The 69,591-nt window shown below is 52.1% G+C and overlaps 2 protein-coding genes across 5 annotated transcripts in view; one reads left to right on the forward strand and one right to left on the reverse strand.

Annotated features, from left to right (window-relative positions):
• The first annotated feature begins 16,742 nt into the window (after window positions 1-16,742).
• On the forward strand, window positions 16,743-54,579 carry ZNF362 (zinc finger protein 362). Of its 4 annotated transcripts, none has more exons than XM_027576442.2 (9): window positions 16,743-16,878; window positions 29,996-30,121; window positions 35,444-35,507; window positions 35,686-35,932; window positions 39,488-39,809; window positions 40,577-40,801; window positions 48,962-49,040; window positions 49,178-49,336; window positions 52,755-54,579. In XM_027576442.2, exons 2-9 carry the CDS (start codon window positions 30,084-30,086, stop codon window positions 52,869-52,871), a joined length of 1,251 nt encoding a protein of 416 aa, XP_027432243.1. In that variant the 5' UTR covers window positions 16,743-16,878; window positions 29,996-30,083; the 3' UTR covers window positions 52,872-54,579. The 4 variants fall into 4 exon arrangements, with proteins under 4 accessions (XP_027432243.1, XP_027432276.1, XP_027432266.1 ...); XM_027576475.2 differs by lacking the exon at window positions 52,755-54,579 and adding an exon at window positions 51,738-52,728; XM_027576465.2 differs by lacking the exon at window positions 52,755-54,579 and adding an exon at window positions 49,438-50,307.
• A 3,551-nt stretch (window positions 54,580-58,130) lies between these two features.
• The window catches only part of A3GALT2 (alpha 1,3-galactosyltransferase 2), a 19,303-nt gene continuing 7,842 nt past the window's right edge, over window positions 58,131-69,591 (reverse strand). Inside the window, exons 2-5 of the mRNA XM_027582304.2 lie at window positions 60,935-61,018; window positions 60,636-60,725; window positions 60,220-60,357; window positions 58,131-59,415 (exon numbers count right to left, since the gene is read on the reverse strand). Coding sequence (XP_027438105.1) covers window positions 58,728-59,415; window positions 60,220-60,357; window positions 60,636-60,725; window positions 60,935-61,018 — 1,000 coding nt within the window. The 3' untranslated portion in view covers window positions 58,131-58,727. The remainder of the gene's footprint in view (window positions 59,416-60,219; window positions 60,358-60,635; window positions 60,726-60,934; window positions 61,019-69,591) is intronic.

Below are 69,591 nucleotides of genomic sequence, written 5' to 3' on the forward strand. Positions count from 1 at the left end.
ATTTACTATTTAGCTTTTTATTAAAAAAAAAAAAAGTGTGGAACCCCTGCTCTGAATTGAAAAACAACTTTTCTTCCAAAGTCAATTTGAGTCATGTGACCTTGGGTGGACTAATCAACATAGCTGAGGAGAGTGAGGTGCTGTGATTGGCCAAGCTAAGGTCAGGTGCTTGTCCCTCAGCCCTTCATTGCAGCCAGGAAGACAGAGTCATATACACATATACAGGGGACACCTGGGTAGCTCAGTCCATTAAAGTGTCTGACTTTGGCTCAGGTCGTGGTCTCAGGGTCCTGGGATGGAGCCCCATGTTGGGCTCCATACTCAGAGGGGAGTCTGCTTCTCCCTCTGACTCTGCTTCTGCCCCTCCCCCCTCCCAGCTAGTGCTCTCTTGTGCGCGCTCTCTCAAATAAATAAATAAAATATTTTAAAAAAATATATACAGAGCCAGAACAAAAGGAGAATGTTATGGACTGAATTGTGCCCCCTTAAAATTCTTATGTTGAAATTCTAGCCCCCAATAAGACTACATTTGGAGATAGGGGCTTTTAAGGAGGTGATTAAATAATAAGGTCATAAAGTCATATAGGTCATATAAGGTCACGAGAGTCCTTATAAGAAGAGGAAGAGACAGCAGAATTTGCTCTGTCCATGTGCACACAGAGATGGGGCCATGTGCAGATAATGAGAGGATGTTGTCTGCAAGCTGAGCAGAGAGTCCTCGCCAGGAACCAACCCTTCCTGACACCTTGATTTTGGACTTCTAGCCTCCAGAACATGAGAAAATAAATTTCTGCTCTTTAAGCCACCCAGTCTGCGGTATGAGTAGATGAATACAGGAGGAGTGGCTTTCCAAATGGTGTGTGTTGGTTGAGGGCACGGGGAACACAGACATGATGAATTTGCACCGGGAGAATCACTATGAGCCAGGTAGCACCCGCCCCACCCTCCAATCCGTACTGCTGTGCCATTAGCAAATACTGTTAGCATAGTATCTGGTGGGGAGTTGCAGCCAAGATCCAACATAGATCTCAGATTTGCTCTCTCCTGCTCTAAATTAATCCCTGGCAAGACCCCACACATGGCCCCTGAGGGGGGGTCCCCCTAGGTCGTTTTCCTTGTACTCATATGCATATTGGTACAGAGACAAATACGGGTGTGCATTATACATATTGGCACACACCAGAAAGTAAGGAAGTGCTCAAAAGAATGATGGGGGCATATCAAAAGGACACAGGAGCTAACTTGAAGAGGCTCTCACTGGCCAAATCAGGGATGATCTGAAAGTCAAAATAATAAATGATAATAATGGATTATAACCTGTTGAATAAAATATCTATGAGTCTGTACAGAAGAAAAGGAAAGAAGGATGGAAGGGCGGGAAGGGAAGGAAAGGAGGGAGGGGAAGGAAGGGAAGGAAGAGAAGGAAGGAAGGAAGGAAGGAAGGAAGGAAGGAAGGAAGGAAGGAAGATGCTTTTTCCTTGTGGTAGTATATCATCTACTAAATATAGAAAGAATGAAAATTAGAAAATCACAGTGACTGACCCCCCTGGGCAAAGCCCCCTACCAGAAGTATAGGGGCAAGGAGACCCCAAAATGCAGAATAAAAAATGCTCAGGTCAAAATATCATCAAAGGATGGTAGAACTAGTGGGTAAAATCCTACGAAGGACAGCATATTAATGTCATCTCAGAGTATCCCTCCCATGCTACTTGTAAGTTACAAAGGGAAACATGGAAACTTTACAAGCCATCAAAGTGAACACGGCCAGTATCGGGAAGAGGTGACTGGTGTACTTCCTGATATAATGCACCACGTTAGTGGCACTCACAGGTGTGGCCGTGTGGCGGGGAGTCCCTGCCCTGGGCGCAGGCAGTCAGGGGGTACATTGTGTTCTAAAATTTTAAAATCCTGAAACTGACTAAAGTGATTTCTTTTTTATTATCACCACGTGCCAGCAATTGGGTGATGAAGCAGTCCCCTCTGAAAGCATCCAAGCGACCGCTGCCATGACTTTGGGTTTTAACTATATATCCAATTATATATTTGGTATATATTTAATCATGTGTGTGTATATGTAGACATATACATGTGTATGCATTTCAAATGAGCATATTTCAATCACTTCTCTTCCAGTAAACGTTGGGTTCGAAGTGGAGTTTGTTTGGTGAATTCCCAGTTACACAGCTGGCCCTGGTGGATGTGGGCTCTGCAGAATGTGTTTCTTTTTTCAGAGTGAGATAATTTCGGTTCCTAACCATTCAAGCTAACTTTGGTGCGGCTTTTGCCTCCAAGCCCTACGGAACTGCCTATCCCGTGTTTATAAACAGTAGATTCAAAATAAGCAATGGTGGCGGAGAGATGACAAAGAAACGAGACCCAAGTCAGTTTAATTCTGATATTTGGTGTGATTACCTGGAGTCTTTTTCCCACGTGTGACTTTTTTTTTCCTTTTTTTGGAACTTCAGAAAAAATGGAGTCGTTCTTTTCAGCTTCGTTTCACTGATGGGAAACGCTGCAGAAGGAAGCACAGGGGAAAAGGCTTTCCCAGGCAAAACAATCATGCCGCATGAAGCTGTGTGTGTAGTGGAGATGATCTGAAAAGTGAACCTCAGCCTTTGAAGGATGGTGTGATCCAAAGGGGGATCCGTTCAGATGTTGCTCTCCGCTGTATGTGACTATTTTTTCCCCAAGTTATCTTTTATCACGTGTGAAGTTTTAGGTGAGGTCAATCAGACACAAAAATACTTGAATCCGCCAGGATCTGCCTGGGTCACGGTACAGTATAACATCCAGCTTTAACATTGTTTCTCGAAGGCTGGGCGCACAGAGACGGCGGAGAAGTTCATTAACTATGCAACAACACATGTAAGGAAGTGGACATTCACAGAGAAAAAAATAATCAAATTTCCAAGAAGAGAGTGGGGAGGAGCAGCAGAAGATGCTGGTCTTAGTCTGCCAGAAGAAATAAAAGGGAAATGCTTGGATGCTGCAATCGTTTTCAGCAAGAATTGGATACACTTGAAAGACAGTGGATCAAACAATGTTAGTTTTCAGCCATTTTGTCTGTTTTTGCAAAAGAAGAAAAACTTTGGAAGTTGTTTTGTTGTTGTTTTTTTTTAACCAAGTATAATAGAAATATTTGATGAATTTTCTGGTGAATATGTTTTAGTGGAAATTTTTTTGATGGTAGAGATGTTTGAATCAGTATCAATCCCAAACAAAGCCATGAGCTGCATTGCAATTTCTTGGTTTTATTATGAAAGGGATTTTTATGAGTCTCTTCCAAACTTACCCCTGTGTTTAATACTTTTTTATAACTATCTGTATATTGTTGATTCATATGAAAGAAACTTTTTTTTAAAGATTTATTTATTCATCTTAGAGAGAGAGAGAGAGAGAGAGAGAGCAAGGGGGAGGGGCAGAGGGAGATGGAGAGACAGAATCCCCAAGCAGACCCCCCACTGAGTGTGAAGCCCAACTCAGAACTCCATCCCATGACCCTGAGATCATGACCCGAGCAAAAATCAAGAGCTGGTTGCTTACACGACTGAGCCACCCAGGTGCCCTTGAAAGAAACTTTTCTAAATAATTAAAATTAATAAAAAATATTCTTTGATCAACTGTGAATAGACAGATTTACAAACCTGGCTACATTTTCTATTGGACATGAACATAGGAATCAGATCGATTCCGATGAAGTCATGAGAAATTTACGTCAGTTAAAGCACAAAAACAAACTGTATAGTTATTATGCATTTCTGGGACAGATCCATATGTAGTTTATGTTTTTCCTCCCTTATTCTAAAGCTACACTAATGTAATTAAACATCATTAAGCCATTAATGTTTTCCTTTTGTGTTCCGTAATATTTTTTAATATATATTTTTTAAAGATTTTATTTATTTATTTGACAGAGAGAGACACAGCAAGAGAGGGAACACAAGCAGGGGGAGTGGGAGAGGGAGAAGCAGGCTTCCTGCCGAGCAGGGAGCCTGATGCGGGGCTCAATCCCAGGACGCTGAGATTATGACTTGAGCCAAAGGCAGACACTTAACGACTGAGCCACCCAGGCGCCCCTATTTTTTAATATTTTATGTTCTCATATTTTTGGTGACATTTCTGTGTTTCTTTTCTGGGCCATTATTATCGTTCATATCATTTCATGATTATTTCTGAAAATAATTGTGTCATATAGAAGAGGGGAGTGTTCATTTAAAAAAAGATCTGTTCTGGGGGTCGAATGCCCGTACAACCTTCAATAGTATTCCCACTAAAAATGTATGATCTGATTCTGGTCATGAGGAAACATCAGACAAACCCAACTGGAAGACATCTTACGAAATAACTTGTCTATGGACTCTTCAAAAATGTCAAGGTCAAAAAAAGCAAAGGCCCAGGAATTGTTTCAGATTAAGAGAGACTAAAGAGCTATGACAGTTAAAGGCAATGTGTCATCTTGGATTGGATGCTGGACTGGGAAAAAATAATTATACGGAATATTATTGGAACAATTAAAAATTTGAACACGGACTGTGGATTAGACAAGAAAATCTTATTAATGCTAAATTTCCTGTGTTTGATAATTGTATTATTGTTCTTTAAGAGACTACTTTTGTTCTTAGGAAATATGCTCTGAAATATTTAGTGGAAAGGGGCGTGATGTCTTCATATGAGTGTGTATTGTGTGTACGTAAAGATACATGCACAGATAGAGATAGAAGAACAGTGAATTGAGGCAAAATGTATACAAATGGTGAACCTGGGTAAAAGATATTTGGGAGTTATTTTGTGCTATTATTGTAACTTCTCTATACATTTGAAATTATTGCAAAATGGAAATTTACCAAAAAAAAATCCAGACATGTGAAGCTGGACCCAGTGGTATGTGGGGTAAAGGCAAAGGAAGAGCTGAGAATGACACTTAGCCACTGATTGTGGGTGTATGGGAGAGAGAGAGAGAGGGGGGGGGGGGTGAGAAGGAGAGGCATGGGGAGAGACAGAGAGAATGAGAATATACCAGCCCAGCAAGATGAGGAGGCTGTGGACAGGTGGAATCTCAGATTCCTGAGGATCCAGCATACCACTAGGTATGTGGTCCTGGGGCTTGAGGGACAGATCAGGGAGGGAGAACTAACTTTGTACGAATCATAGGAGGCATGGGAGAAATTACACAGAGGAGAGAGAACCAAGGATGAACCCTAGGGAGATCAAGATTTAAGAGCTAGCGAGGGTGCCTGGGTGGCTGAGTCAGTTAAGCTTCCGATTCTTAATTTCAGCTCAGGTCATGATCTCAGGGTCATGAGATTGAGCCCTGCATCCGGCTCTGTGCTCGGTGGGGAGTCTGCTTCTCTCTCTCTTTTCCCCTCTCCCTCTGTCTCTCCCCCAGCTCATGCTCTCTCTCTCTCTGTAAAATAAATAAATAAATCTTAAAAAAAAAAAAAAAAAAGAGCTAGCAAAGGGGCCCCTGGCTGGCTCAGTTGGTAGAGCATGTGACTCTTGATCTCAGGATTGTGAGTTTTTGAGCCCCACATGGGGTGTAGAGATTACTTAAAAATAAAATCTTAAAAAAAAAGAAAGAAAAAAGAAAAAAGAAAAAAAAGAGCTAGCTGAGGAAGAGAAGTCAGCAAAACCAACAGGAGGAATCGGAGAGACAAAGGGAGGGTTAAATGATGGTGGTGTCACAGAAGTCCCGGGAGGTGAGAATTTCCCCAGGAGGACATGGTCAGTGGGGACAAATGCCATGAAAAGTTAAATAGGATAAGGACAGACTATAAAAATTGGATTCCACAAGCAGCTAGAGGTACATCCCCAAACATACCTAGGAAGACTCAGAAAAAGACAAAAATTCATTAAGACATTGAATGCTCATAATCAAGGCTTCCCACTGATCAGAAGGTGACGGAGGTGGATTGAGAAGTGGAATCATTTTTAAAGCACCTGTGATATTTGATTAGAAAGTGCAGTTCATTTTCCCCATTCTCTGCCCCTGGTTAGAAACATAAGGATGTCACAACCAGAAAAATGACAGCCGTGTTTGGAAGGCGTGCGGTGCTGTTTTGGGGGAGCCAGAGTGTTGTCTTCTCTCCTCCACATCAGTCCTTTAAAAAAAAATCCATACAGGGGCGCCTGGGTGGCTCAGTTGGTTGAGCATCCGACTCTTGATGTCGGCTCAGGTCCTGATCTCAGGGTCATAAGTTCGAGCCCCACATTGGGGCATGGAGCCTACTTAAAAAAAAAAAAAATCCATACAAAAGCTGCAAATCATAGAAAACAACTGAGCAGGAAGTGGAGGGATGGACCTGGGGGTCCATCCTGAGTTGGGGGATTCTGGTTAATATGGTTTTTTTCTCCTCTCTTTATGTACTAAGTTTATTCATGTATTATAATACGAGAGATATTAAAAACAAATTATGTATAAGTTTGTGCATTACCTAATGATCACATTTGGTTAAAAAAAAAAAATGCCTTCGTGAAAATACCTGACAAAAAAAACATTGGAAGGGAATACACCAAAATATTAGTTATCTCTAGGTGATGAGCCCTGAGATTTTTTTCCTCTTCTTCCTTCAACCTTTAGGTATTTTCAACTGGTTCTATCATGAGCATGCATTGGAAAAAATAAAGGTGATTTTTTAGAAAGGTAAAGGGAGACGAAAAAGAGTCCATGGGTTTGGAGATTAGCAAAGGAATTGTCAGCGGAGGGATGGGATGGGGGAGGCAGGAATGCAGCTCCTATGATACTTGCTAAAATTTATAGAGCACTTTCTTGTTTTGCAAAGTGCTTTTACAAACATTGTTTCATTTTGCAGACTTGGCCAGCTGGACGGGCCCGGCGGTCGTGAACTCCAGCCCTGTCGCATGTGGGAGACCTCCAGGCCTCAGCAAGGCCTGCCTCCCAGCACCACCCCCACCCCACCCCCCAGGTCCCCAATGGCCCCAGCCCCTCCCAGCCTGCTCCACTCCCTGTCTGGGCCCCGGTGGCCCTGAGGCGGTGTCAGGTATGTCTGCCTAGACAAACCTGAAGGTATTTCCCCCTCGCCTGCGTGTGCAGAGCACCAGGTACACGGTTGCTCACGTGCCTCAGTTCTCAGATCCCAAGACCCACCTGGGGCTCCCTTCTCTGGCGCCCTTGAACATTCCAAGCTTTGTTCTTGCCTCCTCTGCGATGCTCCTCTGCTTTTCCTATTCCCCAGGGCGATGGGTGGGAAGGGGTGTCCTTTCCAGTCTCGGGGATTATCACGTGTTCTCCTAAGTCTTAGGTTTTATGTCTTATGTCTGGGCCGAGGGTTTTGACGGGGGAAAAAGTGTGGAACGTAAGCCCTTTGTTATCTGTGCCGACCCGTCAACCCTTCCCTGGGGCGCTCACCGTAGGAAGGCCCTCACTACCTGATTAGCTTCTTCAACACATATTTATTGTCACCTCTGTGCGGGGCCCTGTTGTAGCCACGAGGCGTATGGCTGTGCATCACCCAGTCTGACTGGAGGAAGGACGCCAGGTACGGGGCATTTTGTGGGGGGAAACCCCTCAGATAAATGTTATCTCACGGGGCTTCTTAATGCTCTGACGTCACTGCCAACAGGGAGGAGACACTCAGGGGCAGTTAACCTTTGCTTTAGTGAATAATGATTATCTTGCCTGTCCAGCGCCCCCCTACCTCTTCTGGGCCCTTCTCTTCCTCCATCCCTAAGAGTCCCATGTGGGTATGAAGGATACTGCCCTCCGAGCTGCAGCTGATTGGTCCCAGGGGGCCACCTAATGCCCGCAGGACCAGTGAACAGCAAACTCCAGCAGGTGGCCAAAGCTCAGAACCACATGGTAGTGTAGCTGTTGGTGCACTCTGTAACAAGGTGGAGAAAGAATAAAGTTAACATTTGAGGGAGGGAGCAAGGAGGGAGGCCTGAAATGTCCTTGTCCCTGGTTCAATTGTTCCCAAGACCTCTGCTTCTTGCACAGCTTGGATTCTGTGAGCCGCTACTAGCCCTCCTTTTTCTGCCGATTTGCTACTCTGAGATGAATTTCTACCTCTTGCAACCCAAAGCGTGCAAAAAGAATGCCTCAATATATTTTTTTTAAGATGTATTTATTTTAGAGAGTGAGAGAGCGAGCACGGGGTAGGGGCAGAGAGAGAGAGGGAGAGAGAATCTTAAGCAGACTCCACGCTGAGCTGAGCGCGGAGCCTGCCCCAGAGCTCGATCCCATGACCCTGACATCACAACCTGAGCTGAAACCAAGAGTCTGGGGCTTAACCGGCTGTGCCACCCAGGTGCCACAAGAATTCCTTAGTATTATATATGAATGGAATAAAGCCTAGAACAATAGGCTTATGTCAGGTCAAGTGTTGGTTTCATCTCATTTTACATATGGGAAAACAAAAGCCCAGAGCACCTACAGCCATGCAGCTCGTGAGCAATGGGGCCAGGACCCCAAAACACAGGCCCCCAGCTATCTGCAACTCTGAGTCACTTCTTTAAGGATCTTTTAATGACCCTGACACCCTGATCGGCATATGACAGAGGGTGGCTGGCCTTCTCTCTTTCTTTGCCTCAATTTCCCCATCCCATCCCTGTGGGCACACAATTCCTGGCAGAAGAGAAGGGAACCAGATGTTATCCATGTGGGCTGCTTTGACTTCTCAGGGCCTACAAAAGGCTATTATTATTTAATTACTGCAAATGGTAATTATAAGGGAAGGTAATTGTCTGCCCTTTCATTATGGCACTTTTGCCCTTTTACTCTGGCAGCCCCGGGCCAGTTGTAAAAGACAACTGGGTGCAGATCTGCTGTGATGGCCCATCACTGGAGGATTGTTGAGAGCAGTTGGGGCAGGCGGGGGTGGGGGGGGTGGGGGGGTGGGGGGGCTGTAAATAGTTACAGCGATCACTTTTTGAAGGTGATTTGTGGGTAAGACGGCGCTTCCATACCCACAGACTCCTTAGATCCTATAGGAAATAGGGAATTAACACTCCCTGAGAAGTGGCCAGGTCCTGGGCACAGTGCCTTCCTTAAGTGAGATCATGTCCATAAAAAGCCCAGCAAGATGCCTCACTTAGAGTAAATGCTTGGTAAATGGTGGTGTATACAATTTCTAATCCTGACACACTGCCCTGTGAAATAAAGATTATTATCCTCCTTTTATAAATGAGAAGACTTGAGATGCCCTCAGCTCCTATAGCTAGTGAGAGCGAGTATTTGAACCATGTGTGCCCGATCTGAAAGCACTCATGCTTTTCACCTACAACTTGCCACAGATACTACTGGCCCACCTCACAGTTGAAGAAATTGAGACCCAACATTGCAAGGTGGCTTGTCCCAGCTCATCGAGGGATTTAACAGAGTCAGGACCTGGATCCACATGTCCTGCCCTGCCGAGTTGGGGCTCAGACTTGCTGCTGGCTCTGCTGTACCCCCTGCCCTTCCCCCTGCCATCTCCCCCACATCCCACAAGCCCCAGCTCACGACTAATGGTAGAGACACAAAGATGAGTAAGACATAGTCTTCTCCCTCTGGCTGAGCAAACGCTAAGCTAAATGGTAGATCTGGGGGCTCCAGCATGAGGCTGGTCAATGGAACCAGCTGTCACTGCCCACGATGGACACTGCCCATCAGTCACAACATTCCCCATGTTTAAAGCCCAGATTTTGAGTCCTTTGAGATGTAAATAAAAATTTGCTAGAGTTTCCTCCCTCACATTTTGTGGAAATCTGATGTGTCCCCAAGATTTCTTCCAAGTGCCAGTGACTTATGAAGTCCTGGTCACTTACTGCTCTTTCTACTCCCAGTGCACCTTCAGTGTCTTCTCTGCCTATCTGTCCTCTCTGCTCAGGGCCGATCTGGGCATCCCAGTGCCAACCAAACATCCAGCATGCAGCTGGTTTCCTGAAGGTTTGAAGGGGGGGGGGTGTCACGGCAAAGCAAAGGCCAGACAGTTGAGTAGTAATATCTGTTTGACAAGTTCTGCAGCTGCCTATCCACTGGCGCCCCTCTCTTCTAGCTCACCCATGTCACTGATCATCCCCACATTTCAGGACAATGCTCACATATTTCAGCATGTTCATTTTCTGAGCCCCCTCACCTTCAAAAATTCAACCCCCATCATTTTCTTTTTATCAGATGAATGAATCAACAAATAGGTATTGAGTTTACAATCTGATGTCAAAGCATGAGATTAGAAATCTGAATGCAGAATTACAGCTGGGATAAGTGTACAAAAAAGGGAGACGTCCATGGAGCTGTGAGGACATCCTGAAGATAACAGAAGGCCACCCTCAGCATGTGGCTGTGAGCCACGGGGTATTGGGTGAGTCCATGAGGTGGGGCCGGGTGGGGGAGACACGGTGGGTGTGGTTAGGTGGGGAGCACCTGCTAAGAGGAGGGTACTGCAAGGGTCATGTGACAAAAGGAATCAGCATGCTTTCCATGAGGTCACAGGAGGCCTGCACAGCTGGAGCACAGTGGCCAAGAGGGAAAGTAGTCCTGATTGAGTGTGGAGGCTTTTGGAGGGGCCAGACCATGTACAGACACTTGGGGACCGCAATTGCTACCATTTCAGCATGTAGAGCAGTTTAGATCTCCATCTCTTGCTCAGCTCCTGGACGTTGGTGTATCCTAACCTCTGCTCACAGAGGGCCAAATACTCCGAGTCTCTCTAGAGGAAGCGGTAGAAGTTTTTCTTTCCCCATTTCACAACCCCCCAACCCAAATGGAATGGAAGGCACAGAGAAATGTGGCTTCACACCAGTATGAGTTATGCTACTGCCTTAGCAAGGCAGAGTGGCCAGTTTGGGATTTAAAACACCCCTTCTCCGTGTGATAACTTGGACGGTACAGACAGAAGGGCTTGAGAAGTGAGGGCTGGTGTTCTCAGGGAAGATTTTCCAGGGGAGGTGGGGTGGGGATGGGTCCCCAAGGTACAGGTAGCCGCACTGCCATGGCCTCACATGTGATCTACTGTATACTTGCCCCGGGAAATAGTCATCACACTCAGTTTGCACAGGAGAAAACCGAGGCTCAGAGAGAGGAAGAAACTTGCCTTAAATCAGCAGCCGGTAAGTGACAAGACAAGGTTCAACCCAGCTCTGACTGGACTCTAGAAACCAACCTATCATCTTAAACTCCATGGTCTCCCTGAGGGGAGCAAAATGAGCAAAGGTGAAAAGGGTGAAGGGCAGAGAGCTCACATAGGCACTCATTCAGTGTCTCAGCTAACAGCACATAGCACCCACCGTACACCAGGGGCTCTGGACCCTGGGTCAGAGGACCTCAGCTGCAGGCCAGGCCCCAAGACTTAGCCAACCATTTTCCTTCCTGGGCCTCAGTTTCCCCCTTGTGAAATGGGGGATAACATCCCTGCCAGCCTCCCTCCCAGGGCTCCTGTGGGCTCTTATTAGAAAGTGCCTGTGTTCGGGCGCCTGGGTGGCTCAGTCGTTAAGCGTCTGCCTTCGGCTCAGGTCATGATCCCAGGGTCCTGGGATCGAGCCCCGCATCGGGCTCCCTGGTTGGCGGGAAGCCTGCTTCTCCCTCTCCCACTCCCCCTGCTTGTGCTCCTTCTCTCGCTGTGTCTCTCTCTGTCAAATAAATAAATAAAATCTTAAAAACAAAACAAAACAAAAAAAACCCCACAAAGTGCTTGTGTTGATGCTTGAGGTTGGTTTACTTCCGATGGGAGGTACACCCCATTTGGAGGATGACAAGGTGGCTAGCTTGAGTAGAGGGCAAGGAGAGAAAGATGGAAATCTCTTGGCATTAAGGTCCCACTGTGAGCAAGCTGGGGATGTCATGTTGGGAAGCCAGCCTTGTGCTTAGCATGACAGGAGTTACAGGGCCCCGGAGTTGCCTGGACATCTCCTTCTTTGTAACTCCCTGCATCAGCCACCAAGTCCTTAACATGTCCCACACTTGTCCACTTCTTTCCACTTCTGCTAACGCCACCATCACTGTTCACCTGGGAGACTCTGAAAGTCTCCCTACTGGCCTCCCTGGTTTTCTGCTTTGCCCTTTCCAGTCCATTCTTTCCCCAGCAGCCACATGGGCCTTTTGAAACGAAATGCGATCACATCACGTTTCTGCCTAACACCTGTCTCCTTATGACTTTCTCTTGTTCTCAAGCTAATTCCTTGCCAGGGAGCTCCTGGGATGTTCAGCCCGGAGGGTCACTTCGCAAGTCCCCCTCACTTCACTCCCGCTCCATGGTCCTTTGTGACCCTTCAATACGGCCAGCTCGTCCTGGCCCCAGAACCTCCACACACAGTTCTCTCCGCCAGAAATGCTCTTGTCACATCTCTTCCCTGGTCTCGGCTTCAACGTCCCCTCCTCTGAGAAGCTTTCCCTGATCTCCTCCTACCCACTCCCCAGACATCTCAAATCTCTTTTGCAGCTCTTAAGAGACAAATAATTATCTGAGGGATTATTTGTTAAATTCCGTCTCCTGAAAATAACGTCTGCTTCTCTTCTTCCAAAGGAACGCTGCCCTTCCCAGCCTCCCTTGCCGTCGGGCAGGACCACATGACTAATCTTGGCCAATGGATACTGAGGAGAGGCAGTGCATGTGTCCCGTCTCCACCCCCCACCCCCACCCCGGCCCCGCCCCGCGCCAGGCTGAATACCATGTGGGATTCTCCAGTCTCTGTTCTCTTGCTGTGGGAACTAAAAAGGTCACACGTTTCATTCGGTGGGTGCAGCTTCAAGATGTTAGGGACTCCTCAGCCAAGCTCTCTGAGCCAGTAGAGTAGAGGACCCAGGATGGGCATGTGGCACAAGTGAGAAAGAAACCACTCTTGTGTTATGTCACTGAGGTTCCAGAGTTCTTTGTTACTGCAGCATAATCTGGTGTATCTTGACTAATTAATAATGCTAACTAATGCTCTATCAGAGCGGGGCCTGGCTCTTAGTCCCTGCCTCTCCGGTGTCTGGGACCCTAACTGACACAGAAGAGGTGCTTTGTAAATACTTGTTGAATGAGTGAAAACACAGAACATGTAAGACATGGTTTCTTCCTCAAAGAATTTATTGTCATCCAAGGGACAGATACTTATACATACAACAGTTAGAATGTAACCAGGGCTGTAAAAGTTAAAGAAGGCGGAGGGAGCTCATTGGTTGGAGCAGTTGTGGGGGACTTCCTGGAAGAGAATGAGGACTTGAAGAATTGGAGAGGATGAGAGTGGACTTTTAGTCCACTCCATCATTTGTCCATCCATTCAGCAAACGTTTATTCTAATGCATCATGACAAGTGCTTTGCCAGCAGTATGGCCAGAGGACCATGGTGCTCTTGGGAACCAGTGGAAAGTACCTCTTTCCATGCAGAGGATCTAGAACAGCTTCACAGAGGAAGTGATGTTTGAGCCACGCCTTGATAAGTGGGTGTTCTCCAGAGACTTAAGAGATGGGGAGAAAAGGACTGAAGGTCCCAGGCAGAGGGAACAGCATGTTCGAAGCCCTTAAGAAGGGAGATGGCCAGGTCCAAGATGGCAGCCCACTTTGGTTGGCTGTAGCATAGCTTTCCTGGTGGTTAGACAGGAGGCTAGTGAGGCAGAGATGGACCACATTATGGTACCCTCTGCCCATAAATCCGTTATAAAGACCCCAGCTTCAGGATCAAAGCCTTCAGGATTCTGTCTCCCATCACCCTCTCCACTCTAAACTCCAGTGCCTTTGCATGTGCTATTCCAAGCGCCTGTAATTACAATAATGGTGATAATAATAACAAAATAACATTTGTTGGGCCCTTAGAATGTGCTAGGTGCTGTGTCAAGCATCATTTCATTGTACAACAACATCAACAATGATGTGGGTTAGTATACTGTTTTAGGATTTTTTTTTCTTAGTAGTAGACTTTATTAGAACAGTTTTAGATTTACAGAAAAATGGATCAGATACTACAGAGAATTCCCATATAACCCTCACCCAGTTTTCCCTATTGGTAACATCTTAAGTTAGTGTATTTGTTATATTTTGTTATAATTACTGATGAATACTTTTAGTAATACATTATTATTAACTAAAATATGTAATTTATTAAGATTTCCTTAGTTTTTACCTAATGTCTTTTTTTCTGTCCCAAGATCCTACCTAGGATACCACAGTACGTTTAGCTCTTCTGTCTCCTTAGGCTCCTCTGGGCTTTAACAGGTTCTCAGACTGACTTTGTGATGACCTCGACAGTTTTGAGGAGTATTAGTTGAGCATTTTTTAGGTTGTTCCACTATTTGAGTTGGTCTGATGTTTTTCTCATGACAAGACTGGTGTTATGGGTTATTGGGAGGAAGACCATAGAGATAAAGTGCCACTTTTTTTAAAAAAAGATTTTATTTATTTATTTTGACACAGAGATAGAGACAGCGAGAGAGGGAACACAAGCAGGGGGAGTGGGAGAGGGAGAAGCAGGCTCCCCGCCGAGCAGGGAGCCCGATGCGGGGCTCGATCCCAGGACTCTGGGACCATGACCTGAGCCGAAGGCAGATGCTCAATGACTGAGCCACCCAGGTGCCCCTAAAGTGCCACTTTTATCACTAGTATCAAGGGTAGCTAGTGAAAACATGGTTTGTGACTGCTGGTGTTAGCCTTGATCACCGGGCTGAGGTAGTAGCTGTCAGGTATCCCCACTGTGAAGTTACTCTTTTTTGCCCTCCCTTTCCATACTGTACACTCTGGAAGGAAGTCATTAGGCACAGCCCATCCCTAAAGAGCCTAGAGTTTGCTCCCCCTCCTTGAATATCTCCATAAATTATTTTGAATTCTTTTGCATGAGATTTCTCATTTATTATCTCCCTGAGCTTCTCGACAGTGGGTTGATACTTTTATCACCCCCTTTTTCCTGGAAACGGGAAGGTCCTCCCTTCTTCCTCACCTGGCTCACCCCAGATCTAATTTCAGAAGACCTTCTCCACCTCCTGAGAAAGAGTGGCCTCCTCTGTGTCCTCCCCACTGCTCCCCTCCCTGCCCCTTCCTTGTGCTTTGTAATCCAACTAATTCCGGCCACACTATGTTTTGTGCCCTGCTCTGTGCTGGCACTGTGCTTGGGGCCTGAAAACCAATGGCCTAGGTAGGCCCTGTCCTCCAGTGGCTCACAGCCTCCACGTCCTGTGCAAGACTGGACTCCCCATGGGGGCAGGAACTTCATCCAACTTGTTCATAGCTGGGTTTCCAGCCAATCACCACAGCGTGGGATCGGAGGTCCTCAATCACTGTTTACCCAACTGGGGAATGCTTCAGGGAGGACCAGCAAACACGGGCAGGTGATTGTGTGTGTGTGTGTGTGTGTGTGTGTGTGTGTGTCTGTTTGTCCTTCCCTGGGGATTGGGAGCTCCCTGAGGGCAGGGCCAGCCTCAATCACTGTTTACCCAACTGGGGAATGCTTCAGGGAGGACCAGCAAACACGGGCAGGTGATGTGTGTGTGTGTGTGTGTGTGTGTGTGTGTGTGTGTGTGTGTGTGTGTGTGTGTGTGTGTGTGTCTGTTTGTCCTTCCCTGGGGATTGGGAGCTCCCCAGCAAACACGGGCAGGTGATGTGTGTGTGTGTGTGTGTGTGTGTGTGTGTGTGTGTGTGTGTGTGTGTGTGTGTGTCTGTTTGTCCTTCCCTGGGGATTGGGAGCTCCCTGAGGGCAGGGCCAGCCTTGATTCTTCTGGCCTAGAGGCTGGGTGGCAGTGAGTGTCACAGAAGTCTGACTCGGTGAAAGGACCCAGGCACCGGACGCCTCCTCAGGTAGAAGTGAAGTTTGGAAGCTGACACAGCCCGGGAGGCCGAATCGAAGGACTTGGTGACTGATTGGCTGGGGAGGGTGAGGCGGGAGGAGGAGTCACACGCAGATGGCTCTGAGGTCTGGAGCTGGGGGACAGCCGGTGCCACCTCTGTTAGACTCTGCGAGAAGAGCCGCTGACAGCCTCAGGCGGCCCCACCCTTTAGGGGCTCGGGCCTAGGGCCAGGGACGGCCGGAGGCTACAGAGGGAGGGGTGGCCTGGCCAGTACAAACTTCTGCCCCCATCTCCATGTCCTCATCTTAACAGCAACAACAAAAAATCTCAGCGGGGATTTTGAGCACGGTCGTTGGTTACCAGGTGTGGGGACCCATTCCGGGGGTCCCCTCCTGCCTGCCGTTTGCGCAGGAGACCCCCTTCCCCCCCCAAGGGCAGCCTGGCCCCGCCGGACCTGGGTCCGCAGCCCGCCATCACCGCGGGGAGGGGGCGGCGAAGCGGCGGCCCGGCCTGGGCGGGACAATGGCCGCGGCCGCCGGGGCCCCGGGAGCCCCCGCGCTGGGGAAGGGGCTGGCCTAGGGCCCGGCGCCGGTGCCCTCCCCGCGCGGCTCGGGCGGGCGGAGGGGGGCGAGGAGTTCCTTTGTGGCTCTGCCTCGGGCGCGGCGCGGGCGGGGGGCGCGGCGCAACTTTACCAGGCGGCGGCGGCGGCGGCGGCGGCGGCGGCGGCGAGCGCGAGACGAGGCCCCGGGGCCCGAGCGGGGCCCCCAGCGCGCGGCCCGCCCCCGCCCCCCGCCCGGCCCCCTCCCCTCGCGCGCCGTCGCCCGCGCCCGGCGCTGCCCACTCGCGGGAGCCCCCGGGGCCGGACGGGCTGCGCAGCCGGAGAGGCGGGGGCCCGACGCGGCCCCCCCCCACCCCCGGAGCCGGGCGCCTGGCGCGGGGGCTCGCCGAGCGCACGGGGGGCCGCGCGGCGCTGCAGACCCAGCCTCCCGCCGCCGCCGCCGCCGCCGCCGCCTCGGCGCTTGCAGAACCCAGAAGTGAACAGCAGGCGACCCGGAAGGTTTGCGCGCGGCTCCGCACCGAGCCGGAGCCCGAGCCGGAGCCCGGAGCCGGAGCCCCAGCCCGGCCCTGCAAGGGCCGCCGGGCGCGGGGCTGCGGCCGCGTCCCGGAGCCGCCGCCAGCACAGCCAGGTCCGTGCGGGCCCGGGGCGCGCGGGGAGCGGGCCCGGCGGCGGCGGGCGCCCGCCCGAGCGCCCGCCCGCGGGAAAGTTGCGCCGAGTTTCGGGCGGGGGCGCAGGCCGGGCGCGGGCGCTGTCAGCGCGGGCCGGGGCGCTCCGAGGGCCCGGGGCTGCCTGCGCCTCGGGCCCGGCCCGGAGCAGCAGCGGCGGTGGCGGTGGCGGCGGCGGCGGCGGCGGCGGCAGCGGCGGCGGCGCGCGGGTAGGAAGTGTCTCCGGCGGCGTGTCTGGGTCTGCTCTCCGAGTGTGTGCGTGTGCGTGTGTGTGTGTCTGTGTGCGTGTGTGTGTGTGTGTGTGTCTGTGTGTCTGTGTGTTTTCTTAAGCCGGGCTATTCAAACCTGCTGCAATTCTCCGGTAAACAATGATTCATGGGGCTTAATGCAAATAAACGGATTGCAAACGGCGCGGTTCGCGCACTTTGCAGCCGGCCCGGTGGAGCGGCCAGTGCCGGATTTCTCCCCTTTTTTGCAGATCTGCAGAATATGGCGTCCCTGTCCTGTTTTAAAAATAAGCCAGGCTGCCATTTTTGTTTTTCTTTTGTCTGAAAATTTTAATAAAACTGTCTGAGAATGTGGGAGAGGCGGCTGGAAGCAGAGGGGGCACCCGAAGGGTTGGCTTTTTTTCCTTTTCTTTGGCGAGAGCCGCGAGCCTTTCGGGGAGGTGAGACACAATGCAATTGCACTTTAAAGAATAAAAAAAAAAAGAAGCCGCTGGGCGATTTGGGGGGGAGGGCTGGGAATTTAAAGTTAACTCCGAAAGTTTTCTTTTCTTTTTCTTTTTAAGCTCTTTTTTTTTCTTTTCTTTTTTTTGGAAGGCGGTGAAATGCCGCGAAAGGATCTCGGGGCCCATTTCTCCCCCCAGCCAGCCGCCTTTGCAGGATTTTTGGGAAAAAGTTAACTGCCGGTTTCCTCAGAGCTGCGGGGGGCACGTGGAGGGTTGGCGATGGGGACTTGGGGGGACCAGGAAATGTCTTTTGGAAAAGGCTCTATAAAAATGGCATTGTAAGGAACTAGATCCTCAGATTTGGGGGAGAGGGCTGGCAGTAGGGGCTCTGAGTGGGCCCACGGTTTCCAGCGCAGACCCCTGGCGTGAGGAAATAATCCTGCTCTCCCCTGCCCTGCCCTGGAGCAGTGTGTGTGTGGGGAGGAGGGGAATGTCTCCTTTATGGGTGGCCGGGGGAGGGGGGCCGGGTGGGGGGGCTCCCTTGTAGGCGGGAATCATGCCCTGGGCGCTGGAGTGGCTTCTGGAGCCCTCCGGCAAGTGTGTGTGTTTGGCGGTTGGCAGTTGGAGAGCCCCTTCTTTGATCTGGTGGGCCTCCTGGCCTCTGGAGGTGGCATCTGGTGGCAGATGCCCCTGGGTGGTGGGCTTTTGTCAGGGTGTAGACCAGGGGCCCCAGTGGGTCTTGACTGAGGGGAGGGGGAAGAGAGGTTGCCTGGTTGGCGGGGAGGCACTCCTTCGCTAGTGTGAGCCTCTCCCTGGGGGTGCCCTTCTACTCTTTTCTGTTATTCCTGCCCGCACCCTGAAGCCTCCTCTGTTGGAGGCAGTTTGGACTTGGGTGAAGTTACTTAAGTATCTTGCTGGACAGGTCAGAGCCTGCTGGCTTTGGAGGCTGCAGGAGGGTCTAAGACCAGGCCCAAAGGTCTGGCGCTGTCCAAGGCACCAGGCAGGTTGGGCCTGGTCTTTACCGCTTTGGGAAAGTTTGTCCTGGGAGGACCCTGAGCCCTTCTAGCCCCTGTCCCAGCCTCTCCTGGAGGGGAGACCCCTCTAGTCTCACTCCTGATTTGTATCCTGGCTCCACAGGACAGTGTGAGCTTCCTGAGAGCAGGGTCAGGGATCGAAGGCTGGGGTTTAGGGGTTCAGGGTTGCAGAACTTGGCATGCCTGGGCCAGAGCGTACCAAGCTAGGTATTTTGCAGATGGAGAAACTGAGGTCCAGAGAGGGGCAGTGATTTGCCCAAAGTCGCACTGCCGGTTAGAAGGAGAGCTAGGAGAGGGACCCCGATGTTCAGGCTCCCACTTCTGGGCTCTCTCCACTGTTCTCTGTGCAGGCCCTGACTCCTGGAAGAGTCAATCTGGACAAAACTGGAATGGGACAGCATGTCCCCCTTCACTGCTCCCCCACCCTGGCCAGCATAATCCTTCCTTGTGAATGGAACTTTGCAGGTTGCACAGTGGAGTGCATGGTTTTTTATCACATTAGGCTCCCCCAGAAACTTGCTTGGGGTGAAATTGTTGAGGTGGGGATATTTAACCCCATTTCAAAATTTAGGAAACTGAGGTTTGGAGAGGTTGAGCAGTGGCAGAGGAGGACTTAAACACAAGCTTCCAAACTCCTTGTCCAGGCCTTTTTCTAGGTGGGCTTGGTGCTTGTAGATAGGGCTTTTCCCCACCTTCTGGTGTTTAGTCTCTCAAGTTCTTCTCCTGACCCAGGGACTGTGTAAATATCTAGAGGCCCCAACCCTACAGAATGTCAGAACTGAAAAGGCCCTGAGAGGTCATCTGGGCTCAGAGAGGGGAAGCCACTGGCTTGAAGTCACCCAGCAGTTTGGGTCTCAGCTAGGACCAGAGCCCTGGGCTCCTGTCTCCCTTCCTCTACAAGAAACTCAGAGGGAGAGTGACCCACTCCACCCTCCGCTAAGCTCCACTGGGCCCTGGGCGGCAGTGATTGCTGCTGCTGGTGGTTGGTGATGGGTAGTGGGTGCTACAGTAGCCGGCAGCTCACAGAGACGGGTTTGTCCCGGGGGGTTGGGGTATGGAGGCAAGATGGCCCCAGGTGGAGAGGAAGCTGGTGTGTGGGTGACGTGTGGACTGGGTCTGAAGCCAGCCTGGCCCATCCTTCCCTGGGCAGACACTTCCTCGCCCTGCCTCTCTGTAAAGCAGAGTCTGTCCTTCCTCCCTCCCTCCCTCCCTCCCTCCCTCCCTCCCTCCCTCCCTCCCTCCCTTCCTCCCTCCCTCCCTCCCTCCCTCCCTCCCGTCCGTCAGTCCTTCCTTCCTTCCACTAGCCATCAGTTTATTCATTCATTGGTTTTCTAGATCATTCCTTTATTCTTTTCATTGTCCATTTGTTAGTTTAGTGTCTAGCCATTTCAGTAGTCCATCCTTCTGTCCTTCCAGCCACCTGGTCTCCAGTTCACCCAGCACGGGCTGGACAGCCATGTGAGGTACCAGGACAGTCCTCCGGGCTCTGAAGCCAGCAGGGAGAAGACTACAGGTGGGAGGAGCACAGCCAGGGCAGTATTTGTGGGCTCCTGCGTGTGTCACGGGGGAGGTCTCTTGGTTTGAAAACACCAGAAGAGTTAGTTCCACAGACCGTCATGATGGTGGATACGGGTCCTGGGACCAAGTCCCATTTGTGGATTGGACTTCACAGTTTGCACTGGGTGGTACATGGCTTGTGTCACTTTGGGCACACTTCCCCTTTTTGAACCTCAGTTTCTTGATCTTTAAAATGGGTATACTGGCGAATCTCTCATGGATGTGGTGGGTGATAACAAGAGTATGTGGGATGTCTCTGAGCCCTGGCCAGGCATGTGGTAGGAGCTCAGAATACACCAACTGAATGAGAGGGATTGCTGATCACCACCCTGGGCCCCACCTTGAGTTTTGAAAACCAGCATGTTGTTTTCAGGATGAGCCAAGTGATCTGGGGACCCTGAAAGCCCTGCCCTGGCTTGTCATTCCCCTGCTGAAATTCTTCAGATGTTTCCAGGGCATTTCGAGGAACAAAAATCCAAAGTCCTTTGCGGAGCCTACGGATGCCCTTCACATTCTGGCTGGGCCTGCTCGCCCCTCCGCTCCCCTGCCCGGCCCCCAGGCTCACCACCTCCAACCACAGCAGCTGCTTTCTCTGCACCTTGAATGTCCAGATTGTTGGCAGGGCCTTTGCATATCTCCCACCTGGAACACTCTTCCCCAGATGTGTGCATGGCCAGCACCTTCTTGTTGCACCAGTTGCCACTCAGAGGTCGCCTCCACCGAGGGCCTTCCCTGACCACTCGCCTTGGGATAGCTCCCCACTGTCCCGACACTGTCACGTCAGTGCCCTGTCCACTTTCTCTGGCTGCTCTTATCAGTACCTGAAGCTTTCTCATTGATTTGTTTATTTGCACTTCTTCCCCATCTACACTGCTGAACCTGCCTCCACCCCATGTGGGCAAGTGGGCAGGTGGTTCCAGCACGGCACGGCGGGGGCTTTAGTGGAGGCGAGGAAATGCCGGGGAGCCCAGGGGTGGCGCTGACCCTGGCTACGGGCAGCACCTGGGAGATGAAGGGCCCCTGAGCTCTGTCCTCTCCTCCCCCGGGAGGCTCTGGGCTGTCGTTAGGAAATAACAAGATGATTAAATCATGGCATCTAAGAATCGCAGTCTCTTCCAATCTCAGAACCTTAGCATCTGAGGAGCTTTCCACCTCAGGACCTTTGACAGTTGGAGTCTTTGTGTGATCTGATCTGGGATTTATAACCTTACAAAAGGGACCTGCTCTGCCTTACTTATTTAGCAGCACAGAGTACTTTGTGTCAGGCCATGTTCCAAAAGACTTTATAAACGTTAACGTATTGCATTCTCATTGTTATCACCCCCACCCCCATTTTACAGATGAGGAAATGGAGGCACAGAGAGATTAGGTAACTTGCCTGAGTCCACGGAGTTGTCAGGGGCATTGCAGGATTTGAACCCAGCACTCTGGGACTCCTCCTTAGAATCCCACAGCTGTGGAGGGGAAGCCCAACCTCAACCGACCCCTGTGCCGAGCAGGAATCCCCTTCCCACACCCTTGACAAAAGGGCCTCTGATCTCAGCCAGAGTGGTGGGGAGTTCCCTCCTCACTGGGCCTCCAACTGTCTTCTTGTCAGACAGTTGTCATTGCCAGAAAGAGTTTCTTTACAAAGTGTAAAGTGCTGCTACTTCCCCTGTGAATAACATTTAGGGAGCGATGTTAGTGTTATGGATTCCCGGTGCTTTTGACCTTGTGGTTTCATGGCTTTGGTAGCCTTTTTCTCCCCACTGGGCCATGGTGCGTGGTGCTGAATGTAGGAGTCAGTCAGCGAATGCGTGTGTCCAGAGCATGAATCCTGCACTCCTCCTATCCCTGGAGCACTGTGCTGGGCGCTCACTCAGGGTATTGGACCACTCGGGGAAAGAGGACCGTTCTCTCTCCATGGAGCCCCAAGAAAGTCTGTCTCTGATGGTGTTTATGTACCCAATTCCTGGAGAACCATTTGAGATCTAAAGTCGTGCACTCGTTGGAGAGAAGTAGAGCTCACGGATTATGTAGGCAAACCTCGAGTTGTCCACTGGGGGAATAAAGCAGGAAGGGAGAGGATTAGGGCTTGTCCAAGGCCACACGTACCTTAGCGTGCTCGCATCCGCGCACACTCACGGTACACACCAGCTTTATAATCTGTACACAGGCATACTTGTGCACGTGCGTGCCTTATACGAAGGTTCATCTTGCACGCACACATTCATTTCCTCCCATGAGCAAATAGCCTCCCATCCTGGGCCTCATGTGTGATCCCTCACGTCCGCCCTTGCACTCGCGTGTGTGTCCACACCCTGCCCGGGCCGGCTTGCAGTGATGGAGCCCGCCTGCATTCAGTGGTATTTCTGGAGCATTTACTATATACCAGGCCGCGTGCTCCAGGTTGCAGATAGAGGTGAGGAAAGTTGATGTAGCCCCTACCCTCTTCGGGAAGACAGACATTCTACAGAAGAGCACACGACCGATGACTGATTGTACAGATTTTGGTCAGTGCTAGGAAAGAGGTATTTCTCTATGACGAGGGCTTCCATATAGCTTCTTGGTGTTAAGTTTACTCTAACGAGTGACGATCGTGGTGTACATAGGGCAGAGGTGCTTCTGGGAGGAACTGATCATCTGAACTGTGACGTTTTCCAGGGGAAGGGCATTCTGGGCAGAGGGTACGGCCTGGGCAAAGGCCGTGAGGCGGGAAATCAAGGAACATGGAGAAGGTGATAGCCCCAAGACCCGGGGGGTGTGGGGAGGGGAAGGTGGGCCTGGTCGGGCAGGGCCAGTGGTGGGTCCTCTGTGGCCTGTTTTCACCCCTCCCACGTGTCCACCCCAGGCCCTCCCCACTCCTCTCTCTGACCAGCCCAACCTTCCCTTTGCTGACTTGCGCTGCTCAGGGCCCGCTCTGTCTGCCGGCCTCCACCCCGGGCCTCAGCTCTTCTGACCCACCCCACAGGCTGCCTGCCCCCGGGGGTCCTGAGGTACACATAGCACGAGAACAGACTGTGACCACCTGCCAGGGGTTTCCAGCCCCAGACCTCTAGGACCCATCTAGAAAGCTCCTGGGGGCTAGGCCAGAGCCGGGGTTCGGTAGTCGGCTCTCCCTTTTGGAGTTAATCCCAGACTTGGCTCTCCAGCCCACAGTGGAGCAGCCCCTGTGGGTCCTGAAAGCCTTCTGGAGCTCCTGCATCCCCCCCCCCCCAGCCCAGTTAACCTCCCTGGTTGGTCAGATTGCCATGTGGGTCTTTGGAATGTTGGGAAGGGCTGCCTTATGCCTGAGAGAACCTACTAACAGAACAACAGCAGCTAAGGCTTACAGAGTTTACTGCACTGGGCACTGTTCTCAAGACTTGACTCATTTAATCCAAACGACAGTGCTGTGGGGACACCATTGTTGTCCTCGGTTGGGTAACAATCCCAAGGGCCTGAGCTGGGGCTTTGACCCTGGTATCTGGTACAAAAACTGTACTTTTTAACCCCTGATTTGCCACTTTGTCCCTCAGAGGGCCCAGGAGCCCAGGCTGTGATTTAGCTGCAACTATTCTTTGTTTCTGGTTTTTTTTTTTTAAGATTTTATTTATTTATTTGACAGAAAGAGCGTGAGCACAAGCAAGGGGAGTGGCAGAGGGAGAGGGAGAAGCAGACTCCCTGCTCAGGGGAGCCCCTCATGGGGCTCGATCCCAGGACCCCAGGATCATGACCTGAGCCGAAGGCAGACACTTAACCCACTGAGCCACCCAGGCACCCTAGTTGCAACTGTTTTATAGGGGAAGGAGCAGGGCACCCGGGTGGCTCAGTCGGTTAAACATCCGGCTCTTGGTCTCAGCTCAGGTCTTGATCTCACGGTCCTGAGTTCAAGCCCCACCTTGGGCTCCACGCTGGGCATGGAGCCTGTCTTTAAAAAAAAAAAAAAAGTATAGAGGAAGGAGCTATAGCCCAGAGAGGAAATGGACTTGCTGAAGGTCACACAGCAAGCTGGTGGCGGTGGGTTCGAGTTCCCTCTGCCCTCACCAGCTGCTGTGACTGGGCTTGAACCTCATTCCTGACTCCAAACAAGGAAGAGGTTAGGCTAGAAGCCAGGAGGGCGGGACATTAGGGGCTGGGAGAAGAGGCATGGGGTAAGGGCTTCTTGGGTGCCTGGGTGTGTGTTTCATAAGTCATTAGCTGTTTGTTTATGTTCTTAGCCTCTTTCCGAATGTATTTTGAAATGCTCACAGCATCTACCTCACAGGGTCATTAGGAGCCCAGGAGAAATGCTTGTCAGGTATCTGACAGTGCCTGGCATGGACCAAGTACTCCGTTGCTCTTCTTGTCCTTTCGCGCTGGTAGAAGGACTTCCCTGTGAGGATGGGAGCTGGGGGTCTCCAGGGGAGAGGAAAGTAGAGAAGGGCATGTGTTCAAAGCCTGCAGAACATTCTCTCAGCCTGAGAAGGGTAATCTGGCCCATTCTCTAAATGAGGGCCCTGCGGCTCCCGGGGAGGGTGGTGTTTCTGGGCGGCTGGTGCTGGGGGAAAGGGAGGGACAGAGAGGGGGAAGGGCAGCATCCCAGCTCCCACTGACCAGGGCACAGATAGCAGCCCTGCTCTCTCCGATCAGTCCCTCCCTCACAATGAGACCTGCCCTTCCAACCCTGCGGGGCTGCGGAAACCCAGCCTAATTGGATCCAGGACCATCGGGAGCCTCGGTCCTCGCAGGAAGTTCCCAGGAGCAAGCTCCAGAGGCTGGCCTGGTCTTGGGGATGGGGTGGGGCGCAGCAGCTGGGGCTCAGCACTCTGGGATGCATGGAGTAGGGACACATGGAGGGCAGAGGGAATGAGAGGCAGACTTGGAGCACGTGGGGGTCTCAAGCTGGGAAGATGGGAAACCTCAGCTTCTCCCCCCTGGACCGTCTCCTGCCTGTCACTTCCAGGCCATCCTTCTGGCCACATTTGACCTGTCCACTGAAAACCTCGACTGGCCTTCCCCTGTTCAGAGACCTTCCATGGCCCCCCATGGCCTTTTATCCAAGCACCTTAACCTGGAACTCTGGCCCTTTGTGAACTGCCCCACCGCCTTTCCCTCCATCCTCTGCAAATTCCCGCACTATACCCACACCAGACCAAACGTGATGCTTTGTGCTTTTCTGCCGCTGGGCTTTTGCACATGAACTTTTTACTGCCTGGCCTGCCCTTCCCTGGCATCTCTTGACCTCTCCGCTTTCCCCCATTAGTAAGTCCCACCTTCATGAAATCTTTGTGCACCCCTCAGTGGGATGAGCTCATCTTCCCAGGAACACCCCTACCCCATAGCTCAGCTGAGCCCCAACACCAGCTTGTTGTCACCCTGGGGCAGGGAGCATGTTTGAGAACCCTCTGCTACCCTAGGAAGCTAGCAGTTTGCTGTGTCTTTGCACAGGCCTCCCCTCTGCTGGGGATGCTCTCCCTCTACCCTCTGGCTCTCCTGGCAAACTTCTCAGTCTGTAAAGCCCACGTGGACAGACCCCTCCTGTCTCTCAGGGACAGCCCTTCTCTCTGTGAATATTTATTGAGCACCTGGCGCAAACTAGGCATCTGAGCACTTACTATGTGGTCAGCACTTGGCTCTGGGGCCGCATTGGTGGCCCTGCGCTTGTGGGTCATGACTGAGGGAGTATCTGGAGGCGTGATAGAGAGGTGGCAGAGAAAGCAGGGGGCCGTGGGGGTAGATGACAGAGCAGTCCACTTCGTGCTGGGGAGAGAGTTAGAACCTGCCCTTTAGCTGAGACCTGAAGGAAGAGCTGGGTGAGCTGTGGGGCTAAGTCGGGGTGTGGGGTTATAACTAAGAACCAGACCCAAGCCCTGATCTTGGGGGGCTCACAGCTATGTGGGGGACTGGGTGGACAAGGAAGCAGGCAATTCTAGCAGAGTGGGGTCAGTGCTGCGGTGGAGGAGGTCCAGGAAGCTGGGGGAGTTCAGGGGAGAGGCCACAGATACAGCTGTGGAAGAGCTGGTGAGCAAGGAGGCTTCCGCAGGGCTGTGACACCTGAGCTGACTGGTGGTTGATGGGAACCTGGCAGGGCTCCAGCGGGGTGACGGCCCTAGATGGAAGGGCACAGTCTGTGCAAAGGCACAGTGGCATGAAAGCACAACTTGTTTTAGGGGTCCTGCATGGCGTGTAGGGAGGCTGGAGGGAGGGAGGTGTGGGGATGTACTTGCTGGGATGCATGTGGCCCACAGAGCCTCATTGGCAAAGGCCTCTGGGTGCTGTGCTGGGGATTTGGAACCGTACCTGAGAAGTGATGGGAACCCAAGAGAGATTTCAAGCAGGCGTGAGTGACCTGGGCGGGCTCTGGCCTGGTCCTCCCCTCTGAAGCGCCCACATAGGACGGGGAGCCCCTTCTTGACTCTGCTCCTGGCTTGGGCCTGGGGTGGAGCTGGAGGGCTCATTGTGGGACTGAGCAAGTCCCCTGCCTCTCTGAGCCCTTCTTTCCTCCCAGTGAACCTGCAGCACCTGAGGCCAGAATCCTAGTGGAGCTGTGGGCAGGGGTTGGGCTGTCTTACTTGGCCTAAGCTTGCTGAACCTTTAGTTTTAGGAAAAATATGCCTTAAGAAAGTCACGTAACTACCCTGCAGAAAGGTCAGAGAATAGGGAAAAGAGATAAACTCAAGCCTACTATTTCTGCCCTCACCCCAAGCCCGAGGCACCATCACTGTTAGCCTTCTGGTTTTTCCTTCCCTCCTCTCTGTAACTGGTTTTTATATAGATGTCATTGCCCCATCTACACATACAATTTAAGAAATCTTCCCCACCCCATCCCCCTGACAACTGTTGCATCATGAGTATTTTCTACATGACTTCAGGGTGGTTCCAAGCCTCCCTTCTAACAGATCCAGTGTCAGGTGGAAAGCGTGGGCTTCGGAGCCTGACTTTCTGGGTTCACATTGTACACGCTTGGCTTTGGGCAAGTTACTTAATCTGTCCGTGCCTCAGTTCCTGGTAAGGTTGATATGAGTGTTGAATGAGTCGTGGCAATGCCAGTAAACATTGGCTATTAATGATTGCAGACTATGTCACTGTGAACATGACTTACAGAGCCATCCTCCTATTTAGAATTTTGGCTCTTTCCGTTTTTCGTTATTGTAAAAAAAAAAAAAACCACTGAAGCAAACAGCTTTGTACATAAAACTTTGTCGATATTTGGGTTATTTTCTAGGGACAGATGACCAAGAATGGGATCACTAGGCCAGGAAGTCTGAACATTTTTGGGGGGCTCTTGACACATTATTGTCAGGCTGTTTTCAGAAATGATTGTGCGGTGCCTGGCTGACTCAGTCGGTGGAGGGTGTGACTCTTGATCTCGGGGCTGTGGGTTCGAGCCCTACATTGGGTGGAGAGATTAGTTAAAAATAAAATCTTGAAGAAAAAACAAATGTTCCAGTTTACACTCCCGCCAATAATGCCTAGCAGTGCCAGTTTCATCTTACCCTCACCAGCACTGGGTATTATCATTTTCTTCTTTCTTTTTGCTGTTTTAAGAAGTGAAGCTTGTTTAATTTTCACTGCCAGGGAAGCAGAGCCATTTTCTGTGTTGGTTAGCTGCTAACATCCTTTTTGGTCTGCTCGTCTTTACGGAGCACACACAGCCCCTTCTCCTCTCACTTAGGAAGATAGGGTTTAGATACAGGAAATAGGGAACAGAGCGACACCGGGGGACAGTATGGTGCCAGGGTGAGGGAGAGGACTTTCCTCTATCCAGGCCATGACCCTTTCAGTTCCTTCCATCTAGAGCATTCATTCATTCATTCATATAGTCATTCATTCCAACATTTATCGGGTACTGTGCAGGGCTTAAAAGACAAATTACTCAGCCATGACTCTGCCCTGACAGAGAGCATGCCTGACAGCAGAGATGGGCAAGAAAACAGACGGAAAATAGGGGGATACGTGCTCTGATGATGGACGTGCAGGGCACAAAGGGAACAGAGGAGAGGCACCCAACACAGCCTAAGAGGGTGGGGGTGGAGCAGTCCTGGAGGGCTTTCAGGAGGAAGTGGTCCATAAGCTGGAGCTTGAAGATAATTTGGAGGTAGCCAGTGAAGCGGGGAGGACAGAGGGTTCCAGGGAGAGGAAGCAGCCTGACTGAAGGTTAGGAAATAAAAAGGAAGTGAAACCCTGGGGGAGCTCTATGGCTGGCTGGGCAGAGTGTAAGGCAGGAACAATTGCTGAGGCCAAAGAGATAAGCTGGGGCCGGATATGTAAGGCCCAAGGAGTCCAGACCTTGTCTGGAGGGAAGTAGGGAGCCATGGTAGGTTCTAAGGAGGTGAATATTGTGATCTGCTTTTGTGTTTTAGAAATCTCACAGCAACTGCAGTAGGAGAATGGAATGGGGGCTGTAGGTAGAGGTGGGGAAACCAGTGAAGGGACTCTTACAGTAGCCAACGGGGGCTTGGGCCAGGGCAGAGAAGGTGCTGGAGAGGGTTCCCCACCCTCAAACAGCTCCAAAGTGCACAGTGAATGTCCCGTCTGCCAGGTAGCCCTTGCCGACATGCCCTGTCGCCTAGCCGAGTTGCACACCCCTGGAGGACAGGGGGCCATGCGGGGCCTGGCAGCCAGCAGTCAGATGAGTGCCCACCATCAGCTGACCCCGGCCTCCCCCTGTGCCTCCGTGCCTCCGAGACCCTCCATCTGCTTCCCCTCCGCCCTTGGGCTCCCAACAATTTTCTGTCTTTTCTTTGAGAATAAATTTATTGTTTTCATTATAAAGGCAACTGAACGGCATTACAGAGAATCGAAATCAGAGAAACAAAGACGAAAACCAGATCAGTTCCAGCCACCTCTCCCAGCCCTCCCTCTGGGTGTGGTTCCCTGCAGCTTGCTTTTTCTGACGCAGGTTTTTATTTTTGCCTCCTTGTAATCATAGTGTCCGGACAGTTTTGGGTCCTGCTCTCTCCCATTTGCTTCGTTGGGAGCTCATTCCTCTGCGGCCACGGGGTCTGGGCAATTCTCAGTTTTTAATGCCTGTGGGACAGTCTGGGGATGGGGGTGGGACAGAGTCGCCGAACCGCACCCTGCTGTCCTGCAGTGGGCAAGGCTAGTCACGTGCCGCCCTGGGCTGCCTGTCTTCACGTCGGCTTGTCCTTGTCTATACCTGGACCTCCCCAGGTGCTAGGGCCTGCCACGTGGTGTGCCCCTTCCTCGGTGGCCCTTTGTGGAGCTTACAAGGCTGGCCTCAGGGGCCATCGTCCTGGGAAAGGGTCATGGGCAGATCTGGATTCAAATCTAGACTTGGCTCTGGGACCTCAGGCACGTCACTTAACCTCTCTGGACCTCAGTTTCCTCATGTGTTTCATGGGTCTAATGCAACAGTAAAATAATGGCTGTAAAAATCCCGACACAGTTCCTGGCCCATTGTAAGTGCTCAAGAAAAGGTAGTGGATATTATTGTATTTTTTCATTCCGCGGAGAGTTTCTGAGACCATGTTGGGCTAGGTGCTGGAATGGCAAAGGTGAACGGGTGAACAAGCACTAGTTCTAACTGTGAGGAGCTCACAGTCTGGTGGGGAAGTCACCCAGGGAAACAGATAGCCACACCAGGGTGTGATCGGCCCTGTAGTGCTGGACCAGATCTGGGTGGCGTCCTAACTCCATTCCTTGCTAGCTGTGTGACTTTGGGTAAGTTGGTCAACCTCTCTGAGCTGTAGTTTCCTGTTCTGTTAATTGCACATCTCACAGGGGCATCGGGAAGACTCAGTGACATGGTGCATATGACATACTCAGCACAGTGCCTGGCTCGTAGTAGGTTTTGAAATCAATGGTAGCTGCCATTTTATTGTTATTGTTATTGTTATTGTTATTCCCATATACAAGGTGCTGTTGGGAACACAGAGGAAGTGACTGACTGGGGGTTCAGGGAAAGCTCCGTAGAAGAGGGAACACTTGAGCTGGGTCTTGAAGGATGAGTAGAAGTTCACCAAGTGGGAAAGGACACTCTAGGTAAGGAGCCTGTGATTCCAGGTTGAAATCTGTCAATGAGGGGTTTGTTCTTTGGGGGGGATTAAGGCATTGTGTTCATCCCAACTTCCTTGCGTGCCCTCACTGCTTCCCTCTGGGTCTGTCCCGGAGGCCATGTGCACTCACCCTCCTGTGACAGCGCCCACCTGTGACTCCATGTCCTGGTGGCTGTGGGTTCCTGTTCTGTGTCCCCATCTGTCCATGTTTGGGACCACAGGTCTGTGTCTGTCACGTGTGTCCGAGTGTGGTGCTGTCTGCATGTTCCTGTGACCGTGCTTGTCTGCGTGGGGATCCTGAGGTCCTCCTGGGCCACACGGTGGGGCGGGGGGCGGTGAGCTGCATGTGTCCTTGGCCTCCAGCTCCAACAGGATAGCCGGGCCTCCTTGGTCACTCTCCTCCATGCCCCCGCTCAGCGCCTCCCTGCCTCTCCCCTCCGTCCCATTCTCCAGGGGCTTCCTAATGGGTGTCCTCCCACCTCCTCTCCTGGTCTTTCCAGTCCCGTCCGCACTCAGCAGTCGGAGGGGTCTTTCTAAACCACAGATTTCTGCCCCATCGCCTGTTGCTTCGAGTCCAGACCCCAGGCCTAGGATTTCATCAGCTTTCTAGGTCAGGCCCTGGCTGCTGGCTCCAGCCTCGTATCGCCTCTCCCAGTCCACACCAGAACGCTTAGCTCCTCGCACACGGTGTGTTGCTTCTCACCTCTGGGCCTTTGCTCAGGCTGCTGCTTCTGCCAGGAATGCTCCCCACTCCTTTGTTGCCTGGCTCACTCCCACTCATCCTTTAAGACCCAAAGCAGGTTATCACCTCCCCTGGGAAGTCCTCCCTGATCCTTTTTTCCATCCTGGGTCAGGTCCCTGGCTCTGGGTTGCTCATCCCTTACTGGGGGGACGGGGCGGGGGGAAGGAGCAAGTGATTTGCCCCAGATCACACAGCTGGTGAGTTGGAGCCAAGAGTTGAACCCCGGTGCGTTGGGCTTTAAACAAAGCAGGCTGTTCCACGGTCCAGGTGAGGTGATCGTAGCTAGGACTCGTGGAGAAGAGTGGGTGGACTTGAGGGAGAATTTGGAAACGCGGTCCTGGGGATGTGGCTGGTGGTGGATCAGAGCTGGGAGGGAAGGGCGGGGACGTGTTGGGGATCCATGTGTGTCTGTGGCAGAAGCGTCTGGGCAGATGGGGATGCCTGCTCACAGTCAGGAGTGGCTCCAGGGGGCGCACATCTTAGGGGAAGACCCAGTCCAGCTTAGGCTTGCTGAGTCTGAGCAGCCCACGAGACAGCAAAAGGGAGGTAGCTGGAAGGTGGGCCTGGGGCTCCCGGGACAGGCCTGGTCTGGGGGTGGAGACCTGGGGCTTGGCCAGTATTTAAAGTCCCAGAGTGGATGGGCCACCCAGGGATGAGGTGGGTGGGACCGAGGAGCATGGTCCGTGGGTGGGAGCTCTGAGGGACACTGAGGTAAGGAGCCGGGGGTCACGGCACAGAGCTCCACAGAGGGTCCGGGCAGCCTGAAGCCAGGAAGGGTCAGGCTGGAAGGTCCTCGGTGGCATGTCGCAGGTCTCAGGCGAAAGTTTTTGTTTTTGTTTCTTTTTGCAGAAGCTTGTGGGTCACATGGCTCCTTCCTCCACTTAGCTTGGAGCTCCCAGATGGCAGGGCTCCCCCGTATGCCTCAGGTTCCCCAGCTCTGGGCCCAGTGTATCCAGAATGACTGGAGGGGCGGCTGGTGGATGGGCCCGCTGTTTTCAGAAGCAGCGCTAGGTGTTTCGTTCATCCATCTCTGCAACTTTCTTCACCTTGCAGAGCAAGAAAAACGAAATGGCGGTGTGCTTGCCCCGCTGTAAGGGTCAGGGCTGTGTGTCTCACGGCTCATAGCAGTCTCGGCTTCTCTCTGGGGCTTGAAGACCGGCTGGCACATCCTGCGCAACCAGCAGCGTGTCTCTGCCTGTCCCCACAGGACCACGCAGCCGTAGCCCACCTGGCTTCTCCGCCCCTGCCCCCATCCCTGCCCTGGGCTCGGCCCGCAGACTGCTGCTCCTGCTGACCTCAGTCCCCTTGGCTCTGTAGCCTCCTGATGCCTTCTCCCTGCCAGCATTCCGGCCCAACCACTCAGCAGGCATTCAGCGCCCGCCTGCCTGGCCGGTCCCTCACTACCTCCCCTCTCTGGCTCTCTTTTTGGAGCCTGAAGGTGGTGGCTCAGGGACCCGAACCTGCCTCGTACTTCCAGACATCCATGCCTCTGCTCAAGCCGTGGCCTTCGGCCGTGTCCACCTGTCCTAAACACACACCTGCGCAGTCCCCTGCTTAAAACCCCTCCCTTAAGACAAGGTCTGAGCAGCTTAGCCCAGCCCTCCCCACCCTCCCCACTCACCTCTGGCAATGGCCCGCCACGTCGTGCAGGGCCCAGGGTTGCACAGGGGCATTCCCACCCCACAGGCTTGCTGGGAGGCTCCCCTGAGATAGTCCTGAAGTGTACCCAGCAGTGGGCCTGACACTCAGTAGGAGCTCAGCAAATGGTCATCCCCTGCCCGCCCTCCCGCCATTTGACACACAGTAGGTGTACAACAGGCCAGGGGCACAGACTGAATCATTACATTACTACGACCAGCCAGAGAAGGATGTGGAGAAATTAGGCAGAGACCGTGGGGATCAGATTAAGTGGCCCAGGGCAGACCCTTCCCTTCTGTGGGCCTGTTTGTCCAGCCAGGGCGAGGGGCCATCCCTGCCCTCCCAGGGGCCTGACGAGCGGCAGAGAGGATGCTCTACCCCAGCCATGGGACCCTAGGCCTGCCACCTTCTTCCCCAAACCTCCCTGACCAAGGTGGGCCTTTGGGAAGCCTGAACTTGGCATTAAGCTGAAGAGGAGGAGGAGAGGGTAGCTCCCTGAGAACTCTGAGGAAGAGCTGGTGCAGTAGGCAGAGTCCTGGGCCAGGGCAGGAATGTGCAGAGCAGCCTGTTTCTCACCCCATTTCACAGATGAGGAGAACTGAGTCTCTGAGAGCCGATGATCAACATTACAGTGAGGTGCTCCCTTCGGTCTCCCCATCCTTGTGGCCTGGAGCAAAGTGCTTCCCTCTGCAAAATGGGGGTGAAACTGTTCCCTGTTTCCTGAGGACAATGCCAGTGGGGACCGAAGAGCTTTGTAAACTGTCGAATTGTGTGTGGTTGTCTTGAATTCTGATTATCATTCCTTCATTTATTCATTCTGTCATGCAACTCATGTTGTTGGTCACCTCTGGGCCTGGCTGCTGGGGATACTGAGATGGGTAAGGCAGGTGTATCCAGTTCCTGGGTTCCCTTCACTCTTTCCCTGGTGGACAACAGCTGGGAGGGACAGACAGGTCCTGAGGCTGCTGGATGAGTGGGTGCCGGACCCCTGGGCTGTGCCCATTGTATCCTAAGACAGGGCATATTCACGAGCCTGCAGTCAGGATGCCTTGTCTTTCCCCTGAACAGCTAAGGGACCGATCAGCTGGACTTTGGAGTCAGGCAGATTAGAGCGGGAATCTCAGCTCTGCTTACTTGCTGTGTGACCTTGACCAAGTCACTCCACCTCTCTGACCTTCAGTTTCAATTATAAAATGGGGATGATGAGAGAACCTGGCTTTGAGTGTCGGTGTGCCTGGCACAAGGTAGGCAGTTGGTAAATGGCAGCCTCCTCACTGTCATTATTGTGTTGAGGTCTTTCTGAGAAAGGGATCTGGAACAGTCAGGGAGAACTCTAGGCAGGAAGTGTTTCTTAGTGTCGGGCTGTGAGGGAAGGGCAGCCTGGTGTCTGTGGGTAGAGGGAGCAGGAGAGCCCTTAGAGGGCAGCGGCTGTCCCAGCCACCCCAGAGGAGGGTACTCTGACCCTCAGCCTGGCCAGGCTCAGACCCCCAAGTGGCCCCCAGGCTGGGAGTGAAGGGCAAAGGTGGTTTCGTGTAGGGATCCAGCCATTTGCATGTGGTTATTTGCTCAACCAAGTACTGGGGTTTGCAAAGCAAATTCCCCAGAGGAAATGGCTTGAGCAAATCCGATTTCTAGTTTGACTCTGGCACCCAGCCCTGTCCTCTTGGACAGGTCCTTACCCCTCTCTCCAAGCCTCAGTTTCTTCTCCTATAAAATGGCATAATAATACCTCCTGTGCCTATTTCTCAAGTAAAGATTACAAGGATAATCTATATCAAAAGTCTTTATTAAGAGTGTTGAGATTAGATTGTATGAGAGTTTTCTCCTAAAACCCTCTGCCTGCAGTTCCACTAGGGGCTCCTCGGGCTTCTCGGACCAGGAAGAGGTCGAAGACACTTCTCTTTGGCCTTGCCTGTCCAAATAAAACAGTTGCACTTAAGCAACAATACTAGTAGGTATTTAGTTAGTAATTTATGTGAGAGAGATCAATAGGAGAATTTCGATGGAGAGCAAGACTGTTCAGGATGGTCCCTGTAAGTCACTTCTTGACTTAACTCTCTCAGGTTGCAGGAAGACTGGAACCCTCTAGAAGAGTAAAATAGCTCTGAAGGTCCATCCTTCACGCTGCCCTGTTGAATGGCCTTCTAATTGCACAGGCCTGCCATGGAACTTGCCAGAGATGAGGGCCACCAGTAGATTGTCACATAATTCTAATGAAAAGCCCCAAACTGCCCTAGCCGCAGGCCTCCCCAAGTGCCTCCTTAAGCACAGTGTGCTGACACATCCTTGTAGGTAAAATGTTGCATGTGTCCATGCTTATTTCTTGGGTCAAAGGGCAGTAATCATTTGGGTCTCTGTAAACCATCGTGCCAAATTGCCCTTCAGAGTGGCGGTATCTGATGACCCAGGCTGCCCCCTTGTTCTGATGAAGATGTCTGCCCTCAAGGGGGCAGCGGTCAGAAGGGCAGGGATCAGGGTTGGGCAGTTGCCTCTGTTCTGTGGCCGTTTACAAAGCTGCCCCAAGACTCTCCAGTGTGTCTCTGTCTGGCGAGAGTGGGGGTGGAGTAGGGGTGGGGGGCTTCTATGTGAAATCCATGGGTCCATGGGGTGGGCTCTGCAGCCTTGGGCCCTTCTGGGGGATGGGGATTGGTCTGCCCGCATCAGGGTGAGGGGGGGACTGGGAGCATAGCTGGTCTGTCTCTGACCTTTGCCCTCTGGAGCCCACGGAGGGAGACACTGAATTCCTGACTTTTCAGCCTGGAGGCGTGGTTGCCGGGCCCTGGGAGGGGGCTTGCACTGCGGCAGGGTGAGGGTCCCACGGGGGCGGGGGGTCCCAGACACTGGGCCAGACTTGAGTGGGCATGGCTGATGGGAGCTCGCCCCAGGCGGCTGGGGAGGGTCCCTGTGACAGTCGCTTTCTCCCCGCAGGATGGCCGAGCCTCGATTTAACAACCCCTACTTCTGGCCCCCTCCTCCCACCATGCCCAGCCAGGTAAGACCGAGCGTCGCCCTCTGGCCGCCCTCCCCCTTTTGGAGCGGCTCTGCTTTGGCCCGGGGCTTCGGCCCGGCCTGCGGGGCTCGGGGCTCCCGGCTCGCGGGGGACCGTTGGCCCGGGGAAGGGGCCGGACGCGGCCCCAGCCCCCTCCGTGCCTCTTCTCTCCCGCCCGCAGCTGGACAACCTGGTCCTGATTAACAAGATCAAGGAGCAGCTGATGGCGGAGAAGATCCGGCCGCCCCACCTGCCGCCCACGTCGGCCTCGTCGCAGCAGCCGCTGCTGGTGCCGCCGGCGCCGGCCGAGAGCAGCCAGGCCGTCATGTCGCTGCCCAAGCTGCAGCAGGTGCCGGGGCTGCACCCGCAGGCCGTGCCGCAGCCCGACGTGGCCCTGCACGCGCGGCCCGCCACCAGCACCGTCACAGGTACGGCTGGCCGGGAGGGGGCGGGGCTGGCGGGGGCGGGGCGGGGGCGGGGCGAAGGGGGCTCGGTCCTGGGAGGACCCAGCCCCCTAAGTCGCCTGACCCTGGGCGGGGGCGCTGCCTGCCGGGAGAAGAGCCCTGACCAGACTTGTTGGGGGTGAACGAAGGGGCCCCGATGCCGGGAGAGGTTGGCTGTTAACGACCGCAGTGGAGCGGGAGAGGGAACAGCATGTGCAAAGCGGGTCTGTGTGTAGAAGGCACGGGTAGGACGGTCCGTCCGGGTGGGAGGGGCAGATGATGATGGTGATCATGGTGATTACACTCGTAATATGGCAGCTGGTTCCAGGTGAGCGCCTGTGTGTGGCCGACAGTGTTCGTTTATTACTCCCAGCAGCCCTGTGCGGTGGGCACTGCTAGTTATTAGGTTGAACAGTTGACCGGTTTTGACTTAGGAAACAACAGTTTCGTGCTCACCCTGATGTCTCCACTTAACAGATGAGGAAACTGAGGCAGAGTTGCACAGGCAGTGTGGTTCCAGAGCCCGGGTGTTCATGACCCTTGGCTCTAGCTGGTCTCTAGAGAGGAAGCAGACTGCATGTGACGGGCCCTGTGGGCCAGGCTGTGCAGTTTGGACTTTACCCTCGGGCAGTGCGGAACCATGGAAGATTTTTTTTTTTTTTAAAGACCTTATTTATTTGACAGACAGACACAGCGAGAGAGGGAACACAAGCAGGGAGAGTGGGAGAGGGAGAAGCAGGCCTCCCGTGGAGCAGGGAGCTGGACGCGGGGCTCGATCGCAGGACCCTGGGATCATGACCTGAGCCGAAGGCAGACGCTTAACCACTGAGCCACCCAGGCGCCCCGCCATGGAAGATTTTTACGTAGGGGAGGGGAATGCTAAGATTTGGGTTGCAAAGCTGAGTCTGCCTGGGAGGTGGGGACTGGCTTGCTGGGAGAGAAAAGGAGGCAGGGAGATCTGTAAGAGAGAGTGGTGGCCTGGATCAGGCAGTGGCAGTGAGGTCGGAGAGAAGGGGACAGATCTGAGACTTGTTGAGGGGAATGGACAGGGCTTGGTGCTGGGCTGGCTGCAGGGGTGAAGAGGGAGAGGAGCTGAGAGAACAGCCCAGGCACTGCCATGGAAGGGCCAAGGAATCGAAGGGGGAAACGCGGGGTAGGGAAAGAGGTGTGCTCAGGCTTGGATAGGTTGAGACCGGGGTGTCCCGCACATCCCGAGGTGGTGTTATGTGGCCGGGGCTGCCTGGTGTCTGCCTCAGAACCTGGGGGGCAGGCTCTCCCTGGAGGCCACTGCAGCCGGGCCTTTGTCCCTCCCCGGGCTCACCCCTGCCTCCAGCTGGGTGCCTCTGCCTCTCTTCTCATTCCCCCCTTCTCTCAGAGACGCCCAGCAATTATGGGACCTAGTGAGCCTCCCCAAGTCCCCAGCCCCACTCTTCACATCCCCCCTTATTATGATTTTATTAAATTTATTTTTTTCATTATAGAAGTAATATTAAAAAAGTAATATAAGCATATTAAGGGAAATTTGGAAAAAAGAGAAACTCGGGGAAAAAAAACCCACTCATAATCCCCAGCTCCTAACCCAGCAGCTTAGGAGAGCCTTTTGGTTCATTTCCTTCCTTTTCCATCTTTTTTGTTTATTTTTTAATATGCCTGTGTGTTTTGCTGAGCTTGTAGTGGGGCTCTGCCCATAACTTCAACTCGCTTTTCCTACCCACCATTCTGTCATAAGCATATTTAATGCTTTTTTTAATTATAAGGGTAATTCATAGTCCTTATAGAAAATGTAGAAATTACAGACAAGCTGAAAAGAGAAAAAATTAGCCCTAGTCCTACAACTGTTAGCATTTTCATGTTTTCTCTATAATTTATTTGATTTTATCCTTTAATCACAGATAGAAAAAAATGGATGAATTCACCAGGTAAAAAATTCAAATAACATAGAAGCAGATAGACAAAGTATGAAAATCTCCTTTTACTAGAAAATTCTTCCTCCCTAGAGCGAACCACAGTTTATACACAAATTTAGTTGGGTGTGTCTTCTCAGATCTATTTCTCTGCATCAACACACACATCTGTATTGTCAATTACCTACACAGGAAGCTTAGATGTGTGTTTTTTTTTTTTTAAATACATGGGTTCATACTGTCTATGATTTGCTTTTTCACCTGACGACAGCACATTTGGGCGTTCTCCACCACTGCACAGCATCTTTCTTGTTTTCATGGCTGCTCAGTCCTTCATAGTGAGGGTGGGCTACATCTCTTTACACAGCCCCTGCTGAGGACAAATGGGTTGTGTCCAGTCTGGTCGTATAGAAGGTCCATATACACAGATCTTTGTGCTCGTGTGCAAATATTTTTTTTATGGGCAAGTTCTAGAAGTCACATTGCTTCGTCAGAAGTTACATATATTTGGGGCACCTGGGTGGCTCAGATGGTTAAGTGTCTGCCTTTAGCTCAGGTCCTGATCCCAGGGTTCTGGGACTGAACCCCACATCGGGCTCCCAGCTCAGCAGGGAGTCTGCTTCTCTCTCTGCCTCTGCCTCTCTCCCCGGCTCATGCTCTCTCTGTCTCTCAAATGAATAAATAAAATAAAAAAAAAGTTATGTATGTTTGACATATTAATGGCTTCTGCCAATCATCCCTCCATTGAGGGTGAAAATGCATACTCCCATTGGCAGCGGCTGACACGAACACTTGTCCATCTCTGGAGCTTACCTTTCTCAATGGATAGATTTTTGATTTCTTTTTAAAAGAAGCATCCTTTTAGTTGCATGAAAGATACCATTTTCATCTTTTTGTCTGCTTCATCTGATATTGTAAATGTTTCTAGTCCCCTCATTTTTAAAAGAATGACTTTTATTACAAAAGTTTATTTTTTTCCTTTTCCCTTTTTTAAAAGCTTTTATTTTTTTTTTAAGTAATCTCAACACCCAAGTGGGGCTTGAACCCACCACCCCGAGATCAAGAGTCAACCACTTGACTGAGTCAAACCTCTGACTGAGCCAGCCAGGCGCTCCTGTATTACAGAAGTTTTTTAAAAAGTACATTGTCAAAGAATCAAAGTACAGTTAAGCCAAAATACTTAAAAAAAATTACTCCCAGTTGTGCTATCCACATCACTTTTGGTACATCTTCTCCTACTTACTTTTTCCTCTGCATACATATGCTGGTTTTGTTTGTTTGTTTTGTGTGTGTGTGTGTGTTTTGTTTTACAAACATAATTTTTTAATGGGCAGTTAATGTTCAGTGGAGAAGACTGATCGCAACGTATCGACCCCTTCCCTAATGTTGCATATTTCAGTTCCTCTAATTTTTTGATATTGCAAATAACACAGTAGTGAACATCTTTGTGTTTTTTTCCTGTGGTTTAAAGTATTTCCAAAGTGCCTCTGTTACCAACCCAATTTAGTTCTTCGATGTGTCAGGCCTCTTACACATACACGGACTCTCATGTAGTCACCCCTGGGTAATTTACGAAGGGAAGAGGAGGCTTGGAAAGGTCTCTGAAGCTGCCTCCCCCGCCCTGTGTCTTCTGCAGGTCTGGGGCTCTCCTCCCGGACCCCGGCTGTGAGCACGTCCGAGTCGAGTGCGGGCACGGGTACCAGCACCCCGTCCACACCCACCACCACCAGCCAGAGCCGCCTCATCGCCTCGTCCCCCACCCTCATCTCAGGGATCACCAGCCCCCCCCTCCTGGACTCCATCAAGACAATCCAGGGCCACGGCCTGCTTGGCCCCCCCAAGTCCGAGCGCGGCCGCAAAAAGATCAAGGCGGAGAACCCAGGGGGGCCGCCTGTTCTCGTAGTCCCCTACCCCATCCTGGCCTCAGGCGAGACTGCCAAGGAGGGCAAGACATACAGGTGGGGGTCTTGGCGGAAAGGGGGTCCACAAGGGCTTGGGCCAGAGCCTCGCACCAAGGGCTGCCCTAGGAGCCCGACAGCTGGGGCTGGAAAGAGGGGCCCCAGGGGCTCAGGGTGGGTGCCAGGTCCCGAGGAGCGGGGTTCTCCTGACAAGCCCCACCCACAGCCCCTTCGCAGGTGGGCTAGGGCTGTCCTCCCATGCTTATGCAGGGCTGCTGGGGACCCAGCTCACCCTAGCCTGGAGCCGTGGGAGTCCTTTCCTCCTCCCTTCAAGCAGTATTCTCAGCCCCCAAGTTTGGATCATCTAGGGAGCGCTTAGAAAATGCCAATCCCAGGACCGTACCTCCAGAAATTCTGATTTACTTTATTAGGCGGGGGGACATGCAGAGGGCCAGTCATCCCTTTTTGAAAGCTCCCCAGATGCTTCTGACGTGTAGCTGGGAGGAGAACTTCTTATTCCGAGTGTTGTGGGCTGTGGCCCTGGGCACACATCCCCAGGATTGCCAGGCCCCTCTCCCCTGGGAAATGTAAAGCGCTTCCCTGATTCTGTGAATGGAGCCCCCGGTGGAAGAGCCTTGGCCTCCGGATTGGAGGGTGTCAGGCTGGGAGCCTGCCCCCCGGCTTTCCCTGGTGGGCCTGTGCCCCTGGGGCTCCTCACAAGAAAGCTCTATGCTGGGCGCAGGGTCTGTGCAGTGCGGGAGGTCCCCTGCGCTTCCGGGCAGAGGGTGGGGGTCTTCCCAGGTGTGAACGTGCCTCATGCCCCACAGGTGTAAGGTGTGCCCGCTGACCTTTTTCACCAAGTCTGAGATGCAGATTCACTCCAAGTCACACACCGAGGCCAAGCCCCACAAGTGCCCGCACTGCTCCAAGTCCTTTGCCAACGCCTCCTACCTGGCCCAGCACCTGCGCATCCACCTGGGCGTCAAGCCCTACCACTGCTCCTACTGTGATAAGTCCTTCCGACAGCTCTCCCACCTCCAGCAGCACACCAGGTGAGTGGCCTGCCTGGGGCTGCCCCCCTGCAGCTGGTCTCAGCTCGGCACTTGCGCCGGGCTCATGGACCTGGTACGAGCAGGTGCCCGCTGCCCTGACGGTCAAGAACAAACTCCTTTACTTGGCATTTGAGGCCTTTGGTGGTGTGACCTTTGTAGACCTCACAGGCCTCTGCTGTCACTACTGTGCCGCCCTTCCCACTGTTTCTCATCTGCCATATCCTTTACCTGAAACACCCTCTCCCTTCTTTATCCTGTTTCTCTGGCCCTCTCCTAGCCATCTCTCCTTTTAGCTTCCTCCGGGAAGTCCTCCTGGGGCTCCACCAGGCCCCGTGCATCCCCATCAGAGCAATGGCCTGCTGTCTTGTATGTGTCACATTCTTTGTCCACCGCCCCAAATATATTGGGGGCTCTTGAAGGCAAGGGCTTGGTCCCCTCCGTACCCATATCCCCAGTGTATGGCACGTAATAAGCATCTGGGCATTTGTGGAATATTTGTGGAATAAGTAGAACTATCTTTTATAGGGCATACGATTCACCATTTAACAAATATTTACAGAGCCTCTGCTCTAAGACAGGCATGATTCTAGGTGCTGGGAACACAGCAGTGAACAAAACAGACAAAAATCCCTGTCCTCATAGGCATACGATCTAGTGGAGTGTGTGAAAGATTCAGAAATATAAATGCTTTAAGGAAAGACAGGTTTTTGCAAGGGAGTACAGACATCAGAAAGGCTGACTCGCCACTCTGCAAGTAAAAATACCATAGGTATTTAAAGAAACAAACCAAAGGTTACCAAGATTGCAGTTCATCTCTTCAGAGAGAAACACATTAGTTTTCCCCCCACCGACGATCATGTCTGTGAGCGCCGCTGTGTGTTGGCCAATAGCAGCTTTGTGAAAGTCAGGGATACCGTTGTTTTTCCTGTGGAGCTTGTAACTTGCCAGAAGCGATCAAGTTTTCTCTCTTTGGGGGACTGATGCGAGACAGACCCTAGTTTTTGCTTTTCGGGTTTTTTAAAATTGTTGTTACTGTTGTGATTTATTCGGATATGTCCATTGTCTCGGTAGGCTTTATCTTGGGGCGCAGAATGCCTTGTTTGTCTAGTTCTTGGACTCGGAGGCAGAATGCGCAGGTTTGATCGTAAGAGAGCAATGGCAGAGTGCAAGCAGGACAAGGCCTCTGTCCGTTCCCTCGGTCCTGTGGCTCCTGAGGCATAAGGATCGGACCATAGCATTTTGTTCCAGCAATTTTCTGATGTTTGTCATTGCTTTGATTTTTTTTTTTTTTTTTTAAGTTTGGCCAGCTTTCTGGACACAGGCCTGTGTAATGAGGTGATGATTAATAAACAAAGAGTTGCTGGTTGTATGGCTTTTAAGATCAGAACATATGATGCTAAAGCTTCGCGGAACGCCCGGGTCATCATTTTAATCTGTGTGTGTGGAAAAATTTCTTAGGATATTATCTAAGACCAGAAACCTTGAACCATGCAGGTAAGCCTTGTCGGGTGGTGCCCACATAGCCTGTAACGGTAAGGGTGCCTTTTGGCAGAATCCCCGTTTGTCAGTGTTTCAGACTGGCAGGAGTAACGTTTTCTGTAATCTTAAAGGCTGGGAATCCACAAGCCAGGGAGCAGATCCTGTGCAGCTTCCCACAGAGGCCACATCCCACGTGGGAAGGATGGTCCGTGTGTTTCACTCTCAGGCTTGTCATGCCTAATTAAATGAAATTTGTCTTTTAAATGTGACATTTCTGGCATGGTCATGGTTACAAATTTGATTTACCCAATTATACCCTGTTGGGAAGGAGGACAGATTCTTACTGACCCTATTTACCAACCTAACGGCCATAAGAGAAGATGACCCCAGGGAAGGCACTGTGAATATTTGTCGGCAATTGTTCTGAGCAGTTTTGTAGGTGGGGCGAGTAACATGCTGTTTTCAACAGAACTGTTATTTTATTATTTATTTATTTATTTATTTATTTATTTATTTATTTATTTTTTAAAGATTTTATTTATTTGAGAGAGAGAGAATGAGAGACAGAGAGCATGAGAGGGAAGAGGGTCAGAGGGAGCAGCAGACCCCCCGCCGAGCAGGGAGCCCGATGTGGGACTCGATCCCAGGACTCCAGGATCATGACCTGAGCCGAAGGTAGTCGCCCAACCAACTGAGCCACCCAGGCGCCCTTATTATTTTTTTAAAGATGTATTTATTTTAGAGAGAGGGAGAGAGTGGGGAGCAGGTGGGGGAGGGAGGGGCAGAGGGAGAGAGAGAGCATCCTCAAGCAGAGAAGCAGACTCATCGCTGAGCGCACAGCCTGACTCGGGGCCCATGACCCCAAGGTCATGACCTGAGCTGAAATCAAGAGTCGGACGTTCAACGGACTGAGCCACCCAGGTGCCCCAATAGAACTATTATTTTAAAATTTCCTTGATAATTCATGAGTTTATATCTATGTTAAATTTTTATAGTTTCCCTCCTCCCCCAGAATTCTGAAGGGTTAGTTGGAAAGGCACCATTTAAGGAATATTTTATTCCTGGTTCAAATATAGCCTCCTAAATTGAGGATTAGAGGTGTAGATCAAAGAAGAAAAGGGTCTTCCCATATCCCCTTTAGGAAATAGAAATGAACCCCACTTAAATCACTTTCATTCGGTTCGAGGTCCTAATACCTGTTCTGCTGACCTTGGGTAGTTCGTCTGGTCTACCAACGTGTCTGCTTCTGGACTGCAGACTCTTGGATCCTGCCTTGGCCTCAGGCAGTGTCTGGTCAAGGTGACGGTGTCACGGTGGAGGCTGCGCGCATTCATCTATTCCCTGGAGCCTGGAGAGCCAAGTGCATGTGTTACAGTCCTCAACTGAGGCCATAATCTCTTGATGTCTTCTTTGGAAGACTGGACTTCTGACCTGAAGCAGAGGCCTTTAGGCAGGTGGGACAGGGAAGTGTTGATAAGCCTGAATGACTGGTCCATTTATCGTAATAATAAACATTTATTGTAACAATCAACAATGTCAGAATGGAGGAGAATGGAGTCTTCTATTAAGATAGAATGCATGATCAATTTTACAGATTAAGAATATATTTTAGGCAGGGCGCCTGGGTGGCTCAATTGGTTAAGCGACTGCCTTCGGCTCAGGTCATGGTCCCGGAGTCCCGGGATCGAGTCCCGCATCGGGCTTCCTGCTCAGCAGAGAGTCTGCTTCTCCCTCTGACCCTCCCCCGTCTCTTGTACTCTCTCTCTCTCATTCTCGCTCTCTCAAATAAATAAATAAATCTTTAAAAAATATATATATATATTTTAGGCAGCAAGGGCATTGACCCATCTTCAGGCTCTGTATCTCCTAAAGCACGTGTTAGGATTGTCACTAATTGATAAGTATAGTTAAATGTAGAAAAAACTTTTTTAAGGACATTTCTTTTGATTTTTATTGGACCTGAAAATAAATTACTGGTTTTTTTGTCTCCATTTAAAAAAAGTGCACAAATTGGGACTCCTGGGTGGCTCAGTCTTTTAAGCGTCTGCCTTCCGCTTAGGTCATAATCCAGGGGTCCTGGGATCGAGTCCCGCAGCAGGCTCCTTGCTCAGCGGGAAGCCTGCTTCTCCCTCTCCATCTGCCCCTCCCCCCTGCTTGTGCGCTCTCTCTCTCTCTCTCTCTCTCTCTCTCTCTCTCTGACAAATAAATGAAATATTTTTTGACTTATATAGCATTATAATTCTGTTATACTATATATTTGTATAAATTACATATAATCATATATATAATAAATATATAAGACATTTTCTGTATATATATGTACACATAAAATATAAAATTAATACAGGGAGATAGAGCGTCTCTTCTTTTTTTTTTTTAAGAGAGGGAGGGTGGGAGAGGGGCAGAGGGAGAGGAAGAGAGAAAATCCCAAACAGACTCCACACCCAGCACAGAGCCTGACACGAGGCCTGACACGGGGCTCGATCTCACAACCTTGAGATCATGACCTGAGCTAAAGTCAAGAGTTGGACGCTTAACTGACTAAGCTACCCAGGCGCTCCTGAGTGTCTCTTCTTTTGATTTGCCAACGTTCTTACACTTGCATCTTCATAGAGCAGCTTGCTCTAGTGTTTGCTAATTAGAAATACAGAAAATACAAAAGGCTCGATCATTTGGAGCACCACTCTTGTTATAAAGCAAAGAAGGAAATCTTTGGGGTTGCCTGGTGGCCATCTAGAAAGGCCAGGAGCGTTTGGGTGTAAAAGATACTTTGATAATTTTATTCTGATTTGGGGCCTGGATTTGAGAAGGCTGAGGGCACAAAGTGGACAGCCTAGGCAAGGTCTGAACATCGGTCTAAGAGAAAATAAACACAGTAGCAAGTAGTGATAAGTATGAAGAATCATAGTTTTGGGGCGCCTGGATGGCTCAGTCAGTTAAGCATCTGCCTTTGGCTCAGGTCATGATCCCAGGGTCCTGGGATCGAGCCCTGTGTCAGGTTCCCTGCTCGCTGGGGAGCCTGCTTCTCCTTCTCCCTCTGCCCCTCCCCCTGCTTGTGCTGTCTCTTGTGCTCTCTCTCTCATGAATAAATAAAATCTTAGGAAAAAAGAATCCCTAGTTTTTTTCAGATGTAAACTTTTGTTTTAAAATATTAAGACCATGACCAAAACAGCAACAAAAAATTAACAGGCCCGTGAAGGAGGATATTTCCTGATCCAGGGATTGCTCTCTATTCCTGAGGACACACATTTTTTTTTTCCTCTTGAGTGATTTGAGTTAATGGTGGGAAACGAGACGAGCAACGTAAGAGGATCCTGTTAACATGAGAAACAAATTATTAGTCAGTAGACAGTGGCACCTATAATTAAACCAATGTGTCCTAACCCAGTGACAAAGAGGTGGATGTCCCACATGCCCAGAAGTCCTAGAATCTGTTAGACAAACAAACAAAAAAAGCCAAACACAAAGAAGCAACCAGATTCCAGGTTCCTTGTTTTCTCCCATTCCACGGAGACTCCTTCCTGCTTTTTGCTCCTTCACGGAGAACCAGTCAGGGCATCTAATCAAATCTATCATTCAAGGGTGACTGCCAGTAATGACTAGAATATAAGATCATGTCCAAGGCTGATCCAGCCCTGGTCACGTAATAGAAATGGACTTAGAAACAGGTTGAGCAAGATTACTCTGATTGTTGAGAAAGGTGGGAGCATTTTGGGGGTAATGTGGTTCCTGGGAGCTGGAGCGTTCTGGTGGGACCTCCTTCTGTGAAAGGAAGACACAGCAAGTAAAGAAAAGCAGGAGCCTGATGTGGGGCTCAATCCCAGGACCCTGGGAGGAAGGGGCTGTGGCTGTGAGGCTGCGGGAGAAGCTCGGCTGGGCGGGGGCAGAGCGAGTGTCTGGGGCCCGAGGTGGGACTGGGGCCGCAGGGGCCCCGATTTCAGCTCGACTTCCCTGTGCCGCAGCTCAGCTTCCCTGTGTCGCCTGGGGTCTGTGGTGAGCTCCCCTTCACTGCACTTGTGGGAGCCAGGGCTGGGGGCTCCCCTACTGAGAAGATGCTTTGCAAGGACAGGACTCTGATGTGGGAATTGAGGGCCTGGCTCTGACTTGCAGGTCAGGGACCGAAGAGCTCTGGGGCTCGGTGTCACTGGGAGCATGCAGCCTGGCCCCCTGTTCACCCAGCTGGCACTCCCCGGTGCCCCTTCGGAGCCAGCCCAGTGCTGGGGGGCACACACAAGGGCGGATCAGTGGCCAGAGGCAGGCTCTGGCCCAGAGGCACCCCACTGTGACCTGGGAGGCTGGTGGGTGTGGAAACTTCCACGAAGGAGTGAAGTACGTGGGGGAGGTGGGGGAGGACCATCGGGGTCGGGTGTTGAGGGGTCGTTTGTAGCCCTCCCTAGAGATGGGGCAGCAGCATGAGCAAAGGCTCGGAGGCTTCCTCGGGGATGCATGCACATTGCAGGGAAGTTGGAAGGATGCCATGCTGGGGAGGGCAGTGGTGGAGGGGGAGGCTTTAGAAACCAAGGCCTTGAATGCCGGGGCACGGGGTTTGGAAAAGGGAGAGACTGTGGAGGTTGCCAGGCAGGGCCACGACAAGGTCGGATCCCCGCACTGCTACAGTGGCGGGTGGAGGCCAGGGAAGAGGCCAAGCAGCCATGACACTTGGACCGGGGGAGGCCGGAGGGCAGTTTCCCTTTCAAGAGGGCTTGGCTGGGTCCCTGAGGAAGAACCTAAAGTCCTTTGGAAGGTGCTCGGTCAGTCAGTCAACAAATGTTCGTGCGGTATGGACAGCATGGGTTATGTTGAGCACACTACTGTTGACAGTGACTGACCTGAGAGAAAGAACTCGCTTTCATTCATTCAGTCCGTGACTCCCTATGTCCATGACCCGTCTTTGAGGCTAACACCCAGAAATGTGCGGGTGGAATATGGGTTCTCAACACCAGGCCAGCCCAGCTCCACTTGGCAAGTCTCTGTGCAGCCTGTGGGTGGGGCTGGCCTTGCACCTGAGCCTGGGCCATGTGCTTGCCCTCGGATCCCTGTCTCATAGAGGAGACAGGAGGGGCAGCCTCCCCTGCCGAGGGTGCAGTGGGGGCACAGGCGTGGTGGGCAGAATCATCAGTCAGACAAGGTTGCCCGATGAGAAGTGGATCTCCGACCAGGATGGAAGGTGCATAGGAGCGGTGAGGGGAGGCCAGAGCGTATGGTGAAGGGCCTTGAGTGACACACTAAGGAATCTGGACCCTATCCATGTTTGTAGCGGGCAGCCAATGTCTTGTCGATGGCAGGGAGGGTTCTTTATTCCAGCCTATCCGGCACGAGGCCTGCTGCGACAGGGACCTTACTTTGTTTGATGAGCGGGTTGACAGGCAGAGCAGCCCAGTCAGCGAGGTATTAGGCGAAGGAACCGACACCGAGCGGCCAGGGCCGGGTTCTCCCTCCACCTGGTGCTCGGCGGCGAAGGAGGCAAACAAGGTTCGGGCCAGCCAACACTCCACTGCCCGCCTGCTCGGCAGAGAGGGTTTGCCAGACAGGTGACAGAAGACACATGCAGGCTGATAGTGGGAGGCTTTCGTGGAGGACGGGGCTCCCACGTGTGTGCCGGGCACCTCGTCTGGGCCCAGCTCTGTCCTCACCTGGACTGTCAGACAAGCATGAGCAGCACCACAGACTTGAACAGAAAATACAGCCAGCAGCGTCACTCTGGAGTCACCCTCCCGGGGAGGCTGGCCCTGACCACCCTGTTTAAAATTGCCACACACACACACACACGGGGCTTTCATGCTCCCCCCACCTTATTTATTTTCTTCTCACAGCACTTACTACATTCTACGTGGGATTTACTTACTTTGCTCATGTTTGTTGTTTGTTCCCACGAGGCAGTGGTTTTTGTCTGTTTTGTTCACTCCAAGTACCGAGCACACGGGTGCCTGGCACACGGGTGCCCCATGTAATAAACATTGCAGGTGTTTCCTGAGCGCTGACTTTGTGCCAACGCTTGGCAAAGCCTCTGAGCATATTTTTATGCCCATTTTGCAGATGAGCAAACTGAGGTTTGGTGTTTTTTTTCCCCCAAGGTCACTGAGCTAGTAGATGGTGGAGCCAGGATGAGAACCCAGGAATGGGAGGGGGCAGAGGGTCTGAACTGCAGGGTCTCCCTGTTCTGCATTCTCTCAGTAGCTGGGGTGACCAGGTTACCATCCTAGACATGTCTCTGATGTGGGGACAGGGCAGGAGACAGAAACTGGGGGCCAATTAGAGAGAGAGGCTTCCTTCTGAGGGAAAGGGGCAAGGTGGACAGGGAAGTTCCTGGCAAAGCGGTGGATCTGTGTTCTTTTCAACAGTGGTCTGCGGGTGGGTTTTGAAGAAGAGAAGGACAGAAAGCAGTCTGAGAAAGCCCCTGCTGTTTAGCTGGAGGGTTGGGCCGGGTCTCTGAGTGGATGCTGGTGGTGGGTTGGGTTCAGCAGGGACCTGTGGGGAGCAGGAGGGCTCTGGTCACAGACTGGCAGACTGGGAGACCAGAGGAAGAAGAAGCTCTTGCCAGGTAGTCTCTGGAGAGTGTGGGGAGTGGAGACTGGGAGGCTTGGGAGCTGAATATATGGTGCAGGCCATCCAAGGCCTTGGGGGCTGGAGCTGGCCGGGTTGTCTGTCAGGGACTCCACCTCACTGGGCTGCCCATTGCAGAATTCACACAGGCGACAGACCCTACAAGTGCCCACATCCTGGCTGCGAAAAGGCTTTCACTCAGCTCTCCAACCTCCAGGTGAGTGTCCACCTGCCTCTTGCCTGCTTCTTGCCTGCCTCTTGCCTGCCCCCCTGCAGCAGGAGCAGAAGAAGGGGGTGGGGGTGGGGCTGGGGGAGCCCCGCCTGGTTCCTCACCCCCTGCTGTGCTCCCCACAGTCTCACCAGCGCCAGCACAACAAGGACAAGCCCTACAAGTGTCCCAACTGCTACCGGGCCTACTCGGACTCCGCCTCCCTGCAGATCCACCTCTCGGCCCACGCCATCAAGCACGCCAAGGCCTACTGCTGCAGCATGTGCGGGCGGGCCTACACCTCGGTGAGTGCCTGGGGCCCCTGGGGTCCCTGGGGAGCCTCTTCCTCTCCCTGGGCCTCAGCCTTCTCCTCATCAGATCTGTATTGATTCTCCCCATTCTCTAGACAAGGAAACTGAGGCCCGGAGAGGGGAAGTGACTCTGCAAGATCATGATGAGTGATCTGGGCCAGGGCTTTGGCTTCCCAGTTCTGTTTTTGGCTGCCCTGGGCCGAGCTCCCAGCCTCCTGGTGGCCTTTAGCCTGGCTTTCCCAGGCGTGGTTTCCCCCTAGGCCCTGGAACACTCAAGGCAGAGGTGAGGGGCCAGGCACTCTGCTCTCCAGAGCCAGGGAGGGGGAGGGGCCTTTCCACTGGGGAAGCTGCAACCCCCATCCTGGCCACAAGGGGGCACAGCGACTCGGCCCAGAGCCACCTCACCTCAGGAAAGGCCTGAACAGTAGGTCATCTCATCCAGCCCCCTCTTCTGGGTGGGAATTTCCCGCAGCAGAGGCCTTTCAGCACCCACAAGAGGGAGCCTGGTAAGTCACTTAGGTGTGTGTGTTCAGTTAATGAAATATCCTGGTTGACAGAGCCCAGGTAACCCCTCCCCCCAAAAACATCACTGAGCCTCAATTTCCCTATCTGTAAAACGGATGAGGTAACTGTTCTTACCTCACAGGGCTGTTGGCCAGCCCAGTCAGCGCCTAATAAATGTCGGCCAACACCATTGTTTATTTGCTCAGTGTTTACTGAACATTTGTGCCAGGCGCTTGGGCATCAGGATGAATCCAAAAGACACATTCTTTGCCCCCAGGGAGGTTGGAGTCTACTGCTGGAGACAGATATTAAACAAGTAACCACCAAATAAACATGGAATGACAAATTGTGGTAATTGCTCTAAGGAGGTTTGTCAGCCTTAGGGCATGGTAACATGTGGGCAGGGTACCTTCGCTGGGGGGCTGTCCCGGTGCCTGATAGGATGTTAGCAACGTCCTTGGCCTCTCTCACTAGCAACCCCCTCCCCGAGCTCTGGCAACCCAAGATGTTGCCAGGTGTTGCCAAATGTCCTGGGGCCAGGGTGGAGCCGCCTCTGACAGAGAACCACTGGGCTGAAGGACCATAGGTTGATAAAGCAGCTGGGAGGCTGGAATGGATTTGGGAAGGGGACACAGGCCTGGGTAGGCTGACTGAGGGGGTAACAACATTTCAATGGAGCCTTGGGTAAGGAGAGTGAGAACCTTCCAAGCAGGGGAACGGTGAATGCAAACACCCTGAGGTGGAACAAACATGGCGCGGTCCAGGAACTGAAGGAAAATTAGGTCACACGGGGCTGTGGGGCCCTGTTAGGGAGTTTGGATACGTGCCAGGTGGAGCAGGAAGCCATTGGGGGAAAGGGACTGTCTGCGAGGGTATTTTGAAAGGTCACTGACTGGAGGGGGCACACGTGGGGTGGTCAGCGGTATGTCAGGTGCCAGCCAGGCCTACAGTTTGCTGGGTGCTGGGTTCGTCACACTGCTCCTTCCCTGGAGTTCGAAGGGCAGAGGAGAAGTGAAAGACAGAGGGCAGAACCTGCAGGGAATGGGTCCCAAGGGGCGAGGTGGGGCACCACAGAGACCTAGGAACCCCATTCAGCTGGCTGACCTTCAGCTGGTGTTGGCCTCAAGTTCTCAACATCTGCCTCCTCACGCCTGCTCCTAGGGGAGGGGCCGCTGGCATTTACTGGCTATAGTTCTGGATGGAGTCTGTCTGAACTCTGGGGGCAGGGAGTGTCCCTGCAGCCCCATCCTGAATGCGGCCTCAACCGGACTCTCTAGAACAAGAATAGTTACCTTTATTTTTAATTAAAGTAAGTTGACATATCTTTTTTTTTAAAGTGGGCTCTGTGCCCAGTTTGGGGCTTCAACTTATGACCCTGAGATCAAGAGTCACAGGCTCCACTGACTGAGCCAGCCAGGCCCCCCAACATACCTTTTATTTAAAAAAAAAAAAAAAAGAGAAAGAAAAAAAAACAACAGTTCAATGGATCGAATTTTAAACTACTTTAACAAATTTTAGCATAGTGAACCTTCATGTTCCCATTAGCCCCCAGAACCGTCAACCAACCTTGCCTCATCCATATCCCTATTTTTTGAAGTAAAATAGACATCATATTGTTTCATCTGAAAATGTTCCCTGTGTCTCTAAACACAAGGACCCCTCTTTTTGAACATACACACAATATCTTTACAGTTACCATAAGTCCTTGATATCATCAAATACCCAGTCAGCGTTCAGGTTTTGTCTCCGGAAGGCCAGAATTTTATTTACTTACAATTTGATTTTGTAATGGAGATCCAGATAAGATCCCCACGTTACACCCAATCAATATATCTCTTAATCTGTTGAACCCCACCCTGTCGTCCCTCCCGGGCCTTTTTTTCCTTTGCAGAGTAGTCACTGAAGAATAGTTTCCTAGTTTGGACGTTGCTGATGGCTTCCCTCTGGTGTTTGATAAGCATGTTGCCGCCACATTTGAGGTCTTCCTCTACCAGATTCTGAGCAGAGTGACATTTGAGACTGGGGGACTATGTCCTGGGGGGCAAGTGGTGGCTCACCAGGTGCTCCACCTCCTCCCTTGAGTGTGGGGGCCTCTGGGCCTGCAGGTGAGCCTTTGGGTCACCTCACCCACCCAGTTGTGGGTGCCTCAGGTCAGACTTGGCAGAACCTGTGGGGGCACTCAAGGGACAAGCCGAGCGTGCCCAGCTTATGCTTCTGCAAGTCACCAGTCCTGTCGGGTCCACCTTCTTCCCAGGGAGGATCAAGTTGGGGGGGGCCGCGGTGGCTGCAGTGGCTGGGGCTCCCACCAGCACCTGGAATGCAGTGTAGAGACCAGGGAAAGAGCAGTCCCCTCAGCCTGTACTGCATGCCGGGAGCTCTGTCCACCATAGCAACCGTTTGAGTTTGTGCCTTCAAGAGGAGGAAACAGCCTTGGACATAGGAGATGACACGTCTGAGGTCCCACTGCTAGGAGATGGCAGAACCCAGCTCAGACCAAGGCCTCCTGCTTTTCCTTCGCTGGAGCACCATCCAGAAGGGGGCAGCCATGCTCGATCCCCAAGGCAGGCGGAGGTTCAGCCAGCATACCCGATTACAACCTGTTGGCCTGGCCCTAGAGAAGTCCAGGTGGGCACTGCTGAGGGACGAGCCTGGTGCCAGCCAGTTCTTCAGCTGGCATGTTGTGGGCTCAGAGTGTGGGAAATGAACCAGCATCCACCCCTGGTGGCGATGCTGCCTCACTAGAACTAACGCCCCATGCCCCGTCTGACGCCCTAGAGCCAGGCCTGCTCACCATGAGCTGGCCCACCAAGGAGCCCTCCAGTGGACACTTGTGGGAACTGCAGCCTCCCCTGCATCTCTTGCCAATGGTTGGTTGGTTACGTGTCCTGAATCTCACCCCTGCCCACAGGAGACCTACCTGATGAAGCACATGTCCAAACACACGGTGGTGGAGCACCTGGTGAGCCACCACTCGCCCCAGAGGACGGAGTCCCCCGGCATCCCGGTGCGAATTTCCCTCATCTGAGCCGACCCAAGGCGCCGCCCCACCCTGCCCACTGGCAGACACAGACCCAGGCAGCACCAGGCCCCGACTTCCTCCAGGGGCCCTCCAGAACAGCCGAGCTCTCTCATGACCTTCCTGACCTTCCAGAAAGCCTGGGCTGCAGAAGCCCTGCCTGGTCCAGCTCTGGGGGCGGCCAGGCCAACTGCAAGATTCTGGACTGTTTTGGTGGCATCCAAAGACGATCTCAGAGCACTTTGAACCTCTCTGTTGGGTTTCTTTTTGTTCCCCACCCTCCACTTGCTTCACTGTTTTTGTTTTTTTTTTTTTAAAGTTTGTTTTGGAAATAACAAAAAAGATATTTATTGGCCAAGAAGTTGGTGCTGCTAAGACCGAGAAATTAAAAGAATCGGACAGATGGACACAGAGAACCAGAGGGCAGCGTGGGACCTTCTCTTGCCACAGCCTCAGGTCTTGAGGGAAGGCTCAGGCCTGAGTCTCTGGACTGCAAAGGGGGCCCCGAGGTGGGAGGGGACAGGAGAGGCAGCTGGAGTGAGCCACTCACCCCTAGGTGCCCAGCTCACACCTCTCGAGCTACGCCCTGGGCATTACTGAGCAGAGGGATGCGGCAGCTCCCAAGGCTGCCCAGGCTTCAGGAGGCAAAATGAGAGAGGGGCCGGGAGATACGCAGGACCAAAGGGTGCAGCGTTGGGCTGGGCTGGGCGCAGGCCCAGGGAAATGGGGTGAGGGTGGGCTGGGTAAGACCTGGCCCCCCACTGCCCTGAAGACCACCCCAGTCTACCTCGGTGCTGGCCAGGAAACCTATTGGCTACCTCTCCCACCATCCCAGACTGTGGGCAGGGGCGTGGGGAGGGAGTGAGCCTGGGCTTAGGACCACCCCCCTCCAGAATTTCCTCCAGATGGGGCAGTGCCCAGGGAGGGGTTATTTGTCTTCCCTGTCATGGAGGGGGAACTCCCAGTCCAGGCCCTAGGCCCCTCAGCAGGGAAGGGATCCTCGGGGAGGAGGGTCCCAGGAGCATACCCTGCCCTCAGCCCCCACAGACACACCCCAATCTGAAAGCCATGCGTGTCCGTGTATATAGGAACTATGTACAGAGCCCGGAGAAGCCCCCCTTCATCCCCCGGGGGAAAAAAAAAAAAAAAAAAGGAAACTAGACAGAAACTCATCTATATATTCTGTATCTGGAGTTCCGTTTTGAATATTAACTGTGTTATTTTTATACACTTTTTAAGCCTTAACTCGCCATTGATTTACCAGTTTAACGTTTCCTGGGTTTTTTTTCCCCCCCACGGGGTTCTCTGCCCCCACCCCCACCCCTTTGTTTGACTTGCGTCGTCTGATAACTCAGTATTGTAGCTTTTTGTCCGCATGTTACTACCCTGTAAATACGCTGTTATACATACTGTTAACACCCCATTTGCTTTTTTCTATGGGACCTCCAGGCCACCATATTTAGAACTAGTTACCTTATTAAAAAAGAGAAAACAGTCTGTTGGCTTCTCAGTCTGCATCTTGGTGGCAGGGAGGTGAGGGCACGTGCCCCTCAATGCTTCAGGAAACAAGTTTGCGTTATATTTAAGTAAAGGGGTGGGGAGCAAAATAAAAATCGAATGTGGGGTAGACACTAAACGGAGCAAGAAACAAAGGAATTCCAAACCCTCTGCTCTTTGTATTTCTCTGTTGTGAAGAATAAACTGTACCCGCACCTGGGTGGCGGTGGTGTGTGGCGTGCTCTGTGTGAGGGCGGGGCTGGGGGGCACCTTTCCATTGCTCCTCTCCCCTCCCCCGCCCCCCCAGACTTGGGGAAGAAGGGACATGGCCCCTCACTGTGGGCTGGCCTCACCCCAGCTGAGCCGAGTGCTAGGTTGTTGGTTACCCTACAGCTCCCCGTGAGGGCGGCAGCAAACCAAGAGGGTTTTTTTGTTTTGTTTTGTTTTTTGCTGAGCATCATGTTGCAATTAAGTGGCAGGAACACAGATTTCAGCCAGGTTTGTCTCATTCTGAGTGAGGCCTTTTGGGATGTATGGGGTCCACCGGTGAGGTTTACAGCCCCCGCTCCCAGAGGGGCAGCCACATCCCCATTACCCTGCCCACCTTTGGGGGTCCATTATGAGTGCCCGGACTTGGGGAAGCAATTCCAGTGATTGAGGGAACCAAGAAGCCCCCTTCACATCCATTTTCCCCAGGTGGGTCAGTGTTTTGATTGCCTGAGAGGGAAATGCAGGAGTTAACTACCCCAAAGTTTATCAAGGCTGGTCCTCTGCTGGGCATGACTTAGAGAGACAGATGTAACTCTACCAAGAGTCACCGTGGAGCTCACCTTCAGGAATTCACTCCGAGTCCTCACAGGCCTTGGGTGTCAACACTTGGCTGCAAGTGATAGAAAGCCCAATCCAAACAAGGATTTATTGGCTTACATACCAGGACCGTGCAGGTGTCAGGCCAGCCTCAGGGCCCAGTGGTGTCTCCAGCTCTCCACTTGGCTTTGTTCTCAGAGTCGGTTTCATCCGTGGGCCCCTGTGGGGTCAGCAGCTCCAGCCTCGCGGGCCCCAGATTTCCAGCAGTCCAGACTCTGTCTTGCAGAAGCTCCAGGAAAAGTCTTCCATAAAGGAGCTGTGATTGGGACTGGTTAGGTACCATGCCCGAACCAATCACCGTGACCGGAATGTCTTACTTGATTGGCTGAGACCTAGAACCCATGCTCTAAGCTTGGAGCAGAGGGTGAAAGCCCAATCTGTAGTTCATCTCCCCAAAAGGAAACCAGACGTGTTAACATTGCGGGGGGGGGGATGGGTGTGGAGTAGCCAGGAACATGTTTTTGGTAACTTCACAGGCCTCCTTGCTCTCTGTGAACTTGACCTCCCATAGCCTGCTCTGCTGTGAAGGGGTGGGCGCCGGCAGCCACCCGGATCCCACATGACCCGATCCGGGCCACAGCTAATTGGCCAGTGGTAGACGTCTGACTCTGCCCCTGGAGCCTTAGACCACGGCTGGTTCATGAGAGTGGACTGGGCACACCTCTTCCCAACTCCATATTTAGTGAATGTGGTTTGAAATCAGCCATGGTGGGGTTCATGCAACAGAAACTGGCAAAGGCTACAAATGGGGGCTTTCTTTTTCTTGGAAGAGCCAGTTGCTAAACGCTTACCAGCACACTGCGGGCTGACCCTCCGATCAGCTTCGCCAGTCCATGGATTAGGAATAAGTTAGGAGATGGTGGACTCCTGAACTGGAAGACCGTGTGGTCCAGGGGTTGGGATGTGTGTTGGGCCAGACACAAGCTGGACAGAGGCAGACAGAAGCAGAGATGGACAGAGAAGACCGAGAGCCTGTGTCAGACTCAGTTCCTGACTTCCCGTCTCCCATCTCCTGGCCAGGTGTAATTTCCTCCTCGTTCGCACATCAGTTGAGTTTAAGTTGCTAGCGGTGTGACACGGGGCAAGTTACGTACGTAACCTCTCCGTGCCTGATTTTCTAGGTAAAATGAGGGAGGTGCCTGGGTGGCTCAGTTGGTTGGGAGACTGCCTTCGGCTCAGGTCATGATCCTGGAGTCCCGGGATCGAGTCCCGCATCGGGCTCCCTGCTGAGCAGGGAATCTGTTTCTCCCTCTGACCCCCCCCCCCCATGCTCTATTTCATTCTCTCTCTTAAATAAAAATAAAATATTAAAAAAATAAATAAATAAAATGAGGGAAATAATAGTAACCAATTTGTAGGGTGGATGTGAGGAATAAATGAATCAATATATGTCTAATGCTTAGAATGGTGCCCGGTACATAGTTAAGTACCAGTAAATGTAATTGTGACTGTTCCTGTTTGATGTGGCCCTGGTCGATCTAAGTCCCTTATGATCAGTGAGCTCTGACTAGAGAGCTGACGATATTTGGCAATTTCTGGGGGTGGCGTCTGAGCTGGCCTGGCAGGGTGGGGCAGCGGGGGTAGGTGAAGATTTGACATGTAGGAGTGACACTCGGGACTGGGAGCCTGCTTTTCATCTGCTCGCCTGGAAGCTCTCAGGTGCTCCCACTGCCTCTGAGGCCCCCAGCAGGTGCTGAGGACAGTGTTGATTGACAGTGATCCGGATGGAAGTGGCTGCAGAAAGAGCTTTGCCCCGCCTTCTGCTTCTGCCCCAAGTCCCTCTAATGCCCCCAGCCCCAGCGAGGGCCTCTGGGTAAGACGAAGGAGGGAGACACTCCAGAGAGATCATGTGTTCCACACTGCAGCTTCCTTGACCCTTCCCCATACTCAGGAAGGTCTCCACCCACAGCGTGCGGCTGCCCCGGCCTAGCATCTGGAAACCCCTGCCTGTGCCATCATTTCCTCTGTAGGACAGGAAAGGGGTGTTCTTTTGGCAGAGCCTTTGCACTATGAACTTGCTGGAGAAGGGGCAAGCAAGGAGAGGGAGAAGGCAAGTTACATTTTCTGGAGCACCACAACCTCTGCAAGGAGGGTGATCGGCATCCCCACTTGACATAGAGACTCAGCAAAGGTAAGGGACTTGTCCACAGTCACAAGCAGAGTGCGAAGAGGAGCAGATTCCCACCCAGATCTCACTAGCTTGTGCTCAGGTGTCTCACGGCCCCTGGGGGTGGTGACGGTCGGTGTGGGTGGCCCTCGGTGAATACTGCGGGGTCAGGTGGAGGACACATGCCCACCAGAGGAAGGGATGTGCCAGCTGAAAGTCATCAAGCGATAACCTGTTCTCAGGCACACCTAGCTTGTTCTTATGTCTCATCCACAATCCAAATGGCCTTCTGGGTTTTGCTAATCTAGTTCGGGTGGGAGGCACTGGGGAACTTCAAACTGTTTTTGAGAGGGCAGAGATCTCTTAGGTCACATCATCAGTAAGTGGAATCTACTTGTAAAGATGATCAGATTGTAAAAATCATCAGGGTTGATTTATGCCAGAGTTGCTGTCCTTCGGAGGAACAGTGGAGGCTATTAAGGCAAGGTCTTTGAGAACATCACATAAAGGATTCAGGGGACCTGGGGTGAAATCCCATCCTCCCAGGGCCTCAGCGTTCCCAGGCATCAGAGGACAGCTCAGGGGCTTCCAACTGCTGCCTTCCCTGGCTCCTTGGAGGGCCTGATGAGTTCACCTCCTGTTCAGAGCCTGTGTTCCCCTCCCCTCCCCCAGGATGAAGACTCTGGATAGCAGTCTTGGGTAAGGAAACTTATCTCCCAGACAGCCCTATGGGCCCCACATCAAGGAAATGTCCTTTTGTGGACACTGCCCAGGAGAGAGGGCCATAAAGACACTTTTGGAATAATTTTATTACAGCATTACTTAAATATGTACAAACTATGCTTGAGGGCGGGGAGAGGTGGAAGGGCAAAGCCAAGGACTCAGATGCCACCACGTTTCCCCTGCAGCAGAAGCTTTCTCCTGTTCGCCCAGAAGCTACTGTCTTTTCGGAGGGCCAGTCCTAGCTCTGCAGCGGTTGCCCAGACTGACTCACAAGATTCTGTGTCCTTAGGCAGTTATGTTCCCTTTTTGCGTCTCAGTCTCCTTATCAAAAAGGGGGTTGGGGTGGCGGTGGGTGACGGGGGCTAAAACAGCTCTCCAGGAGGCATCAGCTGAATCCAGTAAGGTCAGAGGCGAAAAGTCTAGAGGCAGCCTGACCGAGGCGCTACTGCCCAGCGTGCGTCGTTGTCGGTCGCTGTTGAAAGTGGGGGAAAGGGGAACTTTCCCTCCCAGCGAGAAGCTCCCCAAAGGCCACGCTCCTCCTCCCACCTCCACGATCCCAAGGCCGGGCACCTGGCCGGAGCGGGCAGGGCTGTTTGCGTCCAAACTCTCGCCGCCCTCCGGGGCGCCCGCACGGCTTCAGGCCCCACCCCCTTCCTGGGCCGGTGGGGGGCCTAGTCGCGCAGCAGGGCGTACTCTTTGGGCGCCCAGAGCAGGCGCGGCTGGCGGATCTCGGCCCGCCGGCCGATCTCGGGGCTCCAGCAGAACTCTGGCGACAGCACCTTGGCCGGCTTGTGCAGCCAGAAGAACTTGTTGAGGTGGCTCTCGTCGTGCCAGCGCGCCTCCAGGCCGCGCTCGCGGTCCCGCCGCAGATTCCGCGCGCAGTGTGCCGTCAGCCCGCGCAGCGCCGCCACGCTGCCCCCGAACACGGCCGCGTGGTAGTAGAAGTCGCCCTCGCCCAGCGCCAGGGCGGCGGTGGAGCGCACGTCGCGCTCGTACGGCAGCAGCCACCGCGGCCAGTGGTAGTGCCAGGCGTGCAGCTGCGCCACCGACTCGGCCAGCACCTCGGGCCCGAAGGCGCCGCGGAAGTGCTGGTCCACGTCCATGCAGAGCACGAAGTGCGCCTCGCGGCCCAGCCGCCCGCCCAGCGCCTCGTGCAGCGTGCGCATGCGCTGCATGGATACGTCCTGCCAGCGCGGCTCGCGGGCCACGCGTTCCACGCGCAGCCGGCGGCCTGGGGCCAGCGCCACGCGGGGCACGGCGGCCGGGCGCTCGGTAAACACGTAGTACACCACGCGCTGGCCCACCATGAAGTGCTGCTCGGCCGTCTCCAGGAAGCGCGCCAGGTACTTCTCCAGGTATCTGCCAGGCGGGCGGGGCGGGTCAGTCTGAGCGCGGCTCCCACCCGGGCCCCCAGCCCCGGCCCCCCCGCCCCCGCCCCGCTGGGGCTCCCGGCGACGGTCCCCCTCCAGTCCCCTCCTCAACCCTCCAGTCGTAGCTTTCACGGTGGACAGAGGTGACTGCAGATTGCTCGTCTCTGCTGCCCAGAGGGGCTCTGGGTTCCTTCCCTTGAACGTGGGCTCCCACTACCTGCCTGGAGCAACAGGGTGCCCCGGCAGAGAGGCTGGGCTGCTCCTTTGGGCGACTGGCAGCGTTAGCCTTTGCCTCGTTAGGGCTCCGAGCCTTCGCTTACGAAGTCCCAGACCCTTGATGCCGCAGGGACGTGAGGAAGCCCAGCTAGCTGCGCAGAAGGCTGCGTGGAGACCGTGCCCCACCGGCGTTCAGCAGTCGGCCATCCCAGTGGAGGCTCAGACTCTGGGGAGCAGTGAGGAGCCCTTCCTACGGAGCCCGGTGGGAATTTCTGCCCACAGAATCATGAGCTGTAACAACAGCTGTTCTCAGTGACTGAGTTTGTGACAGTTCCTTACATAGATAACCAGGATGGTCCTTGTGCTGGGTGGGCTCCATAGTGCTGGTGTCCGGGGAGGAGGGAAAGGAAATGGACGGTGCTGTCCTCTTCCTGGGAGCCTGGGACAATAAGGTGCTGTCTTTGACTCCCTCTTCACTTTAGGATCTTGTGGCCCACAGGGTGCCCCACCCCTACGTCACATGCACACCCGTTCCATTCCCTGCCTGGACAGCACCGCTCCCCTCCCCAGGCCTTACCTGCCTACAGCAAAGACTGTCAGCCCAATGGTGAAGTTCTGCTGCAGAGCCTTTTGCTGGGCCACAGCTGGGTTGAAGGTGCTGTCCCAGATAATGGGGGCCCCCCAGGAGGTACAGGTCAGGACATCAGGCCGGGCCCTGGCCAGGGCAGGGATGGAGAGATAGGTCCATTCATCCACCCATTTGGTGCACGTTCACTGCCACCTGCCCGGTGCTGGACCCTAGGGACCCACTGATGGGTGTGCCCCGGCCTCGCCCCTAGAGATCCCTAGCCTAGATCGAACACGGAGGATTGGGAGATGTGTCACCTGATGGGGCCGCCGGAAGGAGTACCTGGCCCTGCTGGGGTGAGGGATGTGAGGAGGGCAGGACACTGGGGCAGAGCTCTGGAGGGTGTGTGGGCGTTAGCTCCTTACCAGGGATTCAGGAGACCCGTGAAGTTGTCTCTCAGCAGGGCCATTCTGGCAGAAGGGCAGACACCCATGGGGATGAGGGTTTCCAGATGCCTGTGGGGTGGGGGCAGCAGTGAGGGAGAGGCATGACAGCCAGCTCAGGGCCCCTCTCACTTTGCTCTTTACAAGGAGGGAGAGCCCACAAGGCCAAGTGTGCAGCCAAAGAGCCACCACCCACCACCCACCACCCGCACTTGGAAGGAGCCGCTTTGACCCTGACCCTGCTGGTTCCCACACTGAGTGCTGGGGGAGGGGGGTTGTACCTGACTATAGAGAGCCCATGCTGGAGCAGCCCTAAGAGGCCAAGCGCAAGTAGGATCAGCCAACAGAAGAGTCTCTTCCAGGTCCTGGGTGGTGGGGAAGGGCGTTAGCAACTCATTTATATGCACACATACACATGAGAAATTGTTTATGTAATTTTAATGTTTCATGTTATTTATTTTTGAATACAAATATATCCTATTTGGATGGTACAGGCATTCAAAGGACAAGAGTATATCTAGTGCAGTCTTTCCTGGTCCCAGCCACTCAGCTGCTCTGCATGGAGGCAAGCCAGTATGACTCTTTCCTTGCGCCTCCTTCTGGAAGTGGTCGTGCATGTACAGGCAAATATGAATATGGGAGCACAGTAGATACGCTGTTCTGCACCTTGCACTTTCCACCGCCTGCACTGATTGTCTTTGGCGCTGGTCCCTCTCAGTACCCGATGTGCTTTCTAACCCTTTTCCCCAGCTTTCCAATATGCCACTGATCACTTAAAGCTAAGCGATGAGAGCAAGGCCTCACACATAGTACTCACTCGGTATACTCTGGCTGTTGCTGTTATTATTATTGTTCCCGAGCAGACCCCCATGGCCTCCTGGACAACCTCCCAACTCCACTCTCTGCCCTATAAATCCTTCCCAAGTCTAGCTCCCCCAGTCTCTCTCCAGAAGCCTGCCAGGTCACACACTCCTGCCTCCTGGCCTTTTCTGCTACCCCACTTCGCTGTTCCTCAGTAGATTTATCTAGTAGATAGCTCGGAGACGCATCTTGTGGTGGTGTGTGTGCCCGTGTATCCACCTGCGCACCATCTCAGCACATGGTACCTCCTTCTGTTCAGTTGGCCAAGCCAGAAACCTGGCTGCTCCCCAACCCCTCCCTTTCCCTCACCCCCGTCTGCTGTCAGTCCCCAGGTTGGGTTGATTTGGCCTCCTTTTTTTTTTTTTTTTTTTAAAGATTTTATTTATTTATTTGAGAGAGAGAATGAGAGCACGAGAGGGAAGAGGGTCAGAGGGAGAAGCAGACTCCCTGCTGAGCGGGGAGCCCGATGTGGGACTCGATCCTGGGACTCCAGGATCATGACCTGAGCCGAAGGCGGTCACTTAACCAACTGAGCCACCCAGGCGCCCTGATTTGGCCTCCTTAATTCCACCCCCCCACCCCGCTCAGCTCCTGCTGTGCCCCCAGCTTCCGCAGCGACCCCGCCTGCACACCTCTCACCGGGATCACTGTGGCACCAACTTCCCTGCTCCCAGCCACTTCCTACATGGTCCCCAAAGCCATCCTGTAAAATGCCCGACCGCCTTAACAGGGTCCACATCACATGACCAATCATCCAAGAAGTAATGCATCGAGGAGGCAAATACGTGTGGAAATGTTCACCATCACTAGTAACCCAAAGACATACAAATTAGAACAGGCTGGCATGTTTTATCTGTAAAATGAGCTTTTTAAAAGGAAATAAAAACAGCGGTGCTGCAAGGATACAGCGGGGCAGACACTCTCACACTGCTGGTGGGGGCAAAGGGTGCCAGGTCTTTTGTGGAAAGCTGCTTAGCTATGGGAATTGAAGCCTTCACTGTTCATCCCCTTTAATCCAATCACCCCAACTTCTGGGAGCCTGTTCAGTATGGAAAAAGTTGATGCGTCAAGATGTTCACGAGTTTCTGCTTATTCATGCACTCACCCTATATTTACTGGGCACACGCTCAGAATCAAGCACTTGCTGGGTCAAGGATTCTGAGGTGAGCGAGGCACAGACCTCATCTTCAGGGGATGGAGTCAGGAGGATGTGGGTGGCCAGGAAGAGAGGGAATGGGTCAGATGACAGACTGCAAAGAGATGAATGGAACACGGCACAGTAAAGGCTGCAATTAGCATAAATACAAGATGCTATGAGCCTTGACAAATGGGGAGGAAGTCAGGGAGGCTTCCTGGGAGAGGTGGCCTCTAATAATGAGAAGTTACCCAGGCAGGGAAGGCAGCTGAGCAGGGGGGGAAGCTTATGAGAAGAAAACAACAATGTACAAAAGTGAGAGGTGAGAGGAAGCTTGGGCTGTGCAAGGCCTCCATTCTGCAGGATGGAGTGTGGCAGCAGGGGGTTGGGGAGGGAGTGGGGAGAGGTGAGGCTGGAGGTGAGCCAAGGCCAGATCACACCCCACCTGCATTGCAGGCGAACGGGTTTGAGCTTCACCTTGAGGACTCCAGGGAGCCCTGAAAGATACTTCCCCCAGGGAGTGATGCAGTCAGATTTTTATTTGGAAAAAAAAAAGTATTGCAGCTGAACTGTTGAGCTTGGACACTGGGGGTGGGGAACATGGCTGGAGGCAGGAAGGTGGGCTCCAAGCCACTGCCAGCCCTCAGCTAGTGGCAGGGTGAGCCAGGCGTTGGCGGTGGGGTTGGGGGGAGTAGCTGGTGAAGGGCTGTCAAGGCAGTGGGCTTGGCAGGACTTTCATGGTTCCAGGGCCAGGGGGCTGGGAAGGAGGCAATGCCTGAGTGTCCAGTGGGAGGGTGGGGAGAGGAGTAAGCAGAGGTGCGGTGGTGGAGGCAGGGGCCTGGGTGACTCCCCAGAAGCGCAGCTGGAAAGAGGGGGGAGGACAGGAACCGGAGGGGGCTGGGGGCCTGGGATTGGTGGCGGGGCGTGTGTTTCTTTCATGAGAGGCACGTGGGCTCGGTTGCATCCCGACTGGAGGCACCACGGAGAAGGCCTTGCGTGGGCTGCTGAAAAGGCCCCAGCAGCCAGCCCACGGACTGACTAAATCACCCTTTACTGACGACTCTGTGGTCACATGGAAAAATGCTTACGTGGGAAGCTTCAATGAAAAAAAAAATTCTCAAATTGATGGGCAGTATGATTATAATTTAGCAGCAATTAAAACATGTGCCAGAAAATAAGGCTAAAAAAGGAAAAGGTAAAAGTGGCTATGCAGTAAGTTATAGTAGGGTTCCCCCCCCTTTATTTTTCCCTTCCAGTTGTTTGTGATGTGCTTATGTTGCCTTTTTAATGAAGGAAGAATACAGAGTTAGCATTTTAGAAAAACCACCCCAACAAAGCTGTGTTAAGGCTTCCTACTGCCTGCAAAATCAAGTCTACGGCTCTTCGCCCCGTCCGAGGAGCCTTCAGAACCTGGCTCCTTTGCTTTCACATTTGAAGTGCCCTCACCAGACCTAGCTTTCCTACCTCTAGAAATGGGAGACTCACAGCGGGCAGACCACGGATGGTCTTGTAGCTGTGTTTGAAAAAGCAAACGGATGTCGGCAACCCCAGTGTTGATCAGTGGGGGATTGGATGAACAAGTTACGCTCATCTGTACCACGGAAAACAACACGACCCCTGAAAAGGATGATGTGGGTGTAGAAGTACTCTCTGGAAAAGAGGTCCTGATGTATTAGGTGGGAAAGGAAATAAAAGGAGTATATATAGAGGCTGATCTACACCTGCGTGCTCAGGCATTTACAGATGTGCATATCTGTGGTCTTTCATAAACGTGGGAAAAAATCTAGAACAGCATCGTCCAGTAGAAGTACCATGTGAGCCACATGTATAAACTGAAATTTTCTAGTAGTCACATAAAAGGTATGAAAAGAAACAGCTGAAATGAATTTTAATAGTATTTTAACTCAGTATATCCAAAATATCCTTTCAACGTATAATCAATGCAAAAATTGTGGAGATATGTTTTATATTCTTGTTTTGTACTAAGTCTAAATACTAAATCCAGTGTATATTTTAGATTTATAGCACATTTTAATTGGAATTAGCCACATTTCAAGTGCTTGGTAGCCACAGAGGGCTGGTGGCTCCTCTTCCGGATGGCGTGATTCAGAAGGAGAGGTACCAGTTAGCAAGGGGCTGAGACTGGAGGGGGGAGGGGAGTTCTACTTGATATACTTCTGTCACGCACCAGCGTACAACGAGCCTGTATTACTTTTGTTGTTTAGTTAAAGGAACAGTAGGCCCCAAATGGAGTCACTCCTACTAAGCCCTGTATCAGCAAACCAAACCAGTTAGCACTTAACTGCAGTTCCAGCTTGTCCCGGAAATGTACCTTTAACCAGTCAGTCTGGAATTACCTGGTCAGCCCTAGAGATTCTCTGCCTGATGGACCCCTGCCTTCCCCCAAAGGAAAGTGACCCTGCTTGAAAAGTCCACTCTTTGCTAGAAGCTTCCTTTCCTCCATCCCCTCCTGCCTATAAAAGCCTGCCATTTTGTACAGCTCCACAGAGCTCCTGTCTGTCTTCTGAGATGCTGCCCGATTCATGAATCATTAAAGAAAGCCGATTGTACTCAGCTAATTTTGTTTTTTAACAGACTGGGTGGCACTGACAGGATCAAAGGAGATTTCTGGTGGCTTTGGGGACAGTGAGAAACACAGGCATGGTACCCATGGGCCTCTTGAATTTCTCACTGTTTCTGAGGGCCTCAGGTAAGTTCCCCTTGGTTCTGAGCTCCACTGTCTTTGCATCAAGCTCCTGATCTCATTGGCTTTCCAGTCCGTGGCTGGTCGGCTAGAACAAGCAGAGGGTTCCACCCAGAACCCAAGCCCTGAGCCCTCAGTTTAGTTTGCAATCCCCCCATTTGATTGGAACCCCCAGATTCTACACTGGGGCCCGCTGGTGGCAGCTGCAGGTCCCCGATCGTTTGGACTCTGTCTGGACCTCTGCAGGTCCCCTTCTTTGGGCTCTGTGATTCAGGCCTCCCCCCGGTCCCCACTTCCACACTGGGAATTGCTGGTGGCGCACATGAGGCCTTCTGTCCGCCAGTCTGCAGATGACTGCTGGCGTCCACAGGCCCACCTCTGTGGCCACTGTTGGTTTCTGTTAACACGGACATAAGGTAAGGGCTATTGCTAGTGGGAGTCTCAGAAGTCAAAAAGCTGCAAAAATTGGTGGGGCGTGGGTCAAACATTTAAAAACCATTAGAGCACTTGCCACCTAACCTCAAAACTCATGTGTTAAGTTAGGCTAAGTTACTAGGTCTCGCCAACCCCAAGAAAATTTCCGTGCCACAAGGTACACTGTAAAACATCACACAATCCCCAATCCCACAGCATGTCCCTTTCAGGTATGAGTTTGGTTCTGAGACCCAAAGGCTTAGCTGAAACATTAATAACATAATAATAATGGGATCCTTAAATTCCAGAGTCAAGCACTTCATCTTCCTGCACACTGACTTGTTTTATGTCTAAGAACTGCAGTCCTGAAAGCTATCGATATCTACAAAATGGCACAATCTTACTAAAGCAACCTGGAATTACAATTGCCATTATGGAAAATACTCCATTTAGACAAGATCACTCATGTGAGAAGTGCACTTAAAAGCAAGGGTTCCCAGGGGCGCCTGGGTGGCTCAGTCGGTTAAGCGGCTCACTTGATTTCTGCTCAGGTTATGATCTCAGGGTTGTGGGATCCAGCCCCACATCGGGCTCCATGCTCAGCTTGTTTGCTTAAGGTTCTCTCTCTCTCCCTCTCCCCCCTACCAGCTCTCTCTCATTCTCAAATAAATCTTAAACAAAAAAAAACAGAAACAAGGGTTCCCAAATCAAACCAACTGAGTGTGATACTTATTTTGAGTGGTATACAGAAGCTTTCCAAAGGCTTCAGGATTCCAGAATAGCTTCATTAAAAAAAATTCATTGCGGGGTGCCTGGGTGGCTCAGTCGTTAAGCGTCTGCCTTTGGCTCAAGTCATGATTCCAGGGTCCTGGGATCGAGCCCCGCATTGGGCTCCCTGCTCCGCGGGAAGCCTGCTTCTCCCTCTCCCACTCCCTCTGCTTGTGTTCCCTCTCTTGCTGTGTCTCTGTCAAATAAATAAAATTAAAAAAAAAAACTCATTGCAAAAGGCCAATGAAAATTTAGATACAAGATCATAAACAAAAGTGTGCCAAGCCATTAGTCTTAAAGGGCTGCAAGGCCAGAGACTTAAAAAAGCACCTGGGCCTCCCACATTGCACCTTCCTAAGGGGCCCATCATTAAAACGCTGGCCCAGGGATTGATGTCTCAGTCGTAATCAATGGAGAAGCTGGAAAAGACAGTCCTCAAAGGCCCTGTGCAAAATTTCCAACATCAACTTTAATGTCCCTGTATCTACTCCCAAAGGTGGGCCCCCATATAGGCCCCTCCCAGAGTTGACAGGTCTCCAAGGGATTCTCCCATACTGCTACCAGTAATTCCTTTAAACAGGAAAAGGGAAACTAACGTCAAAATTAATTTTAACAACTGGCCAAATTCTGGTAGATATTGGAGCTACACCCTCTATTTATTTTTTTAAGATTTTATTTATTTATTCATGAGAGACAGAGAGAAGCAGGCTCCCAAGGAGCAGGGAGCCCAATGCAGGACTCGATCCCAGGACCCTGGGATCATGACCTGAGCCGAAGGCAGATCCTTAACCATCTGAGCCACCCAGGCACCCTACACCCTCTACTTTAAACCTCACTCAAAGAGCGCCTGGGGTGGCTCTCTGGGTCAAACATCCGGCTCTTGATCTCAGCTCAGGTCTTGATCTCAGGGTCCTTGAGTTCAAGCCCTGCATTGGGCTCCACACTGAGCATGGAGCCTACTTAAAAAAACAAACCTCAGTTGGGGCCTGCAAGTGGGATCCTGGGAATGCCAGCTAAAGGTGAGAATATTCTCACCAGAGTCAGCTCTCCTGGATCTCTTAGTACCCTGTATAAAGAGAAAAGTAAGCTTTCACGTTGTCCCTTCCTTTCCAAATCCAGGCCATTGGTCATTGATCTTTGGGAATGGCTCTAGATCTTGTTTTTTTTTTTTTTTTTTTAAGATTTTATTTATTCATTTGTGAGAGACAGAGAACAAGCAGGGGGAGAGGCAGACTCCCTGCTGAGCAAGGAGCCCAATGCGGGACTCGATCCCAGGACCCTGGGATCATGACCTGAGCCGAAGGCAGACGCTTAACCATCTGAGCCACCCAGGCGCCCAGGCTCTAGATCTTGTGAGGATAGTATCTTTTGCACCTTCGTTGAGGGTACCTCTTGGGTCCATGGGGTTGTTGTGTACTGCCAGAATATTTACTGTTTCTCCTGGCTGAAACCTGACAAGATATTTGAAAGGATTTATTTTTTAAAAGATTTTATTTATTTATTAGAGAGAGAGAGCACAAGCAGGGGGGAGGGTCAGAGGGAGAGGGAGAGGCAGATTCCCCACTGAGCAGGGAGCCAGATGCAGGGCTGCATCCCAGGACCCTGAGATCATGACGTGAGCCGAAGGCAGATGCTTAACCGACTGAGGCACCCAGGCGTACCGATATTTGAAGGAGTTAATAGCTCTGTGGTCATAAATTTGGCCAAACTGGAAGCTGATATTCAAAGCCGGATATGAATTTTTTTTAGACCTTCTCCCTTAAGCTAAATGTACTTGGAGGGAAAGAAAATCTGGGGCACCTGGCTGGCTCATTTGGTAGAGCATGTGACTCTTGATCTCTGGGTTGTGAGTTCGAGCCCCACGTTGGGTGTAGCGATTATTTAAAAAAAATAAAGTCCACCCTTTCTTTTTAACAATTAACCTCACCCGTATTTGTCTCAAAAGGTGTGTGGGTACTGTAAAAATTCTGGCCTGAGGGAACACGTGTCCTTGGAGGAGTTTGCCTTCTCTCCCTGTGCCTTTGAGATGTAAATGCTCTACCTAATCTTCACCAGGGACTCTCCTCTTCTGGTTTAGGCCATCTCCTTGAAATGTAAACTTCATGGAAGTAGAGTTGACCCCTAAACAGGGGGTTAGGGGCACTAATTCACCTCCCCCTGCAGTAAAAATCTACATGCAATATTTGATTCTCCCCAAACTTAACTACTAATAGCTTACTATTGACCGGAAGCCTTACTGATAAGATAATATAAACAGTTAACACATATTTTGTATGTTGTACGTATTATATATTGTATTCTTACAATAAAGCAAGCTAGAGAAAAGAAAATGTTATTTAAAAAATCATAAGGAAGAGAAAATATTTACAGTACTGTATTTACTGAAAAAAATCCATTATAAGTGGACCCATGTGGTTCAAACCATGTTGTTCAAGGGTCAACTGTAATTCTTTTTTTTTTTTTTTAAGGATTTTATTTATTTACTTGAGAGAGAGACACACAGCGAGAGAGGGGACACAAGCAGGGGGAGTGGGAGAGGGAGAAGCAGGCTTCCCACCGAGCAGGGATCCCGATGCGGGGCTCGATCCCAGGACCCTGAGATCGAGACCCCGAGCCGAAGCCAGACGCCCAACGACTGAGCCACCCAGGTGCCCTGGGTCAACTGTAATTCTTAACAGAAGGGGGAAAAAAAGGAGGAAAGAGGCTTGTAAAACATAGAAACTGCTATAGACATTCCCTTGCCCCAAATCTAGTCCACAGTTTCTGTTAGATTACTTGTCAAGGACAAATACAAATCTTAAGTGTCTTCTCTGTAAAAACTAATAAAAAGCTGTAGCCATCTGAGCAACCTAAACTTATTCCAACTCTTATAACCTAGTAAGTTTTGTATTATACTGGCGTCATGGCTAAAATTTTATTTTATCTTAATTTTTTATTTTTTTGAGAGAGGGAGAGAGAGAATCTTGAGCAGACTCCACGCCCAGCGCGGAGCCCAACTCGGGGCTCCATCTCACAACCCTGAGCTTGTGACCTGAGCTGAAACCAAGAGTTGGACG

The sequence above is a fragment of the Zalophus californianus genome, chromosome 4, assembly GCF_009762305.2.
Source record: "Zalophus californianus isolate mZalCal1 chromosome 4, mZalCal1.pri.v2, whole genome shotgun sequence".
Taxonomy (NCBI): domain Eukaryota; kingdom Metazoa; phylum Chordata; class Mammalia; order Carnivora; family Otariidae; genus Zalophus; species Zalophus californianus.

Excerpts from the sequence above, each read along its gene's own strand:
- ZNF362 (XM_027576442.2), top strand. The coding sequence starts at position 30,084 with ATGAGTAGAAGTTCACCAAGTGGGAAAGGACACTCTAG. Across the intron at positions 30,122-35,443 it reads AGTGGGAAAGGACACTCTAG|GATGGCCGAGCCTCGATTTA; the intron begins GTAAGGAGCCTG and ends TTCTCCCCGCAG. Across the intron at positions 39,810-40,576 it reads AAGGAGGGCAAGACATACAG|GTGTAAGGTGTGCCCGCTGA; the intron begins GTGGGGGTCTTG and ends CATGCCCCACAG.